Source organism: Protomyctophum parallelum, assembly GCF_964188405.1.
Source record: "Protomyctophum parallelum genome assembly, chromosome: 20".
Taxonomy (NCBI): domain Eukaryota; kingdom Metazoa; phylum Chordata; class Actinopteri; order Myctophiformes; family Myctophidae; genus Protomyctophum; species Protomyctophum parallelum.
The window spans coordinates 6,727,481-6,799,569 of record NC_139718.1 but is presented as its reverse complement, the minus strand read 5'-3'; the positions used below and the strand labels follow the sequence as shown (position 1 = coordinate 6,799,569).

The window sequence follows — 72,089 nt, the reverse complement described above, 5'->3', positions numbered from 1 at the left end:
AAGAAAAGTACAAAAGTACATCTCAGTGACATCACAAAGCTGTACTTACTTCATATTGTTATTGTTTTTTGTCAGACCTCCAGTTCTAGGCAACACAAAATGGGGTGACTTTTTATTATTTCCAGTTTTCAGTACTATAGAAAAGCGCCCAGTGAGAAACGTTCCGCGGTGAAAAAAAAGGTGCGATTAATTTATCTGTAGTTAATCCCGATTCATTTTTCTGTAGTTAATTAATCTAAATTAATCGCAATTAGTCCCGGCCCTAATAATTACCACTTTTAAGTCACTACATGCAGGCTTGGCCCCCCATCTATATAAAAGACATGCTGGAGCCCCATAGGCCAACACGTATAGCCTTAGATCGGCAAGCAAGGCTCTCCTGGAGGGTTCCGGCTACCCAGCTTGTCACCATGGGTGACGGGGCTTTCTCTGCCTGTGCACCTAAGCTGTGGAATGCCCTATACCAGAGGCCCTATAGGACACATCGCCCTACTGAGTTCTTTTAAATCACTTACATCTATAGCATGCATCAATGTTGTATGCTAGATGGAAAGGTACGTGTCGTGAGTGAGGCCTTAGGCTGTACTGCTTTGCCTTGCTCTGATGTCCTTTGTTGTCGTGTTGTCCTTGCTGGTAAGACTTCCCATGTGAACCCTTCAACAGAGTCAATTAAGGGTTTCCCCCATTCACAATGATCGGTGCGTCTGGAGTGGCGTTAACCCATTCTGACCTGAGATCAAATTCATACGAGGTTTCCACTGGACAAACACTGGTCTGATTAACCCATTCAGAATGGGTTAAAGGAGAATTCCTTTAACGACGTAACAACTACTTATTTGTAGTTGTTACGTCCCCACCAAAGAGGTCCAGGTGTTATTATTATTGGCTATACCATAAGCCCTCAATGGGGGTTGGGTTTTTGTGCTACTTCGCTTATTCCCATCGACATACGTAGTAAAGTGTGCCGCTTGGGATACTATTTACATTATGAAGAGAGGATATATTAAAAAATAAGCGAATTAGCACAACACCCCAATGCCCCATTAAATTCATTGAGAGCTTACGGTAGGGGAAATATAGCTAATAATGCGCTTTTGCACATAACACCTGGACCTCTTTGGTGGGGACGTAACGACAACAAATAAAAGTTAGAAAGCCTTCTAGTATGGAATTCTCCTTTAACACTCCACATCACTTGTGATTTGGATCAATTGGTGTTCAAAGTTCAGCCCAGTTTGTTTGGCACATACTGGTTGAAGTCTGTCCGTTTTCTCCTGCAGGTGGCTATATATTTGGAGGAGAAAAACAGCACGGTCATCAAAATCAAATCAAATTTTATTTATAGAGCACATTTTCAAAGACCAGGAGGCCAACCAAAGTGCTGTACAGGAAACATGACACAAGTGACATAGTAAAACAAAATCAAAGCAACACAAACGGTACACAGGTTAATTAGGTCAAACATTGAAAGCCAGGGAGAAGAAATGAGTTTTGAGTAAAGCCTTAAAGGTCTCTAAGGAGGGAGCAGACTTAATATGAAGGGGCAGACAGTTCCAGAGTTTGGGGCCGGCCACCGAAAAGGCACGGTCACCTCTGGACCTGGAATTGGAATTGGGCACAGTCAGGAGCCGCTGGTCAGCTGACCTCAAGGCCAACGTCTTGGAGTTGGGCGAACACAGTCCACTGGATTTCCCCCTGGGTTTAATCGGCCTGGGTTCATCTTCCTCAGCACCATGCAGTCGACGGCCATCAGGCAGAGAATGTGAGACATGGTGCACGTATACCCCTCCCTGTCGCCAACACCATGTTGCAGACTCTTATCAGCGAAGCACTTGAGAACGGGAACGACTATATCGCTGCAGGGGATAATCCTATATCTGCCCCAAGGAGGAGATTGTTCACTTTTGGGTCGAAGGATAAATCAAAGCGTTAATAAATAAGGTCAGGGTGGAGCGACACGCGACAAGGACGAGAGCCGCTGTTGCTACAGGCAGGGTTTTCGGTGCATCTGGTTTCGGTGCATCTGTTTAATGCAGTATGGGTTATAAACGGCCTTATAGGCATTCAGTGCACGGCCGAGGATGGACGCTGCCAACAGTCCCACCGAGATGCCGTCGTAGAGGTCTTCTATACGCCAGCTGTTGTCAAGATGTCATTTACAATTTGTAGCCGTCTCTGTGTACGCCTTGTGTTTTTCTATGTATTGTCTGCATAGACTGTAAAAAATATGGACAAAGCGTTCCCCGGGTCTAACATGAACGTAAAATGAAGCCTGAAATCCCTTGCATTCTAATGCACTGTAAGTCGCCATCTTTCTAGATCCGTTTTGGACCAGCTGGCCATTGGCTGGCTCCGTTTGGGTCCAGCTGGCCATTGGCTGCCCAGACAACGAGGCGGGACTTCCCCCCTTCTTCTCCGTTGGTTTTTATTTTGACTCGAGTGGGAGGAGAAGACTCTTGAGTGGGAGGGGAATCCCGATCATAGACGGTAACGGTAGCCACGCCCCTCAGAACATACGCGACTTTATGGTCATTATTTTAATTAATGGGACCATAATTTTCCAAAAAGAATATTATGACATTAGAAATTAGACTTTAAACTAGTGACTGGAAGAAGAAAGTATTCATGACCATGTTTATTAAGGTAATACAGTCTAGGTGAAGTTGGGCCAAAATACATGGGCCTCTATGGAGCTATGGGGCTTTTTGGGTCCAGTCCAGCGCCACAACAGGCCATTATATGAACTACCGATTTCAAATGAGGCTTCACGAAATATCTGGCTGACTGCCCCCCTGATTGTCTGCCTGCGCCAGGCCGCCATGCATGGGCCATAAGGCGCCAGGCCGCCATGCATGGGCCATAAGGCGCCAGGCCGCCATGCATGGGCCATAAGGCGACAGGCCGCCATGCAGGCGCCATAAGGCGTGCATGGCCGAGCTCTCCATATAGTAACTTCTTGTATTCATCCATCCATCTTCAACCGCTTATCCGTAGTCGGGTCGCGGGGGCAACAGCTCCACCAACTGCGCCTTGGTCTGGGGTCTACTCCCAGTGGGGACGTGACCCTTGGTCTGCCCCGGGGTCTCCTCCCAGTGGGACGTGACCCTTGGTCTGCCCCGGGGTCTCCTCCCAGTGGGACGTGCGTCGAGGACCTCCCTATAGGGAGGCGCCCGAGAGGCATCCTAACCAGATGCCCCGAACCACCTCAGCTGGCTCCTTTCCAGGCGAAGGAGCAGCGGCTCTACTCCGAGTCTCTCTTGTGTGACTGAACTTCTCACCCTATCTCTAAGGGAGATGCCAGCCACCCGTCGGAGAAAACTCAGTTAAAGCATAACATGATGTTAACACCAAAATGGGTGCCCGGTCAGAATGGGTTAAAAAAAGCAACACATTTTCATTGTAACTAAGTTAAATTCATATACATATATATTATTTTTTTAACCTGCTAGCCTATAGTAGCGAGTGAGTGCGAGTCGAGAGGTGAACTCAGTCCTGTGCTGTTTCAGACTGTTTTCACTGAGACCACTGAGTGTGTTTTAGCACTTTGAGTTTTGTTTCAACTGTAGTGTTGAAAGTGTGTTACAAGTAAAGTGTGTTACAAGTAAATGTATTTACTATAGGCCCAGCAACAGTGGTGGAAAGGAACTATACATGTACCTTTTACTGAAGGACTAATTAATGTTGAGGTATTTCGTATTTGACTATTTTGTGCTTGAGTATTTTCAAAATATGTTTTAAACACTTGAAAACTTGAAATGGGGATGTTCTCCATAATTTTACTTTTGGTACTTTATAAAAGTACTGTGCATGTTGATGCCAAAACCTTTTTCAATAATATCATGATATTAGACTGGATATTGTCTGTGATTTTGGATATTGTACTATTGTGATATGGCATAAGTGTTCTAAAAAATATATTAATATCGGCAGATACTCAAAACCAAATGATCGGAAATCGGATTGGGAGCAAAAAAAAAAACGTGATCGGGACTGAATCCCTATATTTCCGAGCTTGTCGATCTGCTATACCTTTGCTATTATTTTATTTGAATCCTGAAAAGTAATAACTGTTAATTAAAGACATTTTTAGTCTACAAACTTTGTAAAAGATTACAGACGCTACAGTCTGTCACACTTAGACTATTCACACTTCCACTTCGCCTTCAATTCCCATGTTTTAGTGATGAGCACCGGCAGCTGCAGCTTGACTCCTGGCACATGAATTACTGCAGGTAATAAAGGGGCCTTAATCCATTCTGACCTGAGATCAGATTCATACGAGGTTTCCACTGGACACACACTGGTCTGATTAACCCATTCTGACCTGAGATCAGATTCTAAAAATGTCAGTCGTTCTTCGATTTTTCAAAAAATAGCAGACCTACAAGCTCGTAGCGCGCCACTCGGTGGCGCGCTATGAGCTTGTAGATCTGCTATTTTTCAATAGCTAAAGCATAACATGATGCTAACACCAAAATGGGTTCCCGCGCAAAATGGGTTAATGTTTGCTGAAAACACGAGACCCGAGCGTGCCTTTTAATAATTAACTCGTCAGCCGCGCCGACAGTGACTGGCCCGCATGATTCATGGCCCCTCCCCAAGACCTACTGCCACTAAACACATTGTTTTTTCTTTTTTTCGTTTTTTTCTTCCCTTTATTAACCACTAATGGGTGAGCATGTCATAATGGGTGAACATTCGGACAGAACAGGAAGTATCTTAACCACATGGTAACTATATATAGCATCTCAATACTGAGGCTGAACATTTGGCAAAAATACGTAGAGGTGGAAAAAGGAAAAGGTGCCCAGAAGGCTATAGATGCTTGTGGTCCACAAAGTATGGGTTCAAGTGGATAAGTTGCAGCCATGATAGCTGGTCACCTTTTTCTACACAACGCTAAGCAAAAGGTGTTTCATTGCTCCCTTCCTTATCTGCCTTAAGCACACTGGACAATGTTTTACCAAAGGAAAAGGAGCTTTTTGCCGCCCGCCTGGCCCAGAATTAAATCCTTGCCCCAGCAATAAAGAGAGAGACAGCTGCACATTCACCACGCACGCTGGGGGACGTTTTGCACGCGAATCAAACGATCGCACAAAGCCGTGTTCAGCGTCTCAAGGTGTCGCGAGATAATCTGGGGAGTCTGAAAATAGTTAAACTTGTAATCTGCTCCATTCCGTCATGCTTTTTAGTACTGCGACAATGGCCCCCAGAAGTCGGCATACCCCTCCCGGAGTTAGGACCAAACACAACATAGTTTTTCCTCATCTCTAAGGCCTCCCATACATGAAATGGATTCTTGTATAAAAATATTTTACTGCAAAAGTGGTGAAATTGTTATTTAAAGTTATACACCTCAAACTAAAAATAAAGCCTGTCCGTCTGGTGGTTGAGGCACTTAAAGGCATGTAGATTCACAATGGAAGCTCTGAGAGGTTCAAAACTTGGCATACTTGAAGCCAGAACATACCTCTACATTCTAGAAAAGACTGAATGTCAATATCTGAATGTCAATATGAGATATAGTCATTTGAACACATACTTACAGTAGGCGGAATTGTACATCTATGTAGATGTCTTCTCTACTTTGTAGTGACTCTGGAATGGATTGTCATAGCAACACATATGATGGCTTGTAGGAAAGGTGAGGTTCTACTGAATCCAGCAATACCAATTGTGTAAATGTAGCTTGCATAATCGTGGAGTTATGGCACAAAACATATATGGTGTCCCAAACGGGGGGAAATAAAACTAATGAAATCTACAGTATCACATTAGTTTTATTTTTACTTCACTTATCAAGGGTGGGAAAACATAAACAAATCACTTGAGTAGAAGTCCCTAAAATGTATGAAATGTCTCAAACTTGAGAAATGAGAAATTGTGAACAAATAGATGCCGCTTCAATAGAGAAATATGCAAGCCTAGATTGGAACTACTAACTATTATTATGTTGCAGCACATGACCTGGATGTTCCCTCATCAAGCTCAAATCTCAATATTATCCTCATAAATATAAATAATCAAGTTATTCATTTCTGTTATTTGAGTTATTTGGTTACAGTCAAGTTATACTACACTACAGTATTTGGCTCCACCTGCATCTTATTGCCTACAGTAGCCTATGTGGCTTTCTTCATAAAATGACAGGTAAAATCATTTCACATATTTTGGAATGTGAAAAGATGAGATGAACCTTGTCAAATCAAGTAGCTATTTAGCTGACTGGAGTGGAGAGTGACCTAGCATTTAGTTATCTTTAGTGTAACAGAGCCTACTGCCTGTCTAGTAGTCTACACTGACAATAGCAGAACCCTGCCCTGACACTGTTTCACCAGAATGGAAAATAGACTTAATTAGTATCACTTGTAATATGGTTACTGCACATATACTATAGCCTAAAAATAGTGTGCGCAATGCACAACATAGATACTGTACAAATTCTGAAGTGTATCTTTAAACTTTTACCAAAATGGAATATTGGATCCAAATCTTTGTATCATCTTTGCTAAACAGTTGGAAAAAGGCACGAAACAAGACCCATAATGTATAAAGCCCACGGCAGAAGACCTTCAACACTAACTGTTGTTCAACAGAGAGATGATGTTCATAAAACCCTGGCAAACCCAAATTCAATATACTCTCCTCTCCTCATCATATACTGTATCATGTTGAGAAAACTACTCCAGTAAGACCAGAGTGAGAGCATGCCGTCTCGTCAAGAAGACTGAATAGGGTACAACATTGTTGAATAGGATACAACACTGTTTAACATACAAATATATTGTTTCATTTTTGGGAAGGCCAGCACAATTGATTGATTGATTGATTGATTTAATAGTTTATTAGACATAAATGTAAAAACAGCAACAGAGTACAGTCATACAATCAGTCCAAAAGGGATAGCACAAAAAAGTCCTCGCGGACTTGCAATCAGTTCATAGACAAAACCAGGACTACTGGTCAGAGTACCAGAGACAGGGCCTTCACATGGTCACTGGTCAGAGTACCAGAGACAGGGCCTTCACATGGCCACTGGTCAGAGTACCAGAGACAGGGCCTTCACATGGTCACTGGTCAGAGTACCAGAGACAGGGCCTTCACATGGTCACTGGTCAGAGTACCAGAGACAGGGCCTTCACATGCAGCATCAGAAAGATTGATGAAGTTGTACATCGGCTGCTCTCGTACCCAGATCTCTTTGCATATGATGACAAATATCATAAATGCTACCTAAAACACTAAATATCTAAACGAAATATAGCAGCTATAAACAAAGAATTAGAACAGCAGACCAGTATCTATGTCAAAGCTTTTATTAATCTCACTGAAATAGTTAACATCTTTCTTTAAATAAATGAAAGTGATGACAAGTCATCACTTTCAATAAATAAGAGTTATGACATACTGAAGACACTGGTCCATGGTTTTCTTCATCGATATATCTGCAGGTCTATGTAGTAGTTCTGGATTTTCTTGGATATTTGCATCTTCTCTCATTGTGCCCATTTCCCATGGGCACACTTTTAGAGCATGCAACATCAGACTTTCCATGTTCTACAAATTATAATGCTGTATGTTTCCAGGGTTTGTATTTAGACAATATCATCTTCTTCCTCAGAGTCAGTGTCTTCAGTATGTCATCATAACAGTCAAGGAGTTTATATACCGTAAATGGAAATTGGTGCATTTACAGTATATAGAGCTTTTATCCAAAGCACTTTACATAGATTGTGCATTACATTCACACATTCAGTCACACACCGATGGCAGAGGAAACCATACAAGGCACCGACCTGCACATCGGGATCAATTAGGGGTTCAGAGTCTAACTCTGGGGGAGCCCTGGATCGAACTGAGAATATGGTATGATATAGTACTAACGGTATATTGTTAGTTCACACTGAAATTTGTCTTGCGAACCTCACGGTTCTCCATCCAGCCGCTCTATTGGCCACTCTATCCCTGAGGCACTGCCGCCTCGGCATATTACCAGTATTATTGTATATTTGTCATCATACACAAAGAGATCTGGGTACGAGAGGAGCAGATGATGTACAACTTCATCAACCTTTCTGATGCTGCATGAAGGACCATAAGTCTCTGGTACACATACCAGTACCAGCCATAATGGCTGTCAGATGTTCTGGTCTTGTACTGGCCTTCACACAAATGAAACAATCTCTTTGTATGTTAAACAATGTTGTATCAACCCTATTCAGTCTTCTTGATGAGACTGGTGCAGGCATGCTCTCACTCAACATTTGCAACTTGCTCATTACTGCAGCATATTGTCTGTATATAGAGCCACGGTTTTATGAACATCATCATCTCTCTGTTGAGCAACATTTAGTAAGATCATTTTAATTTTGAGTATCTGCCGATACCGATTTTTCCCCATCTGAAAATTATATTTTTATGCAACTCCTCCAATATCACAATAGTACAATATCCCAAATCACGGACAATATACAGTCTAATATCATGATATGGATATCATATTGATACTAGGGATGTCCCAATCACATTTTTGTGCTCCTGATCTGATCATTTAAAAATGTCATGATCGGCCCCGATTTCCGATACACTTCACATTATAAGATCACATAAGATGCACATAGGTGGAGCCAAATACTGTAGTATAAATTGACTGTAACCAAATAACTCAAATAACAGAAATGAATAACTTGATTATTTATATTTATGAGGATAATATTGAGATTTGAGCTTGATGAGGGAACATCCAGGTCATGTGCTGCAACATAATAATAGTTAGTAGTTCCAATCTAGGCTTGCATATTTCTCTATTGAAGCGGCATCTATTTGTTCACAATTTCTCATTTCTCAAGTTTGAGACATTTCATACATTTTAGGGACTTCTACTCAAGTGATTTGTTTATGTTTTCCCACCCTTGATAAGTGAAGTAAAAATAAAACTAATGTGATACTGTAGATTTCATTTGTTTTATTTCCCCCCGTTTGGGACACCATATATGTTTTGTGCCATAACTCCACGATTATGCAAGCTACATTTACACAATTGGTATTGCTGGATTCAGTAGAACCTCACCTTTCCTACAAGCCATCATATGTGTTGCTATGACAATCCATTCCAGAGTCACTACAAAGTAGAGAAGACATCTACATAGATGTACAATTCCGCCTACTGTAAGTATGTGTTCAAATGACTATATCTCATATTGACATTCAGATATTGACATTCAGTCTTTTCTAGAATGTAGAGGTATGTTCTGGCTTCAAGTATGCCAAGTTTTGAACCTCTCAGAGCTTCCATTGTGAATCTACATGCCTTTAAGTGCCTCAACCACCAGACGGACAGGCTTTATTTTTAGTTTGAGGTGTATAACTTTAAATAACAATTTCACCACTTTTGCAGTAAAATATTTTTATACAAGAATCCATTTCATGTATGGGAGGCCTTAGAGATGAGGAAAAACTATGTTGTGTTTGGTCCTAACTCCGGGAGGGGTATCTCGAAAACTAAAGCACTTTTTGACTGTTTGTTGCAGGACTATTTGCTGCCAGGGAAAGGGAAACGAGACGATTTCTAATAAGTTGCTTATATTTAAACCTCTGTTAAATGTAAGAATGATGTGTTCGCAATTGTTTGGTACATGGTGATAGACAAGAAGAGTCATGTCATGTATTGTAATCCACATACTGTACGCGTATGAACAGTGGAATACATACTGTATACGTGTATGAACAGTGACATGTTGGTGTGGCTCTGCCAGAAATATAATTAATATGAAAATGCCCTTTGTCCATAATTCAATCTCTTTGCATGGCTGTATATACGGAACAAACTATTAGAGTGGTAAAAGTTCATCAGTCATCTGCAGTGTTTCTTTTTATTAATGTTAATTAAATCACGGATTCGGGGCACTCCAGGAATTAGTATTCATTTTCATGTCGGCGCAGTGTTCGGAGAAAAAAAGAAAAATAATGGCTCTGGGATACAATTAGTCCCGTACATGCAGAGTTTTAATTAGCAGACAGAGGCCCATGCAGGCTCACTAATGCTCCTAGTAAACCCAAAACACGCATTCATTACATAGTTTTCACCGCATGTCTACAGGAAAGTACTGCATAATATGTCGGTATATATATATACAAGGTCGCCTTGGAAAGCACTCAATCATTCATGTTGCACTGGGTGGTTTGTTGGAACATTACTTTCACAGTGAGAGAGGATATGTTACATTCTTCTTTTATACTCAAATGTTTTACTTTAAAGGACCACTTCATCACTTTTCAACCTATCTTCATATAATAGGTCCTCACTAATAATCATGAAAATATTGAGCATTTTTTTCTACTCTGTCTGTGTCTCATATAGGAGGGCTGTGGGCAGTTCAGAAACCGTCTTCCAGTGATATCATCGATGGGGAATACAGGCTAATAAAAAACTGCAGGCTTTCTAGTCCTGAAAAGTTGCAATGCGAAAATGGAAGCCATCGTTCTCACGATAATGAAAATCTAAACATTTTTGTAAAAAAAAATGTTTAAAAAATAATCTGCCTAATGATGATGTCACTGGAAGACGGTTTCTAAACTGCCCACAGCCCTCCTATGAGACACAGACCGAGTAGAAAAACCGTGCCATTTTATCATGATTATTAGTGAGGACCTATTATAGGAAGATAGGTTGAAAAGTGGTGACGTGGCCCTTTAAGTAAAAGTATCCATACTGCAATGTAGACGTCCTGTATTAAAAATGCACTAAAAAGTACAAAAGTATCTGCATCAAAATGTACTGAAAGTACTACAAGTAAAAGTATACTCATACTGCAGAATGTTCAGAATGTGTGCAACATCTTTTGAAAATAGCCGATCTACAAGCTCACAATGTGTCGCATGGCGACGCATTGTGAGCTTGTTAGATCGGCTATTTTCAAATGGCCGAAATGTATACGGGGGCTGTTAACCCATTCTGACCTGAGATCAGATTCATAACGAGGTTTCCGCCGGACACACACTGGTCTGATGAACCCATTCTGACCTGAGATCAGATTCTAAAAATGTCAGTCGTTCTTTGATTTTTCAAAAATAGCAGATCTACAAGCTCGTATCGCGCCACTCGGTGGCGCGATATGAGCTTGTAGATCTGCTATTTTTCAATAGCTAAAGCACGACATGATGCTAACACCAAAATGGGTGCCCGGTCAGAATGGGTTAATGTATGTTTTCTAATCAAAATGTAAATCTCCAAAGTAACTAAAGTTTTAAAATAATAGTGTAGTAAAAGTGCAAATTCTGACTGAGTAGAAGTTAAAGTAAGCCTATTGGAAGTTGGAAATACTCAAGTCAAAAATTGTACTTAACCCATTTTGGGGCGGGAACCCCTTTTGGTGTTAGCATTATGTTATGCTTTAGCTATTGAAAAGTAGCAGATCTACAAGCTCTACAAGCTTGTAGGTCTGCTATTTTTGAAAAATCGAAGAACGACTGACATAGAAACATAGCTTTTTCAGAAAACTGTCAAGATTTAGAAAACATTTTAGAATCTGATCTCGGGTCAGAATTGCACTTTAGGCTACAGAACTTGAATGTACTTCATCTTTTGTGCAAGAATACTCCTATAGTGTGTGACGCGACTGCATCCAAGCGCAGCAACTTTTCCCACAAAGTGAATCTTATTTTCGCAAAACATAAAGTCGACATGCTTTGCCTCATGCATGCGAGCCGTTTTGGCGCGCTCTAAACGTTATTGATAGCCCCCTGTTTTTGTCTCCACCAGGCCGAAGGCATGTGGGGAGAGTATGTTTTGCACTCCGTCCGTCCGTTTGTGTGTCCGTCCGTGTGTCCGTCCGTGTGTCCGTCCGTGTGTCCGTGACCAGCTAATCTCGGCCACCGTTAACCCGGTCGATGCCAAATTTTGCACACACACTCCCTGGATGCCAACGATGAACCTCTGCCCCAAACTTTCCAGAACGGCCTGTTATAGCGCCACCAAGAGGCCGCTAAGCTAATCTCGGCCACCGTTAACCCGCTCGATGCCACATTTTGCACACACACTCCCTGGATGCCAACGATGAACCTCTGCCCCAAACTTTCCACAACGGCCTGTTATAGCGCCACCAGGAGGCCGCTTTGTGCAAAACAAGTTTTTGCACAGTACACCTACAGATTTTGTCCAAACATCACGCAAATTGGTACACAGTCTCTCTAGAGCCGTTCAACGAAACGGGTCTTTCAGATTTATCAGACTCCATCCTGATTGGTTAAGATTGGCTTCCAAAGTTCACAGGAGTGCTCAGTTTCAAACAAAATGCTGCAAATCATGAACACATCGCGTGATTTCCGTGAAATTGTGCACCCACATTCCCACTAGGCCGAGGACGAAATGCCACATGAACAATTTCAACTCAGCCTCAAGGTGGCGCTATAACTGGCCAAAAAGTGTTTTTACCTCTAACTGCACGGATCTGTGGATAACCTGGTGGAGACCTGTGCCCGGAAGGGCACTTTTTCTAGTTTAATTTATTCTACCCAAGACAGCACACAGTTGCCTTTCTGGCCTCCAGTAATCACACAGACTTGTAGTCGGGATACTTGTCTGACAGCGAGCGTGAAGGACTGTGGGGGGGGCAGCCACCGTCTGCGAACGCCGCGCGTCAAAACAGCCGCCTCCGTTATTTTCAATGAACCTATCCCACACCGGCGGCGTCCGACGCACACTGGCGCTCGTTCACGCCTCGCCTGGCGCTCCGATACGCCACTGTTCTATTGTCCAGGCGTTGCCACGTGGCAACGCCTGTGCCGCGTCGCTGCGCACCCGCTTCACAGACGGTGTGTGTTGGGCTTACATGCAGGGTCAGCTGTCAGTACACACACGCCCAGCTTGTGGGTTTTTCCTGTTTTTTTTGGGGGCTATATAGAGTATATTGGTCCGTCTCTAATCGTTAGGATTGCACATGGTGGGTCCTTTTGTAAACAAGTGTAATAATTGTAATAAAAGTGGCACACTTTACTACTTATTTCGATGGAAATAAGCAAATTAGCACAAAAACCCAACCCCCATTGAGGGCTTATGGTAAGGGAAATAGCCAATAATGCACTTTTGCACAATATAACACCTGGACCTCTTTGTTGGGAACGTAACAACTACAAATAAAGGTAAGAAAGCCTTCTAGCATGGAATTCTCCTTTAACAGTTTTGTATTGAGTTGTGCTGCTTGAAATGTACTGTAATTCTCCAATCTGTTAATACATTCATCAATCAATCGATTGTGATGTGCTGCAGCCAAATGTTGATTTTGACAGCAAATTTTGGTTTTAGTTTTAGTCATAGTCTCTTGAATATAGTTTTGATTTCGTTTTAGTCACATTTTTGTCACCTGGAATGATTTAGGGTCAGTCTAGTTTTAGTCGACTAAGTGTCTTTTAGTGTCTTTTTAACTAACTTTGTCTGTCCCTCATAAATTACATGCTACTGACTGAGAAGCCTCCATCGGTACTCGCGTGCACTTAAAGTAAATCTACAGGTGATTTTAGTCGAAATTTAGTTCGCAGTGGGGTTTTATGGCGGTTGGCATCAAACGGGCAAGTCGATGCTTACTAGGCAGTTCATGTTTTTTCCGAGAGAGAGAGAGAGAGACAGACCCCGGCCCCCATCCTCCTCGGGAGAAACCATGGAGAAACAGGAGGGGAGGGGGGAATGGAGTGCTGTGGTGTTGGGTGAAATGGGACTCTTCTATTCACACACACTAGAATCTAGTGTGTGTGAATAGAAGAAAAAAGAGGAAAAAAACGCGCCCATGATCTAGTGACTAGATCATGGGCGCGTTTTTATCCTCTTTTTTCCGGATCACCTAACCGGACCTTTAAAGATGCGATCGGAGCTACTTTATATATTGTCCGGGCGCATAGAAAGATCAACTAAAGCATTCAATAAAAAAGTTATATTTGCGTATAGATACGTCATCCGCAAACGACGTTCGGCTGACAAATGACGTATAGATACTTACTTAGCAAAATGGAGCAGGTCATCCAATAATCCCTGGGTCGGTGGTTCGAATCCTGTCGAAGTGTCGAAGTGTCCTTGGGCAAGACACTGAACTCTGCACTGCCTCCAATGAGTCGGTCCTCCAATGAGTCACTCCCTCATGGTCACATCTTGCCACCTTTCTCCCCGCTGGCAGAGGCTAAAATGATTAAACGGTTTGTGTTTGTGACATCAGACCACATTTCTGCTCGGCCTATACAAGGTGTTACAAACAGAGAGAGAGAGAGAGAGAGAGAGAGAGAGAGAGAGAGCGAGAGAGAGACATTAGAGCATGAGAACGGCATACTGATCTTGACTTAGTGCTGACATCAGACTGATGTGGTCAAACCCATTTACGGATAAATACAATTGGCCTAGTCATCGTGACAAAGCATAGTCGTATAACATATAACAGGTTGTCTGCTCAAGGGTAGGATGTATAGAGTCGGTTAAGCATCCTGGTTAAGTTGGACACCACATCAGCGGGTTCTAACCTAGGCAGCCAGCACTAGTGCGAGCTATTTTTATAGAGGCCTAGAGCATTTTAAAGAGTGCTTGAGAGAAAAAGAGTCACAGACAGACAGACAGACAGACAGACAGACAGACATGTACTGCTGGCCGGTGCCCATGAACAGAGGTCCAGTGCAGTCAAATGCACACTTGCTTGCTTGTGCCGCTGTGCCAGCAGGGGACAAGGTGTACCTCTTTGGAGGGCTCTATGACGGGAAGAGCTACGACGTGGATCAGATCGATGTGCACGTCTTCCACTCTGTGTCCTCACGCTGGACGAAGTTGCCTCCGGTGACGAGTGGAAAGAGGGAAGGACGTCCCCTTGGGGTTCCCCCTGCGCTCTGGGGCCACACAGCCGTTCTGATTGAACATAGAGTCTACGTCTGGGGCGGTGCGGTGAATTGCAAGGTAATAGAGGACGCCAGCCCCGTTTTCACCATCACGGGGGACTTCCTGGACAACGACGTTCTTTATGCATTTGACGTCGACGGCCACAGATGGTCGAAGCACAACATTTCTGGGACTGTTCCGAGGGCAAGAACCGGCCACTCGGCCTGTGTCTCGGGGAAGGTCATGTTTATCTATGGAGGAGGGGACTGGCTCACCGGATTCACTAATGACATCTACAAGCTGGTCACAACCACAATGGTCTGCTCTTTAATTAACACCAGAGGAATTCCACCACCCGATTCATATTTCCATTCTGCCACCATCATCGGGACAAAGATGTTTGTATTCGGAGGCTGGGGCGGGCATGAGGACTACAACAACATCAGTGTGCTTGACATGGAGACCGACCACTGGCTGAGCACGCCTTCTTCCTTACAGCTTCCAGAGAAACGCTGTTGTCATTCAGCCTTTGCTTACGATGGAGAGCTGTACATATTGGGTGGTTACAGCTTTGATCAGAAGAGATACTTCAGTGATCTGTGGAAATTAAACTGCAAGACTTTCTCCTGGACGAAGGTTCAGCCCAGGGGGAAAGTTCCCGATTCCCGGTTATTCTGTTGTTGCCTGAAGGGAGATCGTGTATTCGTCTTCGGAGGATATGACACGACCAATAATCAACCCATCTTACAGATCTTGGACCTGAATCCTAGTATGAAGACATTATGCAAGTTGGCAGTTCTTCAATACGCTCTGGAGCAGTCAGGACTCCCACACAACCTCAGGTGGGAACTGGCAGCCATGACAACGCCAACAACGGAAGGATTAATAATACAAAAAACAAACTTAAAAGAAAACGGAGAGCCCTCTAAAACAGTGTGTTCAGCTGTTTTACATTTCCTGGTCCCACCTCTGGTCACCAAGTGGGGCCAACGTCTAATTTGTGCATATTTGTATATTACAAAGGGATGCCATTTCCTGACTTACAGTTATTAATCTGATGATCTGTGAGTATCAAAATGTTATGAATAACACGTTTGGTGCGACACAAAAGTCTTGTTGCAAGATGCCCTCCCCAAAAAACAAATCAGAAAAAAGGAAAAAAAAATAACATTTATAACGAGCACCTGTCCTTTTACTACGGTGAAAGAAATGCAAATGCTACTCCTTCCCATGCCATACCGGAAGGCAGCATTCAGGAGAATTGCTTTTTTCTCCCGAACTTGAAGACAGTATTTTGCATTGAACAAATTCGTTTTGAAATCCACGTCGTTACCCCGCATCTCCACTAGCTAAAGAGTGCTGGGCTGCACCCCGAAAATAGAGCGCCGAAGTCCTGACGTCACTCGCTCATCCCCTCGATTCCCCTGGTTCACGGAAGTAATTTCTCTATGGAGAAGAACATGGGGTGATCTAAATATCGTCTATACTATAAGCATTGTGGTCCAAACATAAACAAGCGTTATTGTCAGGGAGGTGTCTCGCTCCGATACGCCACTGTTCTATTGTCCAGGCGTTGCCGTGTGGCAACGCCTGTGCCACGTCGCTGCGCACCCGCTTCACAGACGGTGTGTGTTGGGCTTACATGCAGGGTCAGCTGTCAGTACACACACGCCCAGCTTGTGGGTTTTTCCTGTTTTTTTGGGGGCTATATAGAGTATATTGGTCCGTCTCTAATCGTTAGGATTGCACATGGTGGGTCCTTTTGTAAACAAGTGTAATACTTTATGGTGTCGTGACTTCTTTTTGTATATATCCTCTCTTCATAATGTAAATAGTATCCCAAGCGGCACACTTTACTACTTATTTCGATGGAAATAAGCAAATTAGCACAAAAACCCAACCCCCATTGAGGGCTTATGGTAAGGGAAATAGCCAATAATGCACTTTTGCACAATATAACACCTGGACATCTTTGTTGGGAACGTAACAACTACAAATAAAGGTAAGAAAGCCTTCTAGCATGGAATTCTCCTTTAACAGTTTTGTATTGAGTTGTGCTGCTTGAAATGTACTGTAATTCTCCAATCTGTTAATACATTCATCAATCAATCGATTGTGATGTGCTGCAGCCAAATGTTGATTTTGACAGCAAATTTTGGTTTTAGTTTTAGTCATAGTCTCTTGAATATAGTTTTGATTTCGTTTTAGTCACATTTTTGTCACCTGGAATGATTTAGGGTCAGTCTAGTTTTAGTCGACTAAGTGTCTTTTAGTGTCTTTTTAACTAACTTTGTCTGTCCCTCATAAATTACATGCTACTGACTGAGAAGCCTCCATCGGTACTCGCGTGCACTTAAAGTAAATCTACAGGTGATTTTAGTCGAAATTTAGTTCGCAGTGGGGTTTTATGGCGGTTGGCATCAAACGGGCAAGTCGATGCTTACTAGGCAGTTCATCATGTTTTTTCCGAGAGAGAGAGAGAGAGAGAGACACAGACCCCGGCCCCCATCCTCCTCGGGAGAAACCATGGAGAAACAGGAGGGGAGGGGGGAATGGAGTGCTGTGGTGTTGGGTGAAATGGGACTCTTCTATTCACACACACTAGAATCTAGTGTGTGTGAATAGAAGAAAAAAGAGGAAAAAAATGCGCCCATGATCTAGTGACTAGATCATGGGCGCGTTTTTATCCTCTTTTTTCCGGATCACCTAACCGGACCTTTAAAGATGCGATCGGAGCTACTTTATATATTGTCCGGGCGCATAGAAAGATGAACTAAAGTATTCAATAAAAAAGTTATATTTGCGTATAGATACGTCATCCGCAAACGACGTTCGGCTGACAAATGACGTATAGATACTTACTTAGCAAAATGGAGCAGGTCATCCAATGATCCCTGGGTCGGTGGTTCGAATCCTGTCGAAGTGTCGAAGTGTCCTTGGGCAAGACAATGAACTCTGCACTGCCTCCAATGAGTCGGTCCTCCAATGAGTCACTCCCTCATGGTCACATCTTGCCACCTTTCTCCCCGCTGGCAGAGGCTAAAATGATTAAACGGTTTGTGTTTGTGACATCAGACCACATTTCTGCTCGGCCTATACAAGGTGTTACAAACAGAGAGAGAGAGAGAGAGAGAGAGAGAGAGAGAGAGAGCGAGAGAGAGACATTAGAGCATCAGAACGGCATACTGATCTTGACTTAGTGCTGACATCAGACTGATGTGGTCAAACCCATTTACGGATAAATACAATTGGCCTAGTCATCGTGACAAAGCATAGTCGTATAACATATAACAGGTTGTCTGCTCAAGGGTAGGATGTATAGAGTCGGTTAAGCATCCTGGTTAAGTTGGACACCACATCAGCGGGTTCTAACCTAGGCAGCCAGCACTAGTGCGAGCTATTTTTATAGAGGCCTAGAGTATTTTAAAGAGTGCTTGAGAGAAAAAGAGTCACAGACAGACAGACAGACAGACAGACAGACATGTACTGCTGGCCGGTGCCCATGAACAGAGGTCCAGTGCAGTCAAATGCACACTTGCTTGCTTGTGCCGCTGTGCCAGCAGGGGACAAGGTGTACCTCTTTGGAGGGCTCTATGACGGGAAGAGCTACGACGTGGATCAGATCGATGTGCACGTCTTCGACTCTGTGTCCTCACGCTGGACGAAGTTGCCTCCGGTGACGAGTGGAAAGAGGGAAGGACGTCCCCTTGGGGTTCCCCCTGCGCTCTGGGGCCACACAGCCGTTCTGATTGAACATAGAGTCTACGTCTGGGGCGGTGCGGTGAATTGCAAGGTAATAGAGGACGCCAGCCCCGTTTTCACCATCACGGGGGACTTCCTGGACAACGACGTTCTTTATGCATTTGACGTCGACGGCCACAGATGGTCGAAGCACAACATTTCTGGGACTGTTCCGAGGGCAAGAACCGGCCACTCGGCCTGTGTCTCAGGGAAGGTCATGTTTATCTATGGAGGAGGGAACTGGCTCACCGGATTCACTAATGACATCTACAAGCTGGTCACAACCACAATGGTCTGCTCTTTAATTAACACCAGAGGAACTCCACCACCCGATTCATATTTCCATTCTGCCACCATCATCGGGACAAAGATGTTTGTATTCGGAGGCTGGGGCGGGCATGAGGACTACAACAGCATCAGTGTGCTTGACATGGAGACCGACAACTGGCTGAGCACGCCTTCTTCCTTACAGCTTCCAGAGAAACGCTGTTGTCATTCAGCCTTTGCTTACGATGGAGAGCTGTACATATTGGGTGGTTACAGCTTTGATCAGAAGAGATACTTCAGTGATCTGTGGAAATTAAACTGCAAGACTTTCTCCTTGACGAAGGTTCAGCCCAGGGGGAAAGTTCCCGATTCCCGGTTATTCTGTTGTTGCCTGAAGGGAGATCGTGTATTCGTCTTCGGAGGATATGACACGACCAATAATCAACCCATCTTACAGATCTTGGACCTGAATCCTAGTATGAAGACATTATGCAAGTTGGCAGTTCTTCAATACGCTCTGGAGCAGTCAGGACTCCCACACAACCTCAGGTGGGAACTGGCAGCCATGACAACGCCAACAACGGAAGGATTAATAATACAAAAAACAAACTTAAAAGAAAACGGAGAGCCCTCTAAAACAGTGTGTTCAGCTGTTTTACATTTCCTGGTCCCACATGGTCACCAAGTGGGGCCAACGTCTAATTTGTGCATATTTGTATATTACAAAGGGATGCCATTTCCTGACTTACAGTTATTAATCTGATGATCTGTGAGTATCAAAATGTTATGAATAACACGTTTGGTGCGACACAAAAGTCTTGTTGCAAGATGCCCTCCCCAAAAAACAAATCAGAAAAAAGGAAAAAAAAATAACATTTATAACGAGCACCTGTCCTTTTACTACGGTGAAAGAAATGCAAATGCTACTCCTTCCCATGCCATACCGGAAGGCAGCATTCAGGAGAATTGCTTTTTTCTCCCGAACTTGAAGACAGTATTTTGCATTGAACAAATTCGTTTTGAAATCCACGTCGTTACCTCACATCTCCACTAGCTAAAGAGTGCTGGGCTGCACCCCGAAAATAGAGCGCCGAAGTCCTGACGTCACTCGCTCATCCCCTCGATTCCCCTGGTTCACGGAAGTAATTTCTCTATGGAGAAGAACATGGGGTGATCTAAATATCGTCTATACTATAAGCATTGTGGTCCAAACATAAACAAGCGTTATTGTCAGGGAGGTGTCTCGCTCCGATACGCCACTGTTCTATTGTCCAGGCGTTGCCGTGTGGCAACGCCTGTGCCACGTCGCTGCGCACCCGCTTCACAGACGGTGTGTGTTGGGCTTACATGCAGGGTCAGCTGTCAGTACACACACGCCCAGCTTGTGGGTTTTTCCTGTTTTTTTGGGGGCTATATAGAGTATATTGGTCCGTCTCTAATCGTTAGGATTGCACATGGTGGGTCCTTTTGTAAACAAGTGTAATACTTTATGGTGTCGTGACTTCTTTTTGTATATATCCTCTCTTCATAATGTAAATAGTATCCCAAGCGGCACACTTTACTACTTATTTCGATGGAAATAAGCAAATTAGCACAAACACCCAACCCCCATTGAGGGCTTATGGTAAGGGAAATAGCCAATAATGCACTTTTGCACAATATAACACCTGGACATCTTTGTTGGGAACGTAACAACTACAAATAAAGGTAAGAAAGCCTTCTAGCATGGAATTCTCCTTTAACAGTTTTGTATTGAGTTGTGCTGCTTGAAATGTACTGTAATTCTCCAATCTGTTAATACATTCATCAATCAATCGATTGTGATGTGCTGCAGCCAAATGTTGATTTTGACAGCAAATTTTGGTTTTAGTTTTAGTCATAGTCTCTTGAATATAGTTTTGATTTCGTTTTAGTCACATTTTTGTCACCTGGAATGATTTAGGGTCAGTCTAGTTTTAGTCGACTAAGTGTCTTTTAGTGTCTTTTTAACTAACTTTGTCTGTCCCTCATAAATTACATGCTACTGACTGAGAAGCCTCCATCGGTACTCGCGTGCACTTAAAGTAAATCTACAGGTGATTTTAGTCGAAATTTAGTTCGCAGTGGGGTTTTATGGCGGTTGGCATCAAACGGGCAAGTCGATGCTTACTAGGCAGTTCATCATGTTTTTTCCGAGAGAGAGAGAGAGAGAGAGACACAGACCCCGGCCCCCATCCTCCTCGGGAGAAACCATGGAGAAACAGGAGGGGAGGGGGGAATGGAGTGCTGTGGTGTTGGGTGAAATGGGACTCTTCTATTCACACACACTAGAATCTAGTGTGTGTGAATAGAAGAAAAAAGAGGAAAAAAATGCGCCCATGATCTAGTGACTAGATCATGGGCGCGTTTTTATCCTCTTTTTTCCGGATCACCTAACCGGACCTTTAAAGATGCGATCGGAGCTACTTTATATATTGTCCGGGCGCATAGAAAGATGAACTAAAGTATTCAATAAAAAAGTTATATTTGAGTATAGATACGTCATCCGCAAACGACGTTCGGCTGACAAATGACGTATAGATACTTACTTAGCAAAATGGAGCAGGTCATCCAATGATCCCTGGGTCGGTGGTTCGAATCCTGTCGAAGTGTCGAAGTGTCCTTGGGCAAGACACTGAACTCTGCACTGCCTCCAATGAGTCGGTCCTCCAATGAGTCACTCCCTCATGGCCACATCTTGCCACCTTTCTCCCCGCTGGCAGAGGCTAAAATGATTAAACGGTTTGTGTTTGTGACATCAGACCACATTTCTGCTCGGCCTATACAAGGTGTTACAAACAGAGAGAGAGAGAGAGAGAGAGAGAGAGAGAGAGAGAGACATTAGAGCATGAGAACGGCATACTGATCTTGACTTAGTGCTGACATCAGACTGATGTGGTCAAACCCATTTACGGATAAATACAATTGGCCTAGTCATCGTGACAAAGCATAGTCGTATAACATATAACAGGTTGTCTGCTCAAGGGTAGGATGTATAGAGTCGGTTAAGCATCCTGGTTAAGTTCGAATTGGACACCACAGCAGCAGGTTCTAACCTAGGCAGCCAGCACTAGTGCGAGCTATTTTTATAGAGGCCTAGAGTATTTTAAAGAGTGCTTGAGAGAAAAATAGTCACAGACAGACAGACATGTACTGCTGGCCGGTGCCCATGAACAGAGGTCCAGTGCAGTCAAATGCACACTTGCTTGCTTGTGCCGCTGTGCCAGCAGGGGACAAGGTGTACCTCTTTGGAGGGCTCTATGACGGGAAGAGCTACGACGTGGATCAGACCGATGTGCACGTCTTCGACTCTGTGTCCTCGCGCTGGACGAAGTTGCCTCCGGTGACGAGTGGAAAGAGGGAAGGACGTCCCCTTGGGGTTCCCCCTGCGCTCTGGGGCCACACAGCCGTTCTGATTGAATATAGAGTCTACGTCTGGGGCGGTGCGGTGAATTGCAAGTTAACACCAAAGAACACCATCACGGGGGACACCCTGGACAACGACGTTCTTTATGCATTTGACGTCGACGGCCACAGATGGTCGAAGCACAACATTTCTGGGACTGTTCCGAGGGCAAGGGCCGGCCACTCGGCCTGTGTCTCGGGGAAGGTCATGTTTATCTATGGAGGATGTTACTGGCCCAACGGATACACTAATGACATCTACAAGCTGGTCACAACCACAATGGTCTGGTCTTTAATTAACACCAGAGGAACTCCACCACCCGGTTCATATTTCCATTCTGCCACCATCATCGGGACAAAGATGTTTGTATTCGGAGGCCGGGGCAGGCATGAGGACTACAACAACATCAGTGTGGTTGACATGGAGACCGACCACTGGCTGAGCACGCCTTCTTCCTTACAGCTTCCAGAGAAACGCTGGTGTCATTCAGCCTTTGCTTACGATGGAGAGCTGTACATATTGGGTGGTTACAGCTCTGGTCTGAAGATCAGTGATCTGTGGAAATTAAACTGCAAGACTTTCTCCTGGACGAAGGTTCAGCCCAGGGGGAAAGTTCCCGATTCCCCGTTATTCTGTTGTTGCCTGAAGGGAGATCGTGTATTCGTCTTCGGAGGATATGACACGACCAATAATCAACCCATCTTACAGATCTTGGAGCTGAATCCTAGTATGAAGACATTATGCAAGTTGGCAGTTCTTCAATACGCTCTGGAGCAGTCAGGACTCCCACACAACCTCAGGTGGGAACTGGCAGCCATGACAACGCCAACAACGGAAGGATTAATAATACAAAAAACAAACTTAAAAGAAAACGGAGAGCCCTCTAAAACAGTGTGTTCAGCTGTTTTACATTTCTGGTCCCACCTCTGGTCACCAAGTGGGGCCAACGTCTAATTTGTGCATATTTGTATATTACAAAGGGATGCCATTTCCTGACTTACAGTTATTAATCTGATGATCTGTGAGTATCAAAATGTTATGAATAACTCGTTTGGTGCGACACAAAAGTGTTGTTGCAAGATGCCCTCCCCAAAAAACTAATCGGAAAAAAGGAAAAAAAGGAAAATAAAATAACATTTATAACGAGCACCTGTCCTTTTACTACGGTGAAAGAAATGCAAATGCCACTCCTTCCCATGCCATACCGGAAGGCAGCATTCAGGAGAATTGCTTTTTTCTCCCGAACTTGAAGACAGTATTTTGCATTGAACAAATTATAGTTTTGAAATCCACGTCGTTACCTCACATCTCCACTAGCTAAAGAGTGCTGGGTTGCACCCCGAAAAAAGAGCCCCGAAGTCCTGACGTCACTCGCTCATCCCCTCGATTCCCCCGGTTCACGGAAGTAATTTCTCTATGGAGAATAACATGGGGTGATCTTAATATCGTCTATACTATAAGCATTGTGGTCCAAATATAAACAAGCGTTATTGTCAGGGAGGTGTCTCTGTGTCGTTTTTAACAGTCAGTCACTCACGATACAGACTTACACGATACAGTTTCTAGCAAAAATGTAACTAATTCAGTAACGGTATCTACAGCGGTTTCTCTCAGTCAGTTGATTCTTCATATCCATATGAGTGAAGCGGCCTGGATGATTTGTTTGTTTTTCAAAAACAGCCCGTATATGAGGCGGTCTAAAATCCCCCTATGGGGATTACGATGCAAATAAAAAGTGGACAAACGTGTGGATTTGCGCACTCTACCGATTTTTACGTCAGACTTCGGTGCTCTAGAAACACACAACACAAACCGTTACATCAGGCCACAGTTCTGCTCGGCCTATACAAGGTGTTACAAACATCGAGAGAGAGAGAGAGAGAGAGAGAGCGAGAGAGAGAGAGAGTAGAGCATGAGAACGGTACTGTAAACTACCACCTAGTAGGGCGGTGTTATATAACCTTATCCTAACCTGAAAAACAAGCGACCATCGACTCCCAGGCTCTGCAAAAAAGGTCACCCCGTTTGGCTGTTATCTTTTATTCTTTCCTAAATGGCACAAACATCAACTCAACATGTGGACAAAATCCTTATCCAACGACAACAAAATATTCTTTAGTTTTGGGTTTTGAGAGGCTAAATCTCATCAAATGGTGGTCCGTGGCTCCAAATGCCGAATAAATAATGGGCCATATGAAAATAGTTGAAAACCACTGCTGTAGGCTTCTACCAACACAGGCTGTAGAAGTGTCGGTGTATTCTGTCTGTAACTTGTGACACTGACTGGGACAGCTTCGGGAAAGTTGAATAAGCAGTCTCTTCATTTTTCAGTTAACTAGAGTGTCCATCTTCATGATTAGATTAATGCTGTCTTTCACCTCAATCACCTTCATCGTCTGCATGCAATTGTGACGGCCCTCATGCCCTCCTCTGCCTCACTGTAGGCTAGCCGGCAGCCTCTGTGATGGCAGAGTTGGCGCAGGCCGTCAGGCCAATTGTGCTCACCTGAGGTGGGTGGGGCTTAGGGGACTATATATATAGGGAGTTCTCCTGGCTGCAGCTCACTCTCTCGCTGTCCTCCCTGCAAGCAGGACCTGCTAAGGGTTGCCACCTGGCCCTTTTTGTTTAAGTTATGTGTTGCACCATTTAATACAACATGCACACTGCACTCTCCACACATCCATACGCTGCAGACATAACTGATAACCTTACATCTCACACCTGATTATGTTCTACCCGGTCTTCCTCCCCCTTCGGACTAAATCTATCCTCCAATTCTAGGAGTGAGACGGAGGTGCAGGAGAGGAGGCGGAAGCCAACCAATGGACTCTGCTATAAGGCCTGGTCCTACCCTTCACGTCCCTGCCAGATCTTCAGTCTACCTGGACCCATAGTCAGTAGTCAGTCATGTTCCACTTGGGCTAGTAGCAACTTTATCACTCCGTGCAGGGCTGGACTGGGACAAGAATTCGGCCCTGGCATTTTCGCGTGAATTTGGCACCAGACCGGCCCGCCACAACCAGCGTGCAGATAGCAGAAACTCTACCGCCCGCTCCGTCGAGGCACACACAAACAAACAAGCCCTAATAATACCACTTTTACTGAACAACATAGGCCTAAATGATACAAACCAACAGACAACTACACAACCCTTTGTAGAGGGTTTATTTGTCACTCACTGATACAGGTACAGTGACATTATCATGGCAGCACGCCCGGACCTTTCCTGGTGGCCTGCCGCCTATTGGGAGGCCTGCCAGTCCAGCCCTGACTCTGTGTGTTATCCTGAATACTTCCATCTCTCTCCTGTGTTTGCAGTACCTCCTACCACTCTGGACCTGGAACTTGGAAGCTTGCCTAACCTGCCTCTGTCTGCCATCTGTTCTCTCTGCTCTGCTCCTGAACTTGACCTGAAGTATATCATTGAATCTATATACTGTACTAAAACTGCAACTCTGTCTGTCTCCTTGTCTGTACCTGGGTTCAAACTAACATATATGACAGATTATTTTGCCATTTCTATATTTTAATTTTAATAAGTATAATTTCTAAACGTTTACTCTTAACCCATTCTGACCGGGCACCCATTTTGGTGTCGGCATCATGTTATGCTTTAGCTATTGAAAAATAGCAGATCTACAAGCTCATATCGCGCCACCGAGTGGCGCGATACGAGCTTGTAGGTCTGCTATTTTTGAAAAATCGAAGAACGACTTGACATCTTTTAGAATCTGATCTCAGGTCAGAATGGGTTCATCAGGACCAGTGTGTGTGTCCGGCGGAAACCTCGTGTGAATCTGATCTCAGGTCAGAATGGGTTAAGTGCACTCCCTTGTTTTGTTATGCAAATACTTACTGTACTTTATTTAAGTTAACTTAATATGACTCATATTTATTGCATTGGAGTTGTGGCTAGTTCCCCTGCTTAATACGTGGGTGGCGTTGATGTAGAGCACAGCACGGGTCCACCCAGACCCGAATACCCGAGATCCGACCCGAGAACCGAGCCGGGTCGGGTGCAAAATATTGACGTGCCGTCGGGGAACGGGTCGGTTCCATTTCAAAGCTGCGGATCTCGTTTCGGGTATCTGAAATGCAGAATACCCGAAATAACCGTGAGGATCCGAGATTTATAAATTAAACCCTTCAACTTTAAAAATAGGTTTAAAAAATAGACCTGCGTGCGTTGTAATTATTACATTCTAAAGTCCATATTGTCGGTTGAACAGAGTCAACGAGGGCTGGGTCTCGTCATGCACCTCGACATGAGCGAGAGCGCTCTCTCTCTCTCTTTCGCTTGCACACAAACACACACACACACGGCTATATAATTAATGCAATCATGGCGGCCCCCTTCAGCGAGCGAGGTGAAACGCAAAGCAACAAGCAATGTGGGACTAACCTCGCATCACCAGGCTTTCCACCTCGGAGGAAAAATGTGGGACAGTTTTGTTGTGATTGTCAACAGCTCTGGTAAGAATGTCGGTGCACAAAAATGCACTATAGCCTATGCAAGTTTGCAACCCTCCTCCTCCGCTGCGCTGTCTGGAGAGGCGGCGGGCTGCACGTTGTTCATAGAGAGCATTCTCATGTCATGTTAAAGCATATAATATTGCAGAGAACACACTACGGGTCCGGATCTCGGATCGGATCAGCGCCGTTTTGGTCAAAACTTCTCGGCTCCGTTTCGGACCGGATCCAAAACTTTCGGGTCCGGTTCTGGGCCGGGTGCGGCCAATTAGAATGTTCTCGGATCCGGATCGGGTCGGTTCTGATATCACCGGGTCCTTTTCGGACCGGGTCCAATTTTATGGACCCGTGCTGCCCTCTACGTTGATGGGTGTATGTGTTTGGTCCTACAGTCCGACACCCTGTACCCAAAACCAAACCCTAAACCTAACCTCACAGGAACCACAGGATAGTTTTAACCTGCCACAGGTTCGTTTTAACCTTCCGTGCCTGTCTGGAGCCACATGTGAGTTTTAACCTGCCACATGTCGGGAGCCACGGGTGAGTTTTAACCTGCCACATGCTAGTTTTAACCTACCACGCATGTCAGGAACCGCGGGTGAATTTTAACCTGCCACAGGTCAATTTTAACCTGCCACGGGTCAATTTTAACCTGCCACAGGTAAATTTTAACCTGCCACAGGACAATTTTAACCTGCCATGGGTGAGTTTTAACCTGCCACAGGTCAATTTTAACCTGCCACAGGTCCATTTTAACCTGCCACATGTTAGTTTTAACCTGCCACGGGTGAGTTTTAACCTGCCACAGGTCAATTTAACCTGCCACAGGTCAATTTTAACCTGCCACAGGTCAATTTTAACCTGCCACAGGTCAATTTTAACCTGCCACATGTTAGTTTTAACCTGCCACGGGTTAGTTTTAACCTGCCACACATGTCGGGAGCCACGGGTGAGTTGTAACGTGCCACAGGTACATTTTAACCTGCCACTGGTTAGTTTTAACCTGCCACACATGTCAGGAACCACGGGCGAGTTTTAACCTGCCACAGGTAATTTTTAACCTGCCACAGGTTAGTTGTAACGTGTCACAGGTTAGTTTTTAACCTGCCATGGGTTGGTTTTAACCTGCCACAGGTGAGTTTTAACCTGCCACAGGTACGTTTTAACCTGCCACAGGTTAGTTTTAACCTGCCACAGGTTAGTTTTAACCTGCCACACATGTCAGGAACCACAAGTGAGTTTTAACCTGCCACAGGTTAGTTTTAACCTGCCACACATGTCAGGAAACCACGGGTGAGTTTTAACCTGGCCATGGGTTAGTTGTAACCGGTCACGCCTGTCGGGAGGGACGGTGTCGTCGGACTAATGCCGAATGTCGGACTGTTAGCGTTAGTATGTCTAACAAACTGACTGTTAGCGTTAGCGTTGACGTGCAGCCCAGAGGCCGACGAGGCATCGGATATAACGCAAATATGAGCCTCTTGACCAGGACAGCCCACTCAAGGGGTGGGCGGGGTCCCCAGGACGGCCCACTCAAGGGGTGGGCGGGGTCCCCAGGACGGCCCACTCAAGGGGTGGGCGGGGGTCCCCAGGACGGCCCACTCAAGGGGTGGGCGGGGTCCCCAGGACGGCCCACTCAAGGGGTGGGCGGGGTCCCCAGGACGGCCCACTCAAGGGGTGGGCGGGGTCCCCAGGACAGCCCACTCAAGGGGTGGGCGGGGTCCCCAGGACAGCCCACTCAAGGGGTGGGCGGGGTCCCCAGGACAGCCCACTCAAGGGGTGGGCGGGGGCCTGAGGCGAGAAAACCCACACGGGGACCAGATGTTAGCGATCAGAGGCTAGCCAGATCCCTGTATGTTTTGGTTACTTCGTTAGTCATAGAAAAACTGTCTCGGAAATTCTGCCTCATCGCCGTTTCGATTGCAAAAGTAAACTATGTGTTTTGTTTTGTTTTGTTTAGTCTTTCAGTGAACACACATGCATGCAAGCCATCACCACACTATATAGGCTTACAGAAACGAGACAATGTGATTTGCATAAAGAACTCACGTTGCTCTTGGGCCACTTTGCGGCGTGGGCCCAAACAAATGCCAGTGGAACGACTTTTAACTGGAAGACAATAACGGCTTGAGGTAAAGTTCTGTCTACTCAGACAAGATCACACACAAACCATAAGGGTGCATTTGGTTCCATTTGTACACTTAAGAGTTACAGACCATTTGGTTCCCAACTATCATTTAGCTGGGGAACCCCTTGGAACTCCCTCAAGGACCCCTGTGGGGGTTCCCGGACCCCACTTTGGAAACCACTGATTTAGGGCATTAAATAAGAAATTATAATAATAACAATAATAATACAAAATAAAAAAGTTAGTGATTTCTGCCCGACAGCGAGCTTATAGTAACACTACTATTGCACTCATGCACACAAAGATGAATATTAATTCTTATTAACCCATTCTGAACGGGCACCCATTTTGGTGTCGGCATCATGTTATGCTTTAGCTATTTAAAAATAGCAGATCTACAAGCTCATAGCGCGCCACCGAGTGGCGCGATACGAGCTTGTAGGTCTGCTATTTTTGAAAAATCGAAGAGCGACTGACATTTTTAGAATCTGATCTCAGGTCAGAATGGGTTCATCAGACCCAGTGTGTGTCCGGCGGAAACCTCATATGAATCTGATCTCAGGTCAGAATGGGTTAAGGGAAACAGCTTTTGTTTTTGACCCGGTATAGATCAAGCTAATTTGGATTAGGATTTGGATTCTGGATTGCATATCGCCCGTTGGTAAATACAGCGCCGAAACAATAGTTTGGCTGTATTTGCGAACGCAATGAGCCACTTACTATGAGACCCTGCTGCTCATGTCTGTGTGTCTGTGTGTCTGTCCCGCTGTGACACCACCCGCCCGCCACCAGAGGGCGCAGCTGTAGCACACACACACACACACACACACACACACACACACACACACACACACACAACCACACACACACGAGCTGCGTTCGCTTCCCGCGTTTGCGCGTCTTACTTGTATATTATATATGATAGAGAGCGGAGTTGGGTTTTTTTCACCTGGACAACAGCTCTGTGAGCAACGTCCCAGACAGCTTTGATGGATGGAGTTTATAATTGACTCCGTCCACACTGAGCGTTCATAATTTCTCAGTGAGTCGAACAGATGGATATATTACATTGATTAATTGAATCCTTTTTTTTTTTGTCCTTCACCTTCCTTCGCCCTTATATATATTTTTGGAACAATGTGCCTATTATTTCCTTCGACGTGTCGCCCGAGCATGCAGGAAAACCTCTAATGGTCGACATTATTAAAGGTAAGTGGGCATGTATTTGTTAATAAAAGTGTGAAATAGCTCTACATTCTGATAGTACTCAAACTTAACCCATTCTGACCGGGCACCCATTTTGGTGTTGGCATCATGTTATGCTTTAGCTATTGAAAAATAGCAGATCTACAAGCTCATAGCGCGCCACCGAGTGGCGCGCTACGAGCTTGTAGGTCTGCTATTTTTGAAAAATTCGAAGAACGACTGACATTTTTAGAATCTGATCTCAGGTCAGAATGGGTTAATCAGACCAGTGTGTGTCCAGTGGAAACCTTGTATGAATCTGATCTCAGGTCAGAATGGATTAAAGAGTACGAAGAGAAAAGCAGACTATAGAGTAGGAGAGTAGCGACACACTTTGATCTGGCCGCAAAGCGCGCGCCTATGGGCTATAGTTCCAAACATTGCTCCTATGGCTGGAACTATACATACTGTATATACTGTAAAGGCTCTCTGACGTAGTTCACCCGGCAGCCATCTTTCTACAGATCTTTGCTTCCGGGGGGGGGTGCATGACACTCTTTACTATAAGCGCGACTAACTATAAATCATGTTTAACTCTAAAGCGAACTCATATAAACCTAACCTCTGAAAGTCTGATCCTAAACCTAACCTTTCTTGTACACGTACTCTAACTAACACACACACAATGTCAATGTTTGACAAAGTTTGAATAATGTTGGCATTATTTTCATATTGTGGTAATGATACTTAATTAAGAAAAAGTATAAAACAACGGAGCAGACTATTTTTCCATGAACACACACACACACACACACACACACACACACACACACACACACACACACACACACACACACACACACACACACACACACACACACACGCACACACACACACACGCACACACACACACACACACACACACACACACAGGCTGCTTTGGCTTCAGACGTCTTTCTTAAAGGTTTTATGACATTCATTTTCATCAATATTTCTTTTTCTTCTTTCGTTTAGGTTTTATGACCTCAATTACACCCAAAAAACCTGAACTTTGAACATTCAGTGGATTTTCTGTGGTCTGAAGTTTTCTTTGGGTTTTTTTGGGCCTTTTGAGCTACAATGAATACAGGCAACACAGTGAAACAGTGACATCTGCTGGCAAATCCCATTGACATATATGGGATTTGCAGTAAGTGATGTCACTTACTGCCGGCAAATCAGAGCACCTGTTTGAGCCAGAAAACCCCAGATCACAGAAAATCTACTGAATGTTAAAAGTTCATGTTTTTTGGGTGCAATTGAGATTAGAAAACCTAAAAAAAACAAGAACAATTCCAAAACCATTTTTTTTAATGTCACAATCCCTTTAACTTTAACAGTTCGTATCGCACTGAACTGCTTCCAGACCAGTAGTCTGAGTGAGGCGGGGGCCGGGGCGGAGGTCTGTGCTGCTTCCAGACCAGTAGTCTGAGTGAGGCGGGGGCCGGGGCGGAGGTCTGTGCTGCTTCCAGACCAGTAGAGAGTGTAATACACAGTGGTGTCCTGTATGTTTCTTCCTCGATCTCAAAATGATCTCTATGGGAACCCATAGGTACCTTTGTTAGACACACCCACAGACACACCCCCAGATTCTCGGGATGTGGAGTGGCTATTCAACCACCAGGTGGCGTTGACCCATGATGAGCAGAGGTGCACTGAGTCTGGAAAAAGTATCACATTTTGTACTTGATACATTTTGTATCAATACTAAAGTATCACTACTGCAATATAGAAATACATTGAAATACATACTGTTACAAGTAACAGTCCGGTATTCAACATTTACTTGAGTAAAAGTACAAAAGTATTGATATCAAAGTGTACTTAAAGTGCCAAAAGTAGAAAGTACTCATTGTGCAGAATGTCCCATTTCAAGTTTTCAAATGTATACAAATCTTTTGAAAATGGCAGATCTACAAGCTCATAATGTTGGCAGAGACCAGCAGAATGGGACTGTAGGTGGTTGCAGTGTGGGAAAGTGTGGAGGACAAAAATCCAAGATCTTTGTCATTGAGCTCTGTTTAAAATGAGCAATTGGCATTTGGCTAATCGGCTAATTTGCGATTTTTGCCAGGCCATAGGGGAACTCAATCCAAACGGAATTATCCAGCTGCCTTGTGAGAGAGAGAGAGAGAGAGAGAGAGAGAGAGAGAGAGAGAGAGAGAGAGAGAGAGAGAGAGAGAGAGAGAGAGCATCCTTTGCAAATTGCTGGCTGAAATCAGTCAATCTTAATGCCATGATTTATATCCCTGTGTCACGCACCCAAAAATAGCAGATCTGCAAGGTCACAACGTGGCGCGGGGCGACACGTTGTGACCTTGTAGATCTGCTATTTTTGGGGTGTGCGCGACACACCGGCACACGACAGTGTCTGAATCACCCCTTTGGTGTATGATTGATTTACCTGAGCGAGAGGGGGGGGGGGGGGGGGGGGGGGGGGGGTGTCACTGGGTATCGTGAGCTTTGTGCAGTGGTGGAGAAGTTTTACTTAAAGTAAAAGTATCAATACATACTGCAATACTGCAATGTAGAATTACTCCGTTATAAGTAAAAGTCCGGAATTCAAACTGTGCATAAGTATATTTGATTTGTTATCAGAAAGTACTATACTGTAAAGCACTCATACAGTGCAGTGAATGTCTCATTTCAGGTTTTCAACAACAAAGGTTTTCAACGTCAGAACGATAGCCGATCTACAAGCACACTGGGTTGATACCATTATGATGATAATGAACGAGGTATAAGAAGCAAAGATATTTGCACCCCGAATGTGACGGACCTTATATCACTTCGGCATCAGAGCTCCCTCTCGCTGCAGGGTCTCCCCCCCATGCACCTCCCCCCCCCCCCCGTAACAGAGCCCGGGGGGGGGGGGGGGGATGGATGCTGAGTTATTTCCAGAGAGTGTGTCCCTCTTGCATGCTGGGTGAAGAATAAGCGTGCCGCGGAGAGAGAGAGAGAGAGAGAGAGAGAGAGAGAGAGAGAGAGGGAGAGAGAGAGGGAGGTTGTTAAGAGCTCTCTCGTCAGCGGCGGAGACGTGATGAGGAGAGGGGCGTTTGATGAATTGGTCTGGGTGTAACAATACTGCAGACTGCATGGGGGCTATATAGGCAGGTCTCCAAGGCCCTGTTCTGTTCCAGGGCCTTGTGGCGCTGCTGCTGCCAGAAAAAGGCACCTCCTCCGGGGGGCCCACCTCCTCCAGGGGGCCCACTGCAGAGCCGGAGCACGGTAGTAATAGAAAGTAACACCTCCGTCTGCAGTATGGTTGTAGTAATAGAAACAAAGCACCGAGAGAGAGAGAGCTCTGGTTCCGTGCCCTATAATAAGCCATCTGGAGACGCAAGGCCCCGGTTGAGACCACACCAGACCAGTACTAGTACACCATGCAGGAGCTCTGAAGTCACATAACCCATTCTGACCTGAGATCAGATTCATACGAGGTTTCCACTGGACACACACTGGTCTGAATAAACAAAGGTCTGGTGTCTCTCTCTCTCTGGGTTTTCTGTGGTAGAGGATTCAGATTTTATTTATTTTTACACTTGAGACGCAAAAAGACACATTTTAGTGCCTTAATTCCTGGGACCAAACGTACTAAAAATGAATTAAACTGCTCCCGCAGCCTTTCCGTCGTGGCCCTGATGCTCCTGTACCGTTTCCCAGATGGCATACGGGAGATCCAGGCTGTGAGAGAGAGAGGGGTGGGCCGCCAAATGAGCCGCAAATCTAGCTTGTTTTTGGGTCTAAAAACAAGAATCCGAGATATTTACGTTCTGTTTTTTAAAATCTGTTTTTCAAAGGACCGCTACCAGAGTGTTATGAGCACATACAGGACACAGTTGATCACCGTGATCAATTGATATAAAAAGAAAAGGTGTGAGTTAACCCATTCTGACCCGAGAGATCAGATTCAAAAAATGTCAGTCGCTCTTCGATTTTTCAAAAATAGCTATAAAGCATAACATGATGCCATGAACACCAAAATGGGTTCCCGTTCAGAATGGGTTAATTAGTTCTCACACTTAATTTGTTCCAAGGACGACCAGTGGAAACCTCATATGAATCTGATCTCAGGTCAGAACGGGTTAATACGCTCGCCTCATTATCTGCCAGCGTGGCGAATCATACAGCCTGCGGCGTGCGGCGTGCGCTCGGGGACAAACGGGATTATTCCGAGGCCGTCGTTGTCCTGAGCTGTATTCCTGCTAATCAAATCACATGAACGCGGGACCTTTAATGTGCCGTGCCGTTCGGAGGGGAAATGTTTGTAATTCCTTCCCCCCCCCCCCCCCCCCTCCTTTCTTTTCTTTGGCTACAGCTAATTTATCCCATTCTGGGCCGGGAACCCCTTTTGGTGTTAGCAATATGTTGTGCTTTATAGCTATTGAAAAATAGCAGATCTACAAGCTCATAGCGCGCCACCGAGTGGCGCGCTACGAGCTTGTAGGTCTGCTATTTTTTGAAAAAAAATGACTGACGACTGACATAGAAACGTAGCTTTTTCAGAAAACTGTCAGGATGTAGAAGAAATTATTTTTTTAATCTGATCTCAGGTCAGAATGGATTATGCTCTGTCTCACGCAGGGAATAGCCGATGTACAAGCTCACAGCGAGGCGTGGACGCGACGCGCTGGGAGCTATGTAGTACGTCGGCTATATCTATCGGCACGAGACACCGACCGGCGCACGCCCAATAATAAGATGCCCCTAATACGGTTTTAACCCATTCTGACCTGAGATCAGATTCATACGAGGTTTCCGCCAGACACACATTGGTCTGATGAACCCATTCTGACCTGAGATCAGATTCTAAAAATGTCAGTCGCTCTTCGATTTTTCAAAAATAGCAGACCTACAAGCTCGTATCGCGCCACTCGGTGGCGCGATACGAGCTTGTAGATCTGCTATTTTTAAATAGCTAAAGCATAAATTATGCTTAAATTATGGGCAGTTTTTTCTCGCCTATGGGATTTAATTAAGCGGGAAGTAGATTAGTGTTAAGCCTGCTGATTGTTCTCCACCACATAATTAGCCTCTTTTTTTCAAGTTCCCTTCACTCCCCCCCCCCCCCCCCCTTCCCCTATTCTGGGTCCCACAAGTAACTATATAAGTTTATGGTTTCATAATGCTTTGTTTTGCTGGAGAATAAAGTCAGTCCTCAAGACTTGTGATTTGTCTACACTATGACGTCACTATGACATCATCAGTCACTATATGGTATCATCACCATGACAGAGATCCACATGGAAGCAGTGTTGTTTTCGTCGACTAAAAATGAGACGAAAAATGTCCGTTGACTATCTTTTTTTTCACTGACGAAAACGAAATGGAAACTAAATGAAAACTAACCTATGATGACTAAAACTAAGACTAAATATACTGACAATTGTGTTAACAAATACAAACTAGACTAAAATGTTCGATAGTGACTAGTGGACAAGAGATCCACTACAAGTCATTTTACAATATTTGTTGCATGCTGAAAATAGCCGATCTACAAGCTCACAACGCGTCGCGCTGCGACGCGTTGTGAGCTTGTAGATCGGCTATTTTCAGCATGTGTAAAATCAGTCATCACGACAGCATCGAGGCCCGCCAAAATACATTTTAGTCGACTAAATCAAACGGCAGATTAAGTCAACTAAAACCATATGACATTTAATCGACTGAAACTAGACTAACACTAAATCATTCCATGGGTGACTAAAATGTGACTAAAACAATATGAAAACTAGAACTGCACTCTGTCGTGTGCCTACTTGCCCATGATAGGCTAGCATTAACCAATGCCTGTGTGCAAACTCAGATGGATTGCTGCAGCCACTGAGGAGAAAGGGGGGGGGGAATCTCGCTATGAGTGTTGCGCAATGTCTGACAACGTCTCGCCATGTGCGATGCTTGCTCGTGGCCAATGGCACACCTATACCAGCCAGTCGCAGCGCTAATGGCGATAGCGATATCACAGGCTTAAAAAAAAACAAAAAAATCATCGCTATCCAACAGTGAGGACTTTAACCCTTTTACTGCTGCCATTTATTGAGAAATTAGGACCTAATTCATGCCAGCATTTTTTTAATTTGAGCTCTTATTTTGAAAAGCCACATTTTGCCTCAACCGGAAGTGAGCTTATCCCTGCCAGCTTTACGTTGCCAAGACAACCTTTGTTTACATAATCGAATCAATGCCGGTACATATAGCACTCCACAACGTCGGCTCTGTGCCGTCAAAGAAACGCTGTTTTGACCAAAAATGCCATCTGGGACAAGGAATAGGAGATACAGGCGATTGAAAGAAACGGATAGAATGGATTCTTATGGCGACCGCGATCTAATCTGAACGAGCCAGTGCAGTGCTAACAACACTGCTAGCTAACCGGCTAACGTGAGTAGCATTATGGCGTGATCGATCATATGCACTATAAAAGTATAATTGCCGAAGGGCTACGGCAATGGCAGCAAGGTGTATTATCAAATTGAGGCTTTGATTGCCGAAGGGCTTCGGCAATGGCAGGAAGACGGTTAACAGGCACACCTCTCTCATTCAGCTCCTGTATATAGGCTGCGGCACGACAACACAGACCCCGGATCAGTTGTTCAAGGTCTAGGCACTTTGGGAAGAGCACTTTGCGTGACGCTGCCAAGTTCTCTCAAGTCACGTTCGTCTCACTCAGCCCTCCCTCCCTCCCTCCCTCCCCCTCTCTGCCTCTCTCTACAATTTACAATTTACAATTTAGGCATTTAGCAGACGCTCTTAATCCAGAGCGACTTACATTAAGCAAGAACAAAAAGGCATGGGAATACATCACAAAAGCATTTATCATAAAACATGCGTAAGCTAAGAAAGTAACAGTGGAATATCTATATTATGAGACTATACATAAACTATATATATATACTACTATGCTATACATATGTACTATGGCATGCTATGACTATATACAATGCAATTATAGTGCTGTCTATACATAACATGCTATAAGTCTGCATCAAATGCTATCTAAGTCTACAAAAATGCTATCTAAGGGGGTATAGGGTAAGTGCTATGGGCCATGATGGAGTCTGAAAAGGTGGGTTTTCAGACTACGGCGGAAGATTGGGAGTGATGCTGCAGTTCTGACTGCAATGGGAAGTGCATTCCACAGTTTTGGAGCCAGAAGGGAGAAGAGTTTGGGAGTTTGGGAGAGAGAGAGTCTCTCTCTCTCTCTCTCTGCTTACGAATGCAGTGCGTGGGGTGTAGTGTCATCTGTATAAGCGGGCGCTGCAGCGCTAATGACCATTCTCTGTGTGTGTTGATGAGGACCAAGCGTTGTTGTTAACTTGGGGCCGGCCAACAACAGATACCTGTTGGACGGCATTAGCCACTCCATCTGTAAGCCTCGCTTCACATTAACCCATTCTGACCTGAGATCAGATTCTAAAACAATGTCAGTCGTTCTTCAATTTTTCAAAAAATAGCAGACCTACAAGCTCGTATCGCGCCACTCGGTAGATCTGCTATTTTTAAATAGCTAAAGCATGGTTGGTGTTAGCATGATGCTAACACCAAAATGGGTTCCCGATCAGAATGGGTTAAGCGCTGCCCCCCCCCTCCTCCTCCCCCCCCCCCCCCCCCCCATTAGCGGAGAGACAGGAGCCTCTGGCAGACTGACTTGTTGTTGCCGAATCTGAGGGGCTTGAGCCCCTATACATCCCCTCCTTCCTCCCCCCTCCCCCCCCCTTCTGTTTTCCGTGCTCGGAGTGCTGAAAGCGCGACGCTCAATCAGAGGGAAGTGATACAGTCATAAGGCTTGACAGAAGACGCAACGCGGCTGCACAATTCACTGTGGCATTGCATTGTGGGTAATGGCATAACCCCCCCCCCCCCTCACCCCACCCCACCCTCTCAGCAAGAATGAATCAACCTTCGCTAACCCGACTCAAACATATAGCGGGGCGAAACGTCAGGCGAAACGCAGCTTCTATAATCTTGCGCCATCTTTTAAGCTTCTCTTTCTCTCTCTCTCTCTCTCTCTCTCTACTCCGATAAATTATTATTTCCCCTCGTCTTGGTTTTCGGAGAAGGCTCGCTTCCTCTCGGCGTGTGCGGGGGGCCCTCTATTTTTTTGTGTGTGTGTTGCTTTATTTCATTCCTCCACTTCCATCACTTACACTTGCCCGTGTCCTGCGTGACAGCTCCCAAATGGCAGAAATATGTGCCGACAAAAGCCCCGTGATTTATTTTGCCTGACAGGCAGCTCTCCGGAGAGCGCGAGCTAAAGGAGTGAACGCGCTATTCAGATTGAGAGAGAGCTAGAGTTGTCAGCGCCACAGCCCACACCCCCTCTCCCTCTGAACCCGATACATCTTATTGTTTTCTTATATATATATATATATATATATATATATAGGAGATTTCCAACCTTAACCCATGAAGACCTGGGGCCGATTCTTCAAAAAACAGCTTTCAGGGAAACTTGCGTTCAGTGGTGCTCAAAGCTGTTTTCATGTCAAGGACCACTAAAATAATATGAACTTGGTACATGGACCCCCTGTCTCAAAATCTGTGGAAAATATACCAGCTCAGCCTTGTGGTTAGAGTGTCCGCCCTGAGACTGGAAGGTCGGGGTTCGATCCATATACAAAAGACTCCCTGCTTGGCACTCAGCATCAAGGGTTGGATTGGTATAAGTCCATGCGACATACTAGCGTCATGTCCAGGGGGTGTACTTGTACAATCAAGCTGCCTCACGCTACACAGAAACAGGAGATGGACTCCTGCCCCTATATGGGCCTCATGGCTCGGCAAGGCTTACTTACTTATTGGAAAAGATATATTCAAAGATTTCGCTCCCATTTTCAATGTTTGAGAACCAAACACGTATAACAATATACAATCTATAAAAACGACACAGATTGCTTTCCCGGAATCAAAGGGTTAAGAACGTCCCCTGATTGCAGGCTAGAATTCTGCTGCATTCGTCACTTCCTTCGCTCCCTGGGGGGGGGGGGGGGGGAACGCTGACACGTTCGTTCGAGAATTGCGTTTCTCTCATCCAGGGGGGGGGGGGGGACACAGACTCGGTGGTGGTGGTGGTGGTGTTAAGGGGCTCATCGGATCATCTTTCATCTTTGTAGGATTCCGAAAGACTTTTGATTAATTAGGGCCCTCGCTCTCTGTGCTGGCCTGGGAACCCCAGGGGGTACGAGGGGGGGGGGGGGGGGGGTGGGGGGAGACAGACTCTGTTCCCGGGGTTTGGGGGGGGTGGGGGACGGGGTGGGGGGGAGACAGACTCAGTTCCCGGCGTTCTGGAGAGGCTCTCGAGTTGATCCCCTGACAGAACAGAACACGTTTTGGCCTCCAGGTACTCGTCCTATATATATTTCGCTGTTCCTGCGTTCGTTCGTTCTAGGCGCTCGTCTCGTCGTCTCTCGTGTCGGACAAGGTGCTGTGCATATCAGAGCGCGGCGCCCTCGGGGGGGGGGGGGGGGGGGGGGGTCTGCTGTACTTTCAGAATGGCGCGGTCCCGAAGACCTTCATTCATAAATATATAGATGGAGGTGTCATCATCATCTCATATACCTTATAGTTAACACATATATCTGACATATATCTATACGTCAGTGGTGCTGGTGCTCAACCTTTTCCATATGAAGGACCCCCAGAATTATCTCTATTGGGCCACGGACCCCCATCTCAAAATATGGACTTCCAGGGACCCCCTGCAGAAGCCAATATTTTATTTAAAAAAATCACACCCGTGTGAACCAAGTGGTGCAACTCCCGTCTATTGGTTCTCTGTATCGTTCCAATTTGTATCATTCCAATTTCTTCTCTGTATCGTTCCAATTTCTTCTCTATCGTTTGCGTCCAGCAGGTGGCAGCCATGTCACATACTTCTCTCGTTCCAATTGCACGCATGCGCACACCACTCGTGCTCACACAGGTACACAAACAGGTACATGGACATTGCATGCTGGATATAGAAGTGGTTGCACCACTTAAAAAAATTTTCGCTCTGAAATATATATTCAAAGATTAGCTCCACATTTGCTCCAAAAAATATCAGACCTACAAGCTTGGTGCCGCGCTATGAGCTTGTAGATCTGCTATTTTTCAATGGCTAAAGCATGACAGATTGCTTGAAACACCACAAGGGGTTCCCGTACAGAATGGGTTAAAGCGAAGGCTCAATGACTGGATCCATCTGAGTTTGAAGGCTGACTTGTGAAAAGAAGTTAACAGCGTAACAGCGTTGTATCACAGGGGGTATATACGGCTGAGTTTAAATTAAGTATGAATCTTGTTTTGCTGCATGGGCTAATCCCACAGAGATTAGCCCATGCAGCGCAGAGGAAGCCTGCGGCCTGATATTTCCCGCGGCTGCCCTGTATTCCGCTATAAGCTCGCTGCTCATCAGCTATAGGTCTCCATCAGAAGCATTCAAAGGAGCTGTCACAAATGCATGTCACAGACTTTGTGAAATGTTTTTTTTTTCTTTTTAATTTGCTATACAGCAAGCCCAGCAGATAATGAGGGAGAACTACAAAGCTATATACAGAATCTGATGTCAACCGCGCATAAACCCCTTGCCCTGCTATAATGACAGTCTTGAATCCCCGCGAGCTTGGATTGAGATGTTCAGGGTTGGGTTGAGATATTCAGCCAAGCACACTCGTGAGACGGGAACGTGGTATACAAATGCATTATAAATATAATGAACATGATTATACAATATAAATACAAGGGAAGTAATGCACATGGAAACGCAGACCTTCACACTTACGTAATTAACTCTTATTCATTATTTTCTCTAGTGCCCTCATTATAGTGTAACTTTGGTTTCAGGTTTAGAATTGATTTGAATGAGAACCCATTCTGAACGGGAACCCATTTTGGTGTTGGCATTACGCTATGCTGAGGCTATTGAAAAATAGCAGATCTACAAGCTCATTAGAGTTAGAGTATATATGAATAGAGAAGGCACCCGGAGGAAACCCTAAAGGCCAAATGGACATAGTGGCCGAATTTGTCATTGCAGCTCGAGCCAGCGCTGCTCCGTTGACTATCATTGCGCACGTTCATGTGATTGGGGCCATGACACGTGAACGAATGTTTCATACGTGAACGCGCACAAACGGCACAATGATAGTCAACGGCAGCGCGTTCATGTGTTTGAGGCAAATCCATCCCAGAATGCACTCTGTTCCTACCAGGAAGGAGGAGTGAAATCGCCTCATGCGCTTTTGAGTAACTTAATGCAAGTGGATGGGAGGAGAACTCGGGTGTCTTCTCTATTCATATATACTCTATGCACGCTACGAGCTTGTAGGTCTGCTATTTTTGAAAAATCGAAGAACGACTGACATTTTTTTAATCTGATCTCAGGTCAGAATGGGTTAATCAGACCAGTGTGTGTCCAGTGGAAACCTCGTATGAATCTGATCTCAGGTCAGAATGGGTTTAAAGCCATATCGGAGGTCTTTACAGCCTCTCTTCAAATTCCTCGTCTGGACTCTAGAGCAACAAGCCTTTTGACTGGCTATATCCTCGTCTGGACTCTGGAGCAACAAGCCTTTTGACTGGCTATATCCTCGTCTGGACTCTGGAGCAACAAGCCTTTTGACTGGCTATATCCTCGTCTGGTGTGTGCGTGCACGTCTATGTGCGTGTACAACGTATGTGCATGTGTGTGAGCAATGAGCATGCTTGCGTGCGTGCGTGCGTGAGTGAGTGTAACAATCAGAACCATAACATTATATGTCTGAGTTATATTAAATCAAATAAAGAAATAACGGTCCTGTACCTGCAAAAGTAAATATTTATAGTGGGAATAAACTGTATTGCAGAGCAAAAGGAAAATTATTTCTTGTTAACTTATGTCTTTATCTTGTTTAAAGTAGATCAAACAAAAAATACTGAACAACTGAACAATCAAAGTCTCTTCAAAATGTAACTGAAAATGTCCACTTCAGATTAGATTTCCCCCTAAATGTCCTCTTAAAGGTGTCCCAGAGTCAAAGTATCCCAAAGTAATCCCCAAAAAGTAAACCAAGCGCTGTAGATCCTCTCTTTTGTTAAATAAAACAAAGAGGCAAGTCAGCAAAGACAAAGCATAATTATCCTCCTCACCCAGCCTTTAGGTCAGGAGTCCTCGGCTGGTTCCTTTGTGCACAAACACTGGATTGTTTGCTTATAGAGTTCAAAGCTTCAGAAATGTCCGACCAAACTTTACTTCTTCCCACACCCAAAGTCCTTCGGTCAAACGAAACCATATGATGAATTCCTGTTCTGTTCTTTAACTACATAGAAGTGTCTATTTGTATGTCTCTAAATGTTTTGATGAATAATTGAATAATGTGGACCCTGTTGTAAACAAGTGTAATGCTTAATTGGGTCGTCCACTCACAGTTAACAGTCTTTGTATTGAGTTTGTGCTTAAAATGTACTGTAAATTCTACAAACTGTTAATAAATATTTCAATCGATCAATCATAACTGCGTAGTTCAGTTCTGCTTTAGCGTTAGCATTGGTTTAATTATTAGTATTGGCTTGAAAAGAGTGTGTTTGACAAATTAGTAACAAACCACACCAAACACTCTCCTAACTGAGTAACAAACCACACCAAACACTCTCCTAACTGAGTAACAAACCACACCAAACACTCTCCTGACTGAGTAACAAACCACACCAAACACTCTCCTAACTGAGTAACAAACCACACCAAACACTCTCCTAACTGAGTAACAAACCACACCAAACACTCTCCTAACTGAGTAACAAACCACACCAAACACTCTCCTAACTGAGTAACAAACCACACCAAACACTCTCCTAACTGAGTAACAAACCACACCAAACACTCTCCTAACTGAGTAACAAACCACACCAAACACTCTCCTAACTGAGTAACAAACCACACCAAACACTCTCCTAACTGAGTAACAAACCACACCAAACACTCTCCTAACTGAGTAACAAACCACACCAAACACTCTCCTAACTGAGTAACAAACCACACCAAACACTCTCCTAACTGAGTAACAAACCACACCAAACACTCTCCTAACTGAGTAACAAACCACACCAAACACTCTCCTAACTGAGTAACAAACCACACCAAACACTCTCCTAACTGAGTAACAAACCACACCAAACACTCTCCTAACTGAGTAACAAACCACACCAAACACTCTCCTAACTGAGTAACAAACCAAGCCAGACTCTCCTAACTGAGTAACAAACCACACCAAACACTCTCCTAACTGAGTAACAAACCACACCAAACACTCTCCTAACTGAGTAACAAACCACACCAAACACTCTCCTAACTGAGTAACAAACCACACCAGACACTCTCCTAACTGAGTAACAAACCACACCAAACACTCTCCTAACTGAGTAACAAACCACACCAAACACTCTCCTAACTGAGTAACAAACCACACCAAACACTCTCCTAACTGAGTAACAAACCACACCAAACACTCTCCTGACTGAGTAACAAACCACACCAAACACTCTCCTAACTGAGTAACAAACCACACCAAACACTCTCCTGAGTAACAAACCACACCAGACACTATCCTAACTGAGTAACAAACCACACCAAACACTCTCCTGACTGAGTAACAAACCACACCAAACACTCTCCTAACTGAGTAACAAACCACACCAAACACTCTCCTAACTGAGTAACAAACCACACCAAACACTCTCCTAACTGAGTAACAAACCACACCAAACACTCTCCTAACTGAGTAACAAACCACACCAAACACTCTCCTAACTGAGTAACAAACCACACCAAACACTCTCCTAACTGAGTAACAAACCACACCAAACACTCTCCTGAGTAACAAACCACACCAGACACTATCCTAACTGAGTAACAAACCACACCAGACACTCTCCTAACTGAGTAACAAACCACACCAAACACTCTCCTAACTGAGTAACAAACCACACCAGACACTCTCCTAACTGAGTAACAAACCACACCAAACACTCTCCTAACTGAGTAACAAACCACACCAGACACTCTCCTAACTGAGTAACAAACCACACCAGACACTCTCCTAACTGAGTAACAAACCACACCAAACACTCTCCTAACTGAGTAACAAACCACACCAAACACTCTCCTAACTGAGTAACAAACCACACCAAACACTCTCCTAACTGAGTAACAAACCACACCAAACACTCTCCTAACTGAGTAACAAACCACACCAAACACTCTCCTAACTGAGTAACAAACCACACCAAACACTCTCCTAACTGAGTAACAAACCACACCAAACACTCTCCTAACTGAGTAACAAACCACACCAAACACTCTCCTAACTGAGTAACAAACCACACCAAACACTCTCCTAACTGAGTAACAAACCAAGCCAGACTCTCCTAACTGAGTAACAAACCACACCAAACACTCTCCTAACTGAGTAACAAACCACACCAAACACTCTCCTAACTGAGTAACAAACCACACCAAACACTCTCCTAACTGAGTAACAAACCACACCAGACACTCTCCTAACTGAGTAACAAACCACACCAAACACTCTCCTAACTGAGTAACAAACCACACCAAACACTCTCCTAACTGAGTAACAAACCACACCAAACACTCTCCTAACTGAGTAACAAACCACACCAAACACTCTCCTAACTGAGTAACAAACCACACCAAACACTCTCCTAACTGAGTAACAAACCACACCAAACACTCTCCTAACTGAGTAACAAACCACACCAAACACTCTCCTAACTGAGTAACAAACCACACCAAACACTCTCCTAACTGAGTAACAAACCAAGCCAGACTCTCCTAACTGAGTAACAAACCACACCAAACACTCTCCTAACTGAGTAACAAACCACACCAAACACTCTCCTAACTGAGTAACAAACCACACCAAACACTCTCCTAACTGAGTAACAAACCACACCAAACACTCTCCTAACTGAGTAACAAACCACACCAAACACTCTCCTAACTGAGTAACAAACCACACCAAACACTCTCCTAACTGAGTAACAAACCACACCAAACACTCTCCTAACTGAGTAACAAACCAAGCCAGACTCTCCTAACTGAGTAACAAACCACACCAAACACTCTCCTAACTGAGTAACAAACCACACCAAACACTCTCCTAACTGAGTAACAAACCACACCAAACACTCTCCTAACTGAGTAACAAACCACACCAGACACTCTCCTAACTGAGTAACAAACCACACCAAACACTCTCCTAACTGAGTAACAAACCACACCAAACACTCTCCTAACTGAGTAACAAACCACACCAAACACTCTCCTAACTGAGTAACAAACCACACCAAACACTCTCCTGACTGAGTAACAAACCACACCAAACACTCTCCTAACTGAGTAACAAACCACACCAAACACTCTCCTAACTGAGTAACAAACCACACCAAACACTCTCCTGACTGAGTAACAAACCACACCAAACACTCTCCTAACTGAGTAACAAACCACACCAAACACTCTCCTAACTGAGTAACAAACCACACCAAACACTCTCCTAACTGAGTAACAAACCACACCAAACACTCTCCTAACTGAGTAACAAACCACACCAAACACTCTCCTAACTGAGTAACAAACCACACCAAACACTCTCCTAACTGAGTAACAAACCACACCAAACACTCTCCTGAGTAACAAACCACACCAGACACTATCCTAACTGAGTAACAAACCACACCAGACACTCTCCTAACTGAGTAACAAACCACACCAGACACTCTCCTAACTGAGTAACAAACCACACCAAACACTCTCCTAACTGAGTAACAAACCACACCAGACACTCTCCTAACTGAGTAACAAACCACACCAAACACTCTCCTAACTGAGTAACAAACCACACCAAAACACTCTCCTAACTGAGTAACAAACCACACCAAACACTCTCCTAACTGAGTAACAAACCACACCAGACACTCTCCTAACTGAGTAACAAACCACACCAAACACTCTCCTAACTGAGTAACAAACCACACCAAACACTCTCCTAACTGAGTAACAAACCACACCAAACACTCTCCTAACTGAGTAACAAACCACACCAAACACTCTCCTAACTGAGTAACAAACCACACCAAACACTCTCCTAACTGAGTAACAAACCACACCAAACACTCTCCTAACTGAGTAACAAACCACACCAAACACTCTCCTAACTGAGTAACAAACCACACCAAACACTCTCCTAACTGAGTAACAAACCACACCAAACACTCTCCTAACTGAGTAACAAACCACACCAAACACTCTCCTAACTGAGTAACAAACCACACCAAACACTCTCCTAACTGAGTAACAAACCACACCAAACACTCTCCTAACTGAGTAACAAACCACACCAAACACTCTCCTAACTGAGTAACAAACCACACCAAACACTCTCCTAACTGAGTAACAAACCACACCAAACACTCTCCTAACTGAGTAACAAACCACACCAAACACTCTCCTAACTGAGTAACAAACCACACCAAAACACTCTCCTAACTGAGTAACAAACCACACCCAAACACTCTCCTAACCGAGTAACAAACCACACCAAACACTCTCCTAACTGAGTAACAAACCACACCAGACACTCTCCTAACTGAGTAACAAACCACACCAGACACTCTCCTGACTGAGTAACAAACCACACCAAACACTCTCCTAACTGAGTAACAAACCACACCAAACACTCTCCTAACTGAGTAACAAACCACACCAGACACTCTCCTAACTGAGTAACAAACCACACCAGACACTCTCCTGACTGAGTAACAAACCACACCAAACACTCTCCTAACTGAGTAACAAACCACACCAAACACTCTCCTAACTGAGTAACAAACCACACCAGACACTCTCCTGACTGAGTAACAAACCACACCAAACACTCTCCTAACTGAGTAACAAACCACACCAAACACTCTCCTAACTGAGTAACAAACCACACCAAACACTCTCCTAACTGAGTAACAAACCACACCAAACACTCTCCTAACTGAGTAACAAACCACACCAAACACTCTCCTAACTGAGTAACAAACCACACCAAACACTCTCCTAACTGAGTAACAAACCACACCAAACACTCTCCTAACTGAGTAACAAACCACACCAGACACTCTCCTAACTGAGTAACAAACCACACCAAACACTCTCCTAACTGAGTAACAAACCACACCAAAACACTCTCCTAACTGAGTAACAAACCACACCCAAACACTCTCCTAACCGAGTAACAAACCACACCAAACACTCTCCTGACTGAGTAACAAACCACACCAAACACTCTCCTAACTGAGTAACAAACCACACCAAACACTCTCCTGACTGAGTAACAAACCACACCAAACACTCTCCTGACTGAGTAACAAACCACACCAAACACTCTCCTAACTGAGTAACAAACCACACCAAACACTCTCCTAACTGAGTAACAAACCACACCAAACACTCTCCTAACTGAGTAACAAACCACACCAAACACTCTCCTAACTGCCCAAAATGGAACCCAGGCTCGGCGCCTCCCTTCCTGTTCCTTTATAGCTTCCTGGCAGTTCACTTCCTGCATGGCTGTAATTTATTGGAACTATTGCTCACATACATTTCAACCACAGCGCCCCCTGTGATCATACTTTGTCATTTTGTCAACAGAAAATGCATGACCCCATGCATGGTCATTGGTTCAACTAAACACAAAACACACAGTTATATTATAGTATATTCTCCGTACACTAAATGTCAGTGTTAAATATCCACCCCATAGTTTCAACCAAGATATTCCCTTGTTATTCCCCAGTATGTTTCAATTTCTTTCAACACTCATAACAGGACAGGAAATACATTATTTCACACATGTTATGTGGCAGTGTCACGTGTGTGTGTGTGTGTGTGTGTGTGTGTGTGTGTGTGTGTGTGTGTGTGTGTGTGTGTGTGTGTGTGTGCATGCTTGCGTGTGTGCGTTTGTGTATACAGTCACCGCGGTACAGTGTGTGGTGTCAGAGAGGTTGAGAGGTCTCCCACAGTAATGGAGGTCGTGTGTGCGTGTGTGTGTGTGTGCGTGCGTGTGTGTGTGTGTGCGTGCGTGTGTATACCGTCACCCCCCCCCCCCCCCCCGTGGTTGTATTTTGTACATAATGTGGACGGAGGAGGGAAAGGTCAGACCGTACACATGACCCCAGATGACCCCAAAGAGGATGTGCTTTGGAAGGTCAACACCGGGAAGGGAGAGAAGTCTGATGAATGCAGCAAGGTTTGTAATATATATATATATATATATATATATATATATATATATATGCCTATATACTGTATATCAGTGGTGGAAAAAGTACTCAATTGTTGGACTTAAAGGACAACTTTAGTTTTTTTCAACCAAGGTTCATGTTTTAGGTTGTTATTAGATAAAGTAAAAGATGAGTGTTAATCTTTTTTCATTTGCTGCTTTCTTTCGTTTTAGGGATTTTAGCTATTTTTGACAGGAGGGCGGGGGCATTCGAGCATGGGGCTAAATATGTATTTTTTTACAACATTTTATGGTGATTTATTTTTTTATGGTTTACTATAGTCCTAATAAACGCCAGGAAATTACATCTGGCCACAGAAGATCACATGATCTACTGAATGTGAATTAAGGTAGCCTACTGGGGGAAGGCTTATATACTGTGTGCATAGGCTCAATATGTTAGTTTGTCACATTCAATAGATCCTGTGATCTTCTGTGGCCAGATGTAATTTCCTGGCGTTTATTAAGACTATAGTAAACCATAAAAAATAAATCACCATAAAATTGTGTTAAAAAATACATATTTAGCCCCATGCTCGAATGCCCCCGCCCCCCTGTCAAAAACTGCTAAAATCCCTAAAACGAAAGAAAGCAGCAAATGAAAGAAAATGAACACTCGCCTTTTAGTTTCTCTAATAACAACCTAAAACATGAACCTTGGTTGAAAAAAACTAAAGTTGTCCTTTAAGTAAAAAGTACCAATACTGCAATAAAGTACTAGCCTACTTTGTTACATGTAAAAGTATACGGAATTGGCCCAGGCCGTAGCGTAACGGTCTGGGCACCGGACTGGTGATCCAGTCGCGGTGTGCCGCGGGTTCGACTCCCGGACCCGACACGGCCTTTACCGCATGTCATCCCCCCATCTCTCTCCCGTTTCCTGTCAGCCTACTTTCTATCCCTTAAAAAAATCAATAAAGGCGTAAGCCGCAAAAAAATATATAAAAAAAAAAAAAGTATACGGAATTGAAAATGTATATACTTGAGTAAAAGTACAAAAGTATCGGCATCAAACTACAAGTAAAATAACTCATTGTGCAGAATGTGTCAAAATGTGTACAAAATCTATTGAAAATAGCCGATCTACAAGCTCACAATTGTGATCCAATGTATTATTATGATGATGTATTATTGCGACTGCAGGTCGCATTTACTACGGGATGATACATTTCCCGTCAGTCAGTCACACAAACACAAACTGTATACGGTGCCCAGGTCTCGTGACATCACGTGACATCTCAAACCCTTAGATCTCCATATATGGATATATGCCATAACCCGTTATGACATTCCATAATGTTGATCCTTCCCCATCCATCCTTCCTCTTCGATGTCTCCCTTTTGACTGATACCTGTCCATTCACACTCTAGACGGGCCTGCCCCAAAGTAATTAGTGCCCAGTTCTCAACAGACCCGAGAATTCAGGCCCGGCCCTACCTGGGTCCTGGATGCGGGCCCAGGTAGGGCCGGGCCTTCATTTAACCATCTACACTCAAGACACAGCCGGCGAAATCTAGAGTTCTCAACAGGCCTGAAGATGAAGGCCCGGCCCCCATCAAACCCTGTACACTCAAGAGAATGTTCCCCCGCTACCACCCTTAGATCTCCATATATTCGAACATACTGTAACCATATGACTATAGACAAGCCAGTTCAGGTGTTTTGGTGGCACTTGAACCAAGAACAAATATTCTTAAATCTTCTATTATCTATAGAGCAGGAAATAGCTTGGAATGCACTACCAAAGAGTATAACCAATACAAATACAACATTCATCTTTAAAATCAAGTTAAAAGCACACCTTATTTGATTTTTGCTATGTTTTTCTTTGTTCTTTGTTTTTATTTCTCCTATGTTTTTATTTATTTATTATTTTATATTTTATTTTACTATGTTTTATTTTGAGTTAGTGTTTGTAAGCAATTGTAAGTATTGCCCTTGTTAAATGTTAAATGTTTGTCTTTTGACTGTAAAAAATATGGACAAAGCATTCCCCGGGTCTAACATGGACGTAAAATGAGGCCAGTAATTCCTTGCACTGTAAGTCGCCATCTTTCTAGATCCGTTTTGGCCCAGCTGGCCATTGGCTGGCCCAGACTACGAGGCGGGACTTCCCCCCTTCTTCTCCGTTGGTTTTTATTTTGACTCGAGTGGGAGGGGACTCCCGATCATAGACTTTTAGAATGTAACGGTAGCCACGCCCCTCAGAACATACGCGACTTTATGGTCATTTATTTTATAAATGGGACCATCATTTTCCAAAAAGAATATTATGACATTAGAAATGAGACTTTAAACTAGTGACTGGAAGCAGAAAGTATTCATGACCATGTTTATTAAGGTAATACAGTCTAGGTGAAGTTGGGCCCAAATACATGGACTTCTATGGGGCCATGGGTTTTTTTTGGGTCCAGTGACAGCGCCACAACAGGCCATTATATGAACTTTCAGGAAATCCCGATTTCCTCAGTGGCTTCACCAAATATCTGTCTGACTGCCCCCCTGGTCGGACCCCAGGAAGACTAGCTTTTGTCAAGGCAAAAGCTAATGCGGGGATCCTTATAAACAATAAACAATATATGGAGTTGACCTGTTCTGACATTCCACATGTTGATCTGACCTCATCAAACCCTGTATACACTCCAGACACGCTCCTTACATGGCCAGTACAGAATTCATTCCATATGTTGATCTGTCCCCCCCCCCATCCCAAAGCGCCGGTGCTCGCCCAGCAGTCTGCCGTCATCGAGGCCGACGCGTGCACGCGACCTCGCCCTTTAGTATGTAACTTTTGTTGTTTTGTCACATGCTCTTGTTAACGCAAAACGTATTAAATAAATTTAAAATATAGCAAACACAGGAGACCCACTGGCTCACAGCGCGTATAGCTTCGGCTATCTTTGCTATACTTTTGTGCACACAAACTAGGGTATAAGTAATTAACCCATTCTGAACGGGAACCCATTTTGGTGTTCGCATCATGTCGTGCTTTATAGCTATTGAAAAATAGCAGATCTACAAGCTCGTAGCGCGCCACCGAGTGGCGCGCTACGAGCTTGTAGGGTCTGTTATTTTTCGAAAAATCGAAGAACGACTGTGACATTTTTAGAATCTGATGATCTCAGGTCAGAATGGGTTAATCAGACCAGTGTGTGTCCGGTGGAAACCTCGTGAATGAATCTGATCTCAGGTCAGAATGCGTTAACGGGGGGATGCATAAAAAGTTGAAATATGGAGGGGAGGTTTCCGCCCCGACAGCAACGCTATCCCCACAGGGATATCCAAAGCAGAGGCATGCGTCCCCCTCCCCTCCCCCTCCCCTCCCCCTCCCCCACCCATCCCACCCCATCCCTCGATCCCAGCAAATCAAGCCCTCTGTGTATCAACATCTCGGTTCTGTCAGAGGAATTATTGTGGAAGGAAATAATAAATCCCGGGCGATAATAAATCATTCTATAACGGATCTCCCATAGCTCCATGTCTGTGAGTCTGGGAACGTCTTATGGGCGGACAATAACAATGTTTTCACTGTAGTACAGTGAGAGAGAGAGAGGACCACCGTGCTGATGCAAGTTCACCTGGGAGCCAACAGGGGGGTAAATATAACCATGATAATAATATTCCCAACTCCCTTTTATTTTATTAGTTTTTCTTTTGGTATACATTTGGCACGTATACATGTGGGATTGAGTCCTCTGCATTTATACCCATGCTATAACCAGTGGTGGAAAGAAACTAAGTACTTTTACTGTACTTTAACCCATTCTGACCTGAGATCAGATTCATAAGAGGTTTCCACTGGACACACACTGGTCTGATGAACCCATTCTGACCTGAGATCAGATTCTAAAAATGTCAGTCGTTCTTCGATTTTTCAAAAATAGCAGACCTACAAGCTCGTATCGCGCCACTCGGTGGCGCGATATGAGCTTGTAGATCTGCTATTTTTCAATAGCTAAAGCATAACATGATGCCAACACCAAAATGGGTTCCCGTTCAGAATGGGTTAAGTACAATTTTAAAGTATTTGTACTTTACTTGAGTATTTCTAATTTCCAATACTTCAGAAAAAGAAAACTTTAGTTACTAATGCTTTATTACAAAACATAATACCACGTCTTACAGTATGCCCTGTATTGTGCATTCATAAACATAATACCACGCCTTACAGTATGCCCTGTATTGTGCATTCATAAACATAATACCACGCCTTACAGTATGCCCTGTATTGTGCATTCATAAACATAATACCACGCCTTACAGTATGACCTGTATTGTGCATTCCGGCCATTTGAAAACGTGTGAAGCCAAGGAGCGGTGAGCCGCAGCCAAGGAGCGGTGAGCCGCAGCCAAGGAGCGGTGAGCTGCAGCCAAGGAGCGGTGAGCTGCAGCCAAGGAGCGGTGAGCTGCAGCCAAGGAGCGGTGAGCCGCAGCCAAGGAGCGGTGAGCCGCAGCCTAAGGAGCAGTGAGCCGCAGCCAAGGAGCGGTGAGCTGCAGCCAAGGAGCGGTGAGCTGCAGCCGTGCCGTGCTCGGGAATCATTTGATTAGTAGATTTGATTCTAAAAATGTCAAGTCGTTCTTCGATTTTTCAAAAATAGCAGACCTACAAGCTCGTAGATCTGCTGTTTTTCAATAGCTAAAGCATAACATGATGCTGACACCAAAATGGGTTCCCGTTCAGAATGGGTTAACATCCTGCTTGAGCAGCTTGATCATACATATTCTGACCTGAGATCAGATTCTAAAAATGTCTTCTACATCCCGACAGTTTTCTGTAAAAAGCCATGTTTCTATGTCAGTCGTTCTTCGATTTTTCAAAAATAGCAGACCTACCACTCGGTGGCGCGCTATGAGCTTGTAGATCTGCTATTTTTCAATAGCTAAAGCATAACATAATGCTAACACCAAAAGGGGTTCCCGCCACAAAATGGGATAAAGACATGGCGTCGCCACTGGCTCCAGAATCTCATCCCGATAGCTCACTGCGTTGAGATTGCCTTCAAATGATGACAACCTTTGAAAGAGATACCGCCCCATACCATAAACCAAGGTGTTGTGTCTGGGTATCTTTTTTATCAACGATAAAAAACGGTATAAAATACAATACCAATCGGCATTATAGTTTAAGCGCCATAAACGTTAAGACGAGTTGAATCCAATTATGTAAAAAAAAATGTTTATATTCTTTATTTTATCTTGTATTTTTTAATCCATATTTAGAAAATTCCTCTAATCTGGTGTACAGGTGATGACATGCACGTTACATGCATAATATAATTACATTTTCTTTATTTTTTTATAATGGGCTAATTGGCAACCAAAGCCAAAACTAGTGACCACCAGGTGGCGCTGAAAGAGAATGAGAAATAATCAAACAAAGTTTTACATTTCCGGAAGTGTAAAATGTTTTAGACATACAGTACAAGGGCAAACAATTAAGGACCAGTGGTGGAAAGTATAACTAAGTGCATTTACTTAACCCTCTAAGACCCAGCGTTGCTTTTTAGCAACAATTTTATTTTATTTAATTACTAAATTATTATAATTCTTTTCTGTTCTGTACTATACTGTTATACTGTACTTAAGTACAAATTTGCATTGCGAGCTTGTGGATCTGCTATTTCCATCATATTTGTATACATTTGAAAACATGAAATGGGACATTCTACATTAATGAGTACTTTCTGCTTTTGGTACATGTTGATGCCAATACTTTTGCACTTTTTCTCAAGTAGCCTACATTTTATTCCGGACTTTTACTTGTAACAGAGACTTATTTTAAGTAAAAAAAAAAAAAAAAAGTCAGTATAGGCTACTTTTTCCCACTGTTATGTTTTCCAGCTTCTAAACCAAATACGTGCATTTCCTTTGGGGAGACGCACATGTCCGATATGTATGATATTTATGTTTGAAAACATCACAGTATTGTTGGACATTGTTATTGTCTGCCATCAGTGGCGTGCACAGACATTTAGAGGGGCAGGTGCTCAAGTGAAAAACAGGGCACCTTGTGCAGCACATTTTGGGGCGGGAACCCATTTTGGTGCTTTAGTTATTGAAAAATAGCAGATCTACAAGCTCATAGCGTGCCACCGAGTGGCGCGCTACGAGCTTGTAGGTCTGCTATATTTTTTTTAATCGAAGAACCACTGACATAGAAACATAGCTTTAGATTGTGGGGGACTAAATAATACAGTAGAAGCAGTTTTTATCAAGATTTGATCAATGTCACCATGGTCCACACACTACAAATTAAGAAAAAAATGATTTTTTTTTTATTTAGTTTTTTTGCCAAAAAGGGCAGGGGGAGCTCTAGCACCCCCTAGTGTCAATCTGTGCATGCCACTGTTGTTGGACATTGTTATTGTCTGCAGCCATAGCAGTTCCCAGACTCACAGACACGGAGCCTATACTGGAATCTGTTGTTGATTTGTTGACTTCTGGATGATTTATCATGGTCTGGATTTATTATGCTTCCGCAATTCCCCCAGACGAAACAAGTGTTGATGCATTTACTGGCAACCATAAGGCTAAAATTACAATAAAGCAAACAAAAAAAAAATAAGACAGTTTTGCGGAAAACAATTGCCGAATGTGGCACTTCTGCGCGTGCCAAAATGTGTTGTGTGTGTGTGTGTGTGTGTCCTCGAGTGCACTGCGTCAGTCAGCACCCATATTTCATATAGTAATAATTGTCTTGTGAGCCTTATTGTTTTATACCTATATATATCGTACGAATAATACCACTAATAATATACTGTTTACAATGTGTTACTATCATTGTCACCTTATGAACCCTGGCATTACATGGCTTTGCTCGTTCGTTTGTTTTGCATTTGAATATTATACGCATTGCATGCGGCACCTTGACAGCCCATTATATCCAAACAGAAAAGTCCTATCTGATTGCATTAAAAGACGTTAAACCATGTTAAACTGACTTTGCCTGTCGCTTTGCTTCTCCATTTGCCACACGATTTGCCATGCACTTTATGCATGCGCATATATATATATATATATATATATATATATATATATATATACCCTCTATCGCGGATTTGTGACATCCTTTCTGATCCTTTCCTTTTCTTTTCTCATCACTCGTGGTGTTTTTGGTGTGTTTTAGTTTCCTTTGCTAAACACGGGCCTGTATAACTGTCTGGTAGAAAACTCTCATCTCTCCATATTTTAGTCACAGTTGTATCAACAATGGCAGATCTATACTAGCTCGTTTTTAGGCCTCTAAATCTCGCCATTATTTCATTTATAATTGTTTTTAATCATCCAGAACTTATTTGGAACAAATAGTGTTAGTTGAACCAATAGGCTATGCATGGTAGATATGTTAATACAACCTTTTCTCATCTCATGAGGAGGAATAGCCTGGTAAAAAACAAAATATGGCAGAAGGTGGATCTAATAGGGCGGCAAAATGTTAGCCTGGTTAATAAACCAGACCGAATCAGCCGTTGGCAAAACAAAATTGCCTGCCAGCGGATTACGGTCTGGAGAGGCTCAATTGTGCGCCCATTTCCTACACCAGAGAAATGGGGCGGCCAATCGGGACACGGTATGCAATATGGGCAGGCTTTGGTACAGTGACTTTCAATGCTTGATACCTTTGACTGACTGACAGTAGCTCTGACCAATTGCGTCAAAGAGAAAAAATTTCAACCCGCCGCCCTGGAAATTAAATCCAAGCTGAGCCTCCCCAGACTAATGTCCCGCGGTCCGTACGATATTAGTCTGGTTTATTAACCAGGCTAGCAAAATGTATGCTTGAATTTGTAAAAAAAAAACACTTTGCTTGACTGCTATTCTCACAGATATCTAGTCAAGTCAAGTCCAAAGTGTAGGCTACATGCAGCTGTAGAAATAATGTCCAGATTTATTGAAATTATACACATCTTTTGTCAAACATGAATGAAATTATTATACAAAATATAAAGAACAGAAATGTGCTAGCCATCTCTGTTAAGTTAATAACCATATTTCTACAGCTTATCCATCCCCCTCCTTCCCCTTTCTTCTTCTGCAGCCTATTGTCCCCAAGATCCCAGTTCGATCTCGGGCTCCCTCAGAGTTACTGTTAAAGTGTCCTTGAGCAAGACACCGAACCCAGTAATTGCTCCCGATGTGCAGGTTGTATAATAATTAATTGCATTTTCATAGCGCTTTAGAATGGTTCATTCATTCATACAATTGGGAGGCGATGCAGAAAACAGTCGACGCCAGCGTCCTCACTTCCCACATTCACACACCAATGGTGGCGAGCTCACACCGACCGACTCATTGGAGGCAATGTAGGGTTCAGTGTCTTGCCCAAGGACACTTCGACACATAGACAGGTAGGAGCCGGGATTCGAACCACCGGCACAAAACATCAACACAACTTCCTTGGTATTGGTATCCAGTATTAACTGTATTAACTGGATGTCGTGTACTTCCATTTCTTTCACCGTAGTAAAAGGACAGGTGCTCGTTATAAATGTTATTTTATTTTCCTTTTTTTCCATTTTTCTGATTTGTTTTTTGGGGAGGGCATCTTGCAACAAGACGTTTGTGTCGCACCAAACGCGTTATTCATAACATTTTGATACTCACAGATCATCAGATTAATAACTGTAAGTCAGGAAATGGCATCCATTTGTAATATACAAATATGCACACATTAGACGTTGGCCCCACTTGGTGACCAGAGGTGGGACCAGGAAATGTAAAACAGCTGAACACACTGTTTTAGAGGGCTCTCCGTGTTCTTTTAAGTTTGTTTTTTGTATTATTAATCCTTCCGTTGTTGGCGTTGTCATGGCTGCCAGTTCCCACCTGAGGTTGTGTGGGAGTCCTGACCGCTCCAGAGCGTATCGAAGAACTGCCAACTTGCATAATGTCTTCATACTAGGATTCAGGTCCAAGATCTTTAAGATGGGTTGAGTATTGGTCGTGTCATATCCTCCGAAGACGAATACACGATCTCCCTTCAGGCAACAACAGGATAACCGGGATTTGGGAACTTTCCCCTTGGGCTGAACCTTCGTCCAGGAGAAAGTCTTGCAGTTTAGTTTCCACAGATCGCTGAAGTAGCTCTTCAGACCAAAGCTGTAACCACCCAATATGTACAGCTCTCCATCGTAAGCAAAGGCTGAATGAAGCCAGCGTTTCTCTGGAAGCTGTAAGGAAGAAGGCGTGCTCAGCCAGTGGTCGGTCTCCATATCAAGCACACTGATGTTGTTGTAGTCCTCATGCCCTCCGTAGCCTCCGAATACAAACATCTTTGTCCCGATGATGGTGGCAGAATGGAAATATGAACCGGGTGGTGGAGTTCCTCTGGTGTTAATTAAAGACCAGACCATTGTGGTTGTGACCAGCTTGTAGATGTCATTAGTGAATCTGGTGAGCCAGTTCCCTCCTCCATAGATAAACATGACCTTCCCTGAGACACAGGCCGAGTGGCCGGTTCTTGCCCTCGGAACAGTCCCAAAAATGTTGTGCTTCGACCATCTGTGGCCGTCGACGTCAAATGCATAAAGAACGTCGTTGTCCAGGGTGTCCCCCGTGATGGTGACAAAGGGGCTGGCGTCCTCTATTAACTTGCAATTCACCGCGCCGCCCCAGACGTAGACTCTATATTCAATCAGAACGGCTGTTTGGCCCCAGAGCGCAGGGGGAACCCCAAGGGGACGTCCTTCCCTCTTTCCACTCGTCACCGGAGGCAACTTCGTCCAGCGTGAGGACACAGAGTCGAAGACGTGCACATGGATCTGATCCACGTCGTAGCTCTTCCCGTCATAGAGCCCTCCAAAGAGGTACACCTTGTCCCCTGCTGGCACAGCGGCACAAGCAAGCAAGTGTGCATTTGACTCCACTGGACCTCTGTTCATGGGCACCGGCCAGCAGTACATGTCTGTCTGTCTGTCTGTCTGTCTGTCTGTCTGTCTGTCTGTCTACCTGCTCTAGGCCTCTATAAAAATAGCTCGCACTAGTGCTGGCTGCCTAGGTTAGAACCCGCTGATGTGGTGTCCAACTTAACCAGGATGCTTAACCGACTCTATACATCCTACCCTTGAGCAGACAACCTGTTATATGTTATATGACTATGCTTTGTCACGATGACTAGGCCAATTGTATTTATCCGTAAATGGGTTTGACCACATCAGTCTGATGTCAGCACTAAGTCAAGATCAGTATGCCGTTCTCATGCTCTAATGTCTCTCTCTCTCTCTCTCTCTCTCTGTTTGTAACACCTTGTATAGGCCGAGCAGAACCGTGGCCTGATGTCACAAACACAAACCGTTACATCATTCCTCTGCCAGAGGGGAGAAAGGTGGCAAGATGTGACCATGAGGGGAGAAAAGGGGGAGTGGGGGGAATTACACAATATATTTACAGTAATGCCACTTGAATGCCCATAACAAATCCGTATGAGAACGCAATAAATAGATAGATTAATTATACATTTATTAACACAATCTATGTCTCACTTCCCACACAGACGGTGGCGAGCTCACACCGACCGACTCATTGGAGGCAGTGCAGAGTTCAGTGTCTTGCCCAAGGACACTTCGACACATAGACAGGTAGGAGCCGGGATTCGAACCACCGACCCAGGGAACATTGGACGACCTGCTCCACCTCCTGAGCCACAGCCGCCCTCCGGCACAAAACATCAACACAACTTCCTTGGTATTGGTATCCAGTATTAACTGTATTAACTGGATGTCGTGTACTTCCATTTTTAGTTGTCCAGCATAATGCAATATTCGTCAGTACTGTAGTACCACCTGGTATGGATGTTTGTCTGCAGCCCTATCAGACCTATCAGCAGCATTTGACACAGTGAACCACCAGCTGCTCCTAGACACCCTAGCGGAGCTAGGCATCGGTGGAACGGCACTAAAGTGGTTCTCCTCCTACCTCACCGACCGGACCTACCAGGTTTCCTGGAAAGGTCTGTTATCATCCCCCCGAACCCTCCAAACTGGGGTCCCACAGGGATCTGTACTTGGTCCCCTCCTTTTCTCACTGTACACTAAATCCCTTGGAACTATCATCTCTGCTCACAATATATCCTATCACTGCTACGCCGATGACACACAACTGTTCCTATCCTTCCCCCCCTCTACCACTCAGGTGGAAGAGCGCATCACTGCATGCCTGGCTGACATCTCACAGTGGATGTCCTCCAACCATCTCAAGCTGAACCCAGACAAGACTGAGCTTCTCTTCTTCCCAGCTAAGTCCTGCCCTATGCGGGAGCTAACTATTTCCGTAGACAACGCCCTGGTAACGTCTGTCCCAACAGCCAGGAATCTTGGTGTTATCCTGGACAGTCAGCTCTCGTTCAAAGCTCACATCACAGCTGTCACTCGATCCTGTAGGTTCACACTCTATAACATACGACGAATTAGACCGTTCCTCACCCAGGAATCAGCCCAGCTCCTAATCCAGACAACAGTCTTGTCAAAACTCGACTATTGTAACTCCCTCCTTACTGGCCTACCAGCATGTGCACTTAAGCCTCTCCAGCTGATCCAAAATGCAGCAGCTCGCTTGGTCTTCAACCAGCCAAAATTCTCACATGTCTCCCCCCTGCTCCGCTCCCTCCACTGGCTCCCGGTCACTGCCCGCACAGAATACAAAACTCTGATGCTGGCATTCAAAGCAACCAAAGGTATGGCTCCCCCATATCTTACAAGTATGATTGAACCCTACAAACCCCCCCGCGCACTCAGATCAGCCAACGCAGGGAAGCTGGAAGTACCCTCACTAAAAACGCCGGGACAACGCTCCACACGTCCCAAACTCTTCTCCCTTCTGGCTCCAAAACTGTGGAATGCACTTCCCATTGCAGTCAGAACTGCAGCATCACTCCCAATCTTCCGCCGTAGCCTGAAAACCCACCTTTTCAGACTCCATCATGGCCCATAGCACTTACCCTAAACCCTTAGATAGCATTTCTGTTGGATTATATAGCATTTGATACAGACTTATAGCATGTTATGTAGACAGCACTGTAATTGTATTGTATGTAGTCATAGCACGCCATAGTACACATGTATAGCATAGTAGTAAAGATGTATAGTTTATATGTATAGTGTATGTATAGTTTCACTATATAGATATTCCACTGTTACTTTCTTAGCTTACGCATGTTTCATGATAAATACTTTTATGTGATGTATTCCCATGTTTTTGTTCTTGCTCAAATGTAAGTCGCTCTGGATTAAGAGCGTCTGCTAAATGCCTAAATTGTAAATTGTAAATTGCCCTAAAGTGACAACTGCTGCAACAACTGGACATTTGTTCAAAGATTGTTGGACAACAACTTCAGAAACTTTATACACCCACGTATGATAACAGTATCCTAAGGTTAGCAAGGAATATCACCTCTAATACTAAGCATGTGTTGTATGGAGAATATAGGTTGCTACCTTCAGGAAGGAGATATGGTGTACCAGCATACAATAAGGTCAGACTAAAGAGGTCCTTTGTCCACCAGTCGACCTTGAGGCTTAATCAGGAGTTGTAGTAGCCACGGGATAATCTAAGCGGTGGATATTGCTCTTGTCTTCATGTCTTTATATGTATGTAAATTGTCTTGTTCTTTGTGTTATGTCAAATGTGTGTATACTGTATGTGTTCTGCATACTTGGCTGCTGTGTCGCAAGACAAATTTCAGTGTGAACTGACAATAAAGTACTATATCATATCATATCATAACATATCATATCATCATATCATACACAAACAGTATAGCTGCAATGGTTGGAGGTGAAGTGGTCTCCCTCCCTTCCACTGACAGATTTGATGTCGTGTCGGGTAGAATACCAACTGGCTGACAACAAGTAGTACTGCCTGAAGCTAATGTAAACGGGTAGAATACCAACTGGCTGACAACAAGTAGTACTGCCTGAAGCTAATGTAAACGGGTAGAATACCAACTGGTTGACAACAAGTAGTACTGCCTGAAGCTAATGTAAACGGGTAGGATACCAACTGGCTGACAACAAGTAGTACTGCCTGAAGCTAATGTAAACGGGTAGGATACCAACTGGTTGACAACAAGTAGTACTGCCTGAAGCTAATGTAAACGGGTAGGATACCAACTGGTTGACAACAAGTAGTACTGCCTGAAGCTAATTGTAAACGGGTAGGATACCAACTGGCTGACAACAAGTAGTACTGCCTGAAGCTAATGTAAACTCAATATGTCCCCCTGCTGGCCAAGCAGGGGATTCTCTCCTGGATAAGCTGCCCAAAAAGAGCTTTGGTCTCCCGAGTGGGGGAGGTGGACTCCCCAGTTCAGATCAGGGGTAGGAGGACACGGGGATGAACTTGACACATGGCAGCAGCTTTATGAGTTGAGTTCCTCGTTACTATTATGCATGAAGTAATGAACCTGAGCCCGGACGATGGGGTTAGTGGAAAGGTGGTAGAGGGAGGGAGGGTCAACGGGTGGAGAGGGGATATGAAGGACAGGGGAGAGAGAGGAGAGAGAGAGAGAGAGAGAGAGAGAGAGAGAGAGAGAGAGGGGGGGGGGGGGGGGGGTGACGACAACCGAAGAGACAACTGAAGATGTATAGTCTGTGGTGGGAAGTACTATTTTCTTTTTTTTTACTTAAGTATAAGTATCAACGGATCGGCAAACTGAAAAGGCATATTTTGCGTATCTTCGCATATTATATTCCTGCACCAACGACAGAATGGAAAGGAAAGTACATGCAGTGAATGAAGACTTTAGGAACTTGACGTTTTGCGAGGTCCATGCAGTGACCTTGACCCCTTGACCTTTTGACCGCCTACTTCTAATCAGTCGTTATGTTTGTGCCAAATTAATGTCACACAATCCCCTAAAGGACTGACTGACTGGCTGACTGACTGACTGACTGACTGACTGACTGACTGACTGACTGACTGACTGACAGACTGACGCATAACGCCTTCGGGTCATGCATGGCTTCATCGCCAGCGGAGACATAAAAGAAAACGGCAGTGGTGTAAATTAACTAAGTACTGTACTTAACCTTTTTTTTGCCATTTTGCCATGGATTTCAAAACTATATTTTGTTCAATGCAAAATACTGTCTTCAAGTTCGGGAGAAAAAAGCAATTCTCCTGAATGCTGCCTTCCGGTATGGCATGGGAAGGAGTGGCATTTGCATTTCTTTCACCGTAGTAAAAGGACAGGTTACTTGTTATAAATGTTATTTTATTTTCCTTTTTTTCCTTTTTTCTGATTAGTTTTTTGGGGAGGGCATCTTGCAACAACACTTTTGTGTCGCACCAAACGCGTTATTCATAACATTTTGATACTCACAGATCATCAGATTAATAACTGTAAGTCAGGAAATGGCATCCCTTTGTAATATACAAATATGCACAAATTAGACGTTGGCCCCACTTGGTGACCAGAGGTGGGACCAGAAATGTAAAACAGCTGAACACACTGTTTTAGAGGGCTCTCCGTTTTCTTTTAAGTTTGTTTTTTGTATTATTATTCCTTCCGTTGTTGGCGTTGTCATGGCTGCCAGTTCCCACCTGAGGTTGTGTGGGAGTCCTGACCGCTCCAGAGCGTATTGAAGAACTGCCAACTTGCATAATGTCTTCATACTAGGATTCAGCTCCAAGATCTGTAAGATGGGTTGATTATTGGTCGTGTCATATCCTCCGAAGATGAATACACGATCTCCCTTCAGGCAACAACAGGATAACCGGGAATCGGGAACTTTCCCCTTGGGCTGAACCTTCGTCCAGGAGAAAGTCTTGCAGTTTAGTTTCCACAGATCACTGAAGTAGCTCTTCAGACCAGAGCTGAAACCACCCAATATGTACAGCTCTCCATCGTAAGCAAAGGCTGAATGACACCAGCGTTTCTCTGGAAGCTGTAAGGAAGAAGGCGTGCTCAGCCAGTGGTCGGTCTCCATATCAAGCACACTGATGTTGTTGTAGTCCTCATGCCCTCCGCGTCCCCCGAATACAAACATCTTTGTCCCGATGATGGTGGCAAAATGGAAATATGAACCGGGTGGTGGAATTCCTCTGGTGTTAATTAAAGAGCAGACCATTGTGGTTGTGACCAGCTTGTAGATGTCATTAGTGAATCCGGTGAGCCAGTTCCCTCCTCCATAGGTAAACATGACCTTCCCTGAGACACAGGCCGAGTGGCCGGTTCTTGCCCTCGGAACAGTCCCAGAAATGTTGTGCTTCGACCATCTGTGGCCGTCGACGTCAAATGCATAAAGAACGTCGTTGTCCAGGGTGTCCCCCGTGATGGTGTTCTTTGGTGTTAACTTGCAATTCACCGCACCGCCCCAGACGTAGACTCTATATTCAATCAGAACGGCTGTGTGGCCTCAGAGCGCAGGGGGAACCCCAAGGGGACGTCCTTCCCTCTTTCCACTCGTCACCGGAGGCAACTTCGTCCAGCGTGAGGACACAGAGTCGAAGACGTGCACATCGATCTGATCCACGTCGTAGCTCTTCCCGTCATAGAGCCCTCCAAAGAGGTACACCTTGTCCCCTGCTGGCACAGCGGCACAAGCAAGCAAGTGTGCATTTGACTCCACTGGACCTCTGTTCATGGGCACCGGCCAGCAGTACATGTCTGTCTGTCTGTCTGTCTTTCTGTGACTCTTTTTCTCTCAAGCACTCTATAAAATACTCTAGGCCTCTATAAAAATAGCTCACACTAGTGCTGGCTGCCTAGTTTAGAACCCGTGCTGTGGTGTCCAATTAGAACTTAACCAGGATGCTTAACCGACTCTATACATGCTACCCTTGAGCAGACAACCTGTTATATGTTCTCTCTCTCTCTGTTTGTAACACCTTGTATAGGCCGAGCAGAACTGTGGTCTGATGTCACAAACACACAACAAACCGTTTCATCATTTTAGCCTCTGCCAGCGGGGAGAAAGGTGGCAAGATGTGGCCATGGGCAAACCCTCAGGCTCCTGGCTGGTATTCTACTGCTACTACTGGTCAACCCGCACGCATGCAGCCGGTGTCTTCCCGGTTCTCACTCGCTGTCCAGTGTCCACCACCCACCAGCAGAACCACGCTCAGTCCTGTCCCAGTCCACCACCATGCATCAGCAATTAAACTCTGTCTGCGCTCGGCCCAAACCACTCATAACGCTAATCTAAAGGCCCAACAGACAGACACGCTATCGCTATGCTATCTGATGACGACAGGTCGACGAGGCGAGTGACGTCATACATGCGCCAGACACTGTAAAATGGCGCCCCCCCCTTAGGATTAAAGTATGAACTATTTTTTTAAGTGAATAAGATGTCGCATTTATTTTACATTTTACATTTTAGTTATAGAGGTCAAGTATGATGTTTAAAGATGGAGTGCCACGATTTTTTACCACCCTAAAACGTGATCATCAGGTATTATTACAATATAAGGGGGAATAACTTTTTCCAAAAAGTGTACAGTATTTGTTAAAATCATGCTTTTATGTGGACACGCCCACCAGTTCATTAAGTATGCCTGGTTTGCCTGGTGGGTGGTGATCATAGAGTATTAAAAGGATAGAGACTGAACTGGCGCGAAGCTCCGCCCCCTCCGCTATTCATGTCAGTGGAAGTTGCTCAGTGGCGTTTTGAAGCACCCGGAAGTACCGTCTATTTCCGCATTTTTTCGCTGATTCAGCATTTGGGCCATAGATTTGGGCACCAAATTTTGGTGCCCAAATGCGGAAGTGCAGCTGGGCTTTAACATTGGGCGCTCGGTTGCACGGGGTTTCCTCGTCATGAATCCACGGGTCCGCCTGCAGTCCTTCCTCCTACCACTAGGGCCCAGCGCTTCAACATTGGAGTGCCTATAGCTGGCCCCTTGGATGGTGATGGGTGGTGATCCACCTGAACTGAAGCCGCACCCACAGCTGTAGTTGTATGATAAAGGGGGAGGGATTAGGGGAGGGGCTGATAGTGTGGTGTCACTATATTACTGTTTATTTCATTGGCCCGTTTGACTGTCAAGGGTTCAGCCTCCAGGAAGAAACCCTAAATACAAAGTTATTACACCATTGCACATAAAAACAACTCCAGGGTGTCTAATGAAGTACTGTCACCTCATAGACACATGGAAAACTGGAAAAATACAAAAGTTGTGGCACTCCATCTTTAAAGCCATATACGTCTTATCACCCAGGGTTCCTTTTAAGTAAAACAATGTGAGCACTTTTTCCACCACAGTGTACACACTAAACCCAAGCGTTTGGGTTATAAAGGTTATAAACACTTATTTGTAACACTTTTTAAACGTGTCACAGCGTTTAGATTATAAACAGAAGAACATGTTTAATCGCCCGTAACACTTTTTAAACACATAAACGTGTTTAGTTTTTTCAATCAAAGTCAGTCATATAGGTGTTTAGAATTCAAACACTATAGGTGTTCTCGTGAGGCGTTTGAGTGAACTCGTGTTCTACTGTATTTTATGACCATTAATAAACATTTGGCATTTTATTATTACACACTGGTGTTTATGTTTTAAACGTGTCACATGTTCCAGGGATTTACAGTGATATACACTGTAAATCCCTGGAACATGTGACGCGTTTAAACCTAAACACCATGTGTGTAATAATAAAATGTTCACGAGAACACCTAGTGTTCAAACACCTATATGACCGACTTTGATTGTAAAAACTAAACACGTTTATGTGTTTAAAAAGTGTTACAGGGATTAAACATGTTCCTCTGTTTATAATCTAAACACTGTGACACGTTTAAAAAGTGTTACAAATATGTGTTTAACACTCTAACACCCACATTAATTTCTACTTGCAAAAAATAGATTCCAACCTTACTACTACTTTGTACTACTAGGACTAAGACTAAAAAATATGTTAAAAAAATAAATAAAATAAAGTTTGATGAAAAATGTATAATAATTATATAATAATATAATAAATTAATAATTTACATTTTGGGGATATCTTTCACAATAATGAATAAAACATGTTCTAGACATTCTAATGATCACAAAAAAACATATTACAATTATTTTACCTAGTTTTATTAGGGTAAAGGTCAAAAGTATTTTTTTATTTGTGTGAATTGCAGCCTCTGTGGGGGGTATTTATATGCAAATATCATGACCAATGGCATTGAAATGGCATTGCAATGAACATCACTGATGACGTTTAGGTGAAAAAAGAACAGAAAAAAATAATAATAATTTAGTAATTAAATTAAATAAAATTGTTGCTAAAAAGCAACTCTGGGTCTTAGAGGGTTAAAACTGTTTATAACCTAAACGCTTGGGTTTAGTGTGTAGGACGCCGATGTCTGCTGTCCCTGTGTGTGCATGCAGGCTATATCTGCTGTGTTTGCTTCTTCTGAGGTATAGGCCTACATTATTTATCCGAACTGTTGAAATATTGATGTGCTTTTTCTGATTGAACGTCAGCGTGGGGTCTGCGTGGCGTGCTGGGTTCACTCCAGGTAGCGGGAGGGTCTCCGCTGTTGTTTTGTTTTTGTATTCAGGTTGGCTCATTATCAAATCTTTGAAAATTTATTCTTTCAGAGTGAACGTTTTAACTCAATTTGTTGCTTCTGGTGAGGGTCCCTGGAACAACATATTTTCAGATGGGGGGGGGGGGGGAGGGGGGGGGGGTCGGCGGCCAATTACATATATATTTTTTGGGGGGGGGTCCTTGACATGAAAATGTATAAGAACGACTGACATAGAAACATGGATTTTTAAAGAAAACGTGCATTTAGAAGGCATTTGTAGAATTGTCCTCGGGTCTTAAATGGGTTAACGGACGCCAATTGATCCTGACTGGAAATAAATGGAGATGCATTTTTGCACTCCATGAGGCTGCATGACTCTGGTCCGTTCAGCGGACTGAACGCCCTCAGTGGGCAACCAACCAGGTCTTAAATCTGTGTCCGAGATCTTCCAGCCTTTTAACCCATTTTGGACCGAGGACATGATTCCACTAAATGTCTTCTAAATCATGACCGTTTTCTGATTTCTATGTCAGTAAATGCTCAAACCTTTTCACGTCAAGGACCCCGAATATTCTTTGTATTTGGACCAAACATGGAGCTGTATTTATTCACTTGCGCTATGTAAATAAACCGGTTAAGCTCGGGTCATTTTTTATGTAAATAAACCGGTTAAGCTCGGGTAATTTTTTATGTAAATAAACCTGTTAAGCTCGGGTTATTTTTTTTATTGTAAATTGGAGTGTGGTGTACTCACCCATACTTAGTCTGGAGTTCCCTGAAGTATTATTTTACTTAAACACTTGAATCAAAACTCAAGAACTCAAACACACACATGTGTATACATGCACAGCACACATACACACACTGTATACATGCACTGCACAGTGCACACATACACACACTGTATACATGCACATCACACATACACACAATGTATACATGCACGTACTGCACACATACACACACTGTATACATGCACAGCACACATACAAAATCATACGGGAACACTGGAACTCTTCCTGACTATAACAAACAGGGACAAGTCACCCAGCACTGCGCACGCACACACACACGCACATGCACACACACGCACACGCGCACGCGCACACACTACATTTATAGCAGACGCTCTTAAGCAATTTACAGTAAGCAAGGACAACAACAACAACAACAACCTCATCTAGGATCTATTAGTAACCTATCATGCTATCAACCTCTTTTCTCCACTTTTTCATAAATTAACACATTTAGTACCGGGAGTGCCTTCAAAATAAAGGCTATAGAGTGCCAGAGTTGTCTGATCGCTTTTACTTTGAAAGCCATGAAACAGGAAACACTTGCCTAAAAAAGTTGACTTTACAAAGATACCTCACATCCCCGATCATCTTAATATATTGTTTTACGCTCCAAAAAGCGTTCATATTTTGCGGGAGAGACGGATGAGGAGCAGAAATGAAGCGCCAGCATATCGCTCTATTCATCACCACGGAGAGCGCCCTGGATTACGAGATACGAGTCATTCTTTCCGCCTCGCTAACATGGGAGTCAATAACAAGCTAATAGTTGCACTGAGCGTTAGCATACGGCAAGCGAAAAGCAAAATGCCAAAAAAAAATAATAGGAAAATTCTGAATATTCTTGCGTCGCTGGGACGTCGCTAGGACGTCGCTAGGACGTCCTCACACGTCAGAGGCACTAATATTTCGGGATCCTTATGACGTGCTCACACGTGTTATGTTCCAATTGTGTTAACGCCCTGCTTGAGCACACGCTACAGTGTCACACGGAAAGCGTCAACAGTAGCAGATCCTGCTCCTTTTATAAACATAAATCAGCTCAAAGCACTTATATTATATATATACATACGGGCAATTATGGGCACTGTATTTTGCCCGTAAACCTCAAGTTTAGCGGGCATATACAGTAATATACGGTAATATAGTGTTGGAAAGTTTAACGGGAGTTTCCTGTAATGTACACATCCGTATTCCATGCTTTTTGCGCGACGGTGTTGTCGATCTGCTATACTTTTGCTATTTTCGTATTTTCTTTAATCCTGAAAAAAAGTAGCTGTGTTGAACGTGTGTTGAGGTTTCGATTTTGAATGTATGGGACTTGTTATTGTCACCCTGATTTTGACACGAGACGTAGTTATTCGTTTTAGTCACATTTTAGTCACCTGAAAGGTTTTAGTTTTAGTCTGGTTGTAGTCGACTAAATATAATATTTTAGTCTACTAAATGTACGGTTGATTTTGTCGACAAAAAAAAATATATATATATTTTGACAGGCCTTGATTAATGACTGATCTTATGCATGGTTGCATGCTGAAAAATCGTCGATCTGCAAGCACACACCGCATCGCAGCGCGACACGTATAGTGGAGCTTGTAGATCTGCTATTTTCAGCCCCGAGCGCAGCCAAACATAAAATGATAACTTGTCTTATAGTTGTCTACTGGATCTCACTTTTTGACGAAATTGTCTTATAGTTTTAATCATCATAGCTTCATTGTTATTTAGTTTTCGTCAGTGAAAAAAGGTAGACAGTTTTAGTCGGCAAAATCAACACTGCCCTCGTCATGCTATTGTTACTTTAAAACCCATTTTGGGGCGGGAACCCCTTGTTTTAAACATTATGTTATAATTTAGCTATATTGGAAAATAGCAGATCTACAAGCTCATTGCGCGCCACCGAGTGGCGCGCTACGAGCTTGTAGGTCTGCTTTTTTTGAAAAATCGTTAAAATGTGCTTTCAGAAAATTGTCATGATTTAGAAAACTTTTTTTTTTAATTTCGACGTCAGGCCTAAATGGGTTAAGTCCAACATCGGATAACTTCTACTATAAATCCATGAATGGTTTGGGGCCAAAAATACATTTCTGATCTTGTGCAATATCATGAACCATCCAGACCTCTCAGGTCATCTGGGAAAGGTCTTCTTTTCCACCCCTAAAACCAGACATAAACGTGGGCAGGCGATATTCGTTTTTATTTTGTTTTCTTATGCACTACATAATATCTGGAACAAACTCCCAAGTCTGCTGCCACTCGGATTTATTTTAAAGCACAACTAAAAGACCTTTCCGTTTGATTGAATTACATTTCTCTTTGTCTTTCCCTTTCTCTTCTGCCCTATAATTATTGTATCTGTTATTTTTTACTCCCTTTGTTTCATGCATCCTGCCATTGTATGATTGTGTTTTCCTTTTGCTTGAAGTTCCGTGCAAAGCACATTGCATTGCCTCGTTGTTAAAAGCTGCCTTATATAAATGGCCTGGCTTCCGCCCACTGTTGACAAAATCATCTGCGAGCAGAAGTTGATGATAAATTATATCAGCGCTTATATCTATATCTTTTTCAGTCTGACACATTTAGACTTCATGTCGGCTGAGTATCCATCTCGGCTGATTGTTGAACTCGGCTCTAAGTTTAGCATTGATGAACTCTTAATAGCTGAAACGACACAGCAGCTGCCTGCAGCGGGTGTTATTATTTTCCCTGGGTGTTTGATTGCCTCGGCGGCGTCGTCACTGGGGACGCTTCATCTGCGCAAATGGATTTCTTCTGACACCCACTATAAAAGGATAATTGTCCTTTACGATGCGCGCATGTGTTATATTGATTTATGACTTCTGTATAATCCCGCAAAGTCCTTCCGAGCGTAAATGTGTGAATGTAATCACACACCGAGATGAGAGTGAACGATGACGGGTTTGATGAGAATCTTGACTTTTGCCATGATTATGCTATAATTGTGTCATTGGTGTCAGCTGCATAGGGCCGTTATCAGACTCTTATAATATGATCTGAGAAACTCGGATCCTCTCGCCAGTTGCATACTTATCCAAGTAATCACACAGTGGTGGAAAGTAAACTTAAAGCGCAAATAACATGCATTTTAAAACTGCTTTTAATATTTAATAATCATATTATTGTCTATGTCCCTCAAAGTTATTTCTAATGGTTTGAGCCTCAATCACCACTCTGATATAACCAGGCCTTGTCAATTCTTTCTGGACTTTGAAAGCAGTTTTAGCTGCAGTAGCCTACCACAATGTCCTGAGGTGGAGAGGGTGCTGATATGCAGATTATTTAATATTTGAGTCATCATAATACTCATGCTAGATAAAACCAGGCTTGTTTCCATTCCATGCCAGCTTGGAAAATCAACAATGGTGGACATTGTAAACAAAGTGGAAATGCAAATTTTCAACTGAAGACTGAAGAAAAGGAGGAATTATACAAAGTAGGGTGACATTGATGACATCACGATGAGACCAAAATCAGTCGAGCTGTTTCTGAGAGCAATTTCCATTAAAACACCCATATGATATGAAAGCCTGATTGTTCAAAATTGGTTATTTGTGTGGATAGAAAACACACATTGGAGCCCCAAAAACACAAAAGAAATTGAAAAAGTTGAATTTTATGTTATAGGTCCTTTAAAAGGGATAGTTCTCCCCTTTTCCTATTGATGACTCACCCCATATAGCATAGGCCGAAAGAGCCCTATATGCTATTCTGGGCTCAGAGGGGCGGGGCAACCTATAGCGCTGGAAACCAACGCCGACTTCCTATTGGTTCACCACACCTATGAGCCCGCCTCACATTTTGTTTTAATGTTAATTCGGGTGGTACGGGTATACGGCCGACTTGGTACTGTAGCCTATAGGGCAGGGGTCGGCAACCCAAGATGTTGAAAGAGCCATTTCCGACCAAAAATAAATTCAAAATCTATCTGGAGCCGCAAAGAAAATGTATGCATTATAATGCAGCTTGCCAAGCTTTATCATCTCCCGGGTTGCAACGAAACTAGCAGAATTTAGCATGCTTTCACTGGAAATGTCTTTCAACGTTACTTTTCTTGTTGTTTGATAGCTTCTCACTGCAGATTAAACATACAGGCAGTCAATCTGCATTGGCTGTGAAGGCCAAAGCCTCTGTCCACGAACTGTTAAATCCTCTGTTTTTCGTCGGCTATCTTTCTTTTTCTCCCTGTAGAAGCCGTAGTAGCGTAGCAGGCAGCAGCCTCACACACCCACCGGTTTGTTTATAATAGACACCTGGCTGGCACGACACTGAGTGTGTCGCATGCTATGACGCAAACTTTAGTTTAGTTACGTGTAGTAAATGTGTAGAATAAATATTAAGAATGCTTGTCACGTTTGGCCTCCTACAGAACCCATAAATGAAAAATAATGTATTGCTA

General features: G+C 43.9%; 1 protein-coding gene across 1 annotated transcript; it reads right to left on the bottom strand.

Moving 5' to 3' along the window:
• Positions 1-38,241: 38,241 nt before the first annotated feature.
• Positions 38,242-63,395, bottom strand: LOC310878519 (kelch domain-containing protein 3-like; the record flags this gene model as incomplete). The annotated part of the gene is made up of 4 exons (XM_083792848.1): positions 38,242-38,353; positions 57,412-57,683; positions 57,840-58,231; positions 63,023-63,395. 4 exons carry the CDS (start codon positions 63,393-63,395, stop codon positions 38,242-38,244), a joined length of 1,149 nt encoding a protein of 382 aa, XP_083648974.1.
• Between the last annotated feature and the right edge of the window lie 8,694 nt (positions 63,396-72,089).